Here is a 72,089-nt window from a genome sequence, read left to right as displayed (position 1 = left end):
CCAAGTCAAATGATTGGAATGAGTTAGCTGTCTATCAAACCCTCTAGTGACATGTGCGGTTGTTATGCACATAACAGTTACACATGTACATACTGTAAAGGCCTGCTGCTATCACACCTGTTAGCTACCTAGCGGGCGTGGCTTTAGAGGTATCCTGATGTGTTCTGATTGGGAAGGGCGTTGTCGGTTTAAAGAAAGAAAATATTTTTAAGTTCTGCCCAGAATCCACGGTCGCCATAGCTCCTTTTAAGAATTGGAGCTGATCTTGAATATGGGACAATATTGATGCGTTTAATAACTTGCGGTTATCCACTCCTTAACACATCCACCGCCGGAAACGCTTTAAAGCGGTATTGCCCGCCATGCTTTGACCGCCAGATCTCGCTGTACAGCGTTATTGAGATCAATATAAAAAATAATTCATATATACACCTCCGACGCTGCAGCTGGACCCTATAGGTGACGGCAACAACGGCTCAATACCGCCGCCTGGTGGATGGTTGGGCGAGTTACACTTGGAACAACAGGAAGTGGCCGATGTGCGTCGATTAAATTCATCCGGCCGTCAGACATTGTTGCATGACTCCCGACAGATACTATAGTACATATGGATCGCTTTATAAACTTAATAATCGATATGATTTTGGCGTTTATTGCGTCATACAAACCGGAAATGGACCTAGGCGATCGACGTCCTATACTTGGGATATTTCACCGCCAGTCTCTTTGACGCACGGTAAGAGGACACTAACGTTATTTTCAGCCCAATTGTTTATTCATTTCACTGCAAACCATCTGATCAATATATCACCCATACTACATATAGCCGCTACTGATGATCGGGGAATTATAAACGACCCCCCCCCCCCCCCTTTCCTCCACGCATGATGAAGCATAACGTATACGATCATATACAGTTGCATTTTTTTATATAACGTGTATAGGGAATAAACGGCAATCGATAATCTATATATGCGTTTAGGCCTATAACTCACGTTCTAGGAATTACTGCAGAAAACGATAAAAACATACTTATATTCTAGAAGGTATTTTTGTATGAATGAAAAAGTATAACGTTCCTACATCCTGAACGATAGATAATCGATGTTGAATGGGCCATAGTAATGTCAATTTAGCAATACAATTAAAAAAGTTATAGCCCTGCAAAAAAGGTAAACATCTCCATAGGCTTACAGTGGTGGCAGACTAGGTATATTGATGGGTATAACCAATGGCAGGGAATGTGTTAAGCAGCCCCACTGCGGGGGAACATTAAAGGGGCAACTACGCCCAATTTAAGAATTCAGACATGTTGTTATTATGATCGATGACGGTCCAAAAATATGAGTGAAAATGAACAGCTCTCTCCCTGATCCAAAGATTTTGACCGCTCTAAGTTCTGAAGCTGCTCCACAGACAATGACTTGGGAAAGATGTTAATCTAGATGACACTGATCCTGCAGGGCTGTGTATACGGAGAGACGCTCTGTTTCAGAACTGAGAACACTACTGTAGAATAAAGCTCATTTTGGTATGAAAACTCAAACAAACATTCTGTGGGTCTCCCACTCACTGTCTGTGGACCAGCTCCAGACATTATACCTGATGACCTCACAGGGTTGAGTCTTACTTCTCTGGTCTCTGGCTCTGGGAGAGAGTAGCTCATGTCCACACATAGTGATTGTTCCTAGGCTAGGGAAATAACATAATGGAAGTGAAAGTTAATATATACAGCAACCACATGGTTGATCTGGTTATAATCACTGCTAACAACTAAGTTTCCTCTTGAACCACCACATTACTAAGTGGTGATAGACAGTGCAGTGGTAGCTACAAGTCTGCCACCCGGTGTCTATCCCGGGTACTGCAGCGGCCAAAGGTTCTCATGTATTGTTGTGTAATAGAACCGAATGTGTAATTCAAAGCCATTGTTTCTCTAAATACCATTCCTTGTGCCCTCTGGGCCAATGGCTGAGGTGAACAGGGGTAGGGCTGGGGGTCAGAGGTGAACAGGGGTAGGGCTGGGGGTCAGAGGTGAACAGGGGTAGGGCTGGGGGTCAGAGGTGAACAGGGGTAGGGCTGGGGGTCAGAGGTGAACAGGGGTAGGGTTGGGGGTCAGAGGTGAACAGGGGTAGGGCTGGGGGTCAGAGGTGAACAGCGGTATGGCTGGGGGGGGTTGAAGGCAAGCACAGGGGATACACTTTGAATTTTCAGTTGTCTATCGTCTACACTCTATATCCACAGGCAGACAGTAGCTGAAGGTGGTGTGACAGTGCAGTAGTAGTAGTAGCACGTAGATAAGCCCGGGATATTATTATATATTGTAAAAAATATATCAAATATGAAGGTACCTTTGGATCCATGCAAAGGTAGGGATTCTTCCTATACCGTCATCAACGATAAACAAATTGTAAAATGTGTTAAATATATGTAATACTTGTTCCATGCAGCAGTATTATAAAGATGTATATACGCTTTTGAATCCAAAAACATCATGAGAATTGTATTACAAAAACAAACGTCACTTTAATCTGCACTGGAAAAAAACTAATACCGTTACACCATCAAAAATAAGAAAAATATTTTGACCGTCCTGCCCTACCTGTAAAATATACCGTGCCAACACACACACGTGGCCTCGTTCCATATTCTGTGCCAACAACAGGATGCCACCGTGTTCATCCCCCCTCCCCTCGCCCCTTCCCAACACCATCAAAAGGCTCTAGGTCTAATGTAACGAACCTGTCCCTCCTACTATTGGGTACATTTAATAAGTTGTATCAACAACAGGAACGCCCTCCTCTTCAGCCTCCTCTTCAGCCTCCTCTGACCCCCTGCTGTGAACATCAAAGCTCTCTACATCTCAGATGATATGGCGCCCAGGTGCAGCCTCTCACCGGGCACAGTGCAGCCTCTCACCGGGCACAGTGCCACCTCTCACCAGGCACAGTGCCACCTGTCAGAGGCCCAGAGGACCCTGCTGCTTCAGACTGGTGTCTTTGAAGGGACAACATTATGACCATTGGTTGATTTGGCTCAATTTGACTGAAGCTAATAATAATAATAATAATAATAATAATAATAATAATAATAATAAAAAAAATCTCTTCATCTCTTCATCTGGGTAGTTCCTCATCTCTTCATCTCTTCATCTCTTCATCTGGTAGTTCCTCATCTCTTCATCTGGTAGTTCCTCATCTCTTCATCTCTTCATCTGGTAGTTCCTCATCTCTTCATCTGGGTAGTTCCTCTTCTCTTCATCTGGTAGTTCCTCATCTCTTCATCTCTTCATCTGGTAGTTCTTCATCTCTTCATCTCTTCATCTGGGTAGTTCCTCTTCTCTTCATCTGGTAGTTCCTCATCTCTTCATCTCTTCATCTGGTAGTTCCTCATCTCTTCATCTCTTCATCTGGGTAGTTCCTCATCTCTTCATCTGGTAGTTCCTCATCTCTTCATCTGGGTAGTTGAAGACACTGAATGTGTCCTTGGGAAGCAAAGTGGAAGCCAACCTGGTAGGATCTCCCTGCCCTGAGACATCAGGTCTGAGACTTTACTCACCGATGGCAAATCAAGGGTTTGTTAACATATAATTCCTCATCAGTTTGTGTCCTAAAGTAAAGTGTCAGGACGTGTTCTAACCCGGTTCTGTCCTCTAGGCGTGGGCTCACTGCTGGCCCGGTTCCAGCTGATGGAAGGCCCCAGCAAGCCGTCTCCGCTGGCGGTCCAGTTCACCAGCGAAGGGAGCACTCTGTCGGGTTGCGACATCGAGCTGGCCGGGCCCGGGTACCGCTTCTCTCTCATCAAGAAGAGGTTCGCCGCAGGTCAGTTCTCCAGGGGCTGCCTCCTCGTAGGCCGCTCATCTGTTGTCAACTCTGTTAGTCGATTAGTAGCTTTTATGTCCTTCTGTATGAGTGCATGTTTCACGTTTGTCGATTCAATCAACTAATCAATTAGTGGGAAAAGTCCTTTGACTATCGGTTGACTAAGCCTTTCTTATTGAATCCCAAGCGGTTTCCCCAGAAGTGTTGGAGCACAGAATGCTGATGTTTCAAGGAGGATAATTTGGTAGTAAAATGGTAGTAGCTACTTTTAAGATAATACGATAAGATATTGCTTTATTGATCCCCTTCAGGAACTCTTCTTTACACTCATCTTCAAATATGCAGATTTCTTTCTTTTAAAGGGAACACATTATTGGAAATGAGTCAGACAAGAAGATAGATACCAATTTCCTCTCTGTGCGTTCAGTAGAAAGCTATCCGGCGGATACGGACCACTAGCCTAGCTTAGTCGAGAGTCATTCGTGAGAGTAATTTGTGCTAAGCTAGGAGAGGAAACTGGTATCCATCTTCTTGTCTGACTCTGGAGAAGACAGTAAGCACATTTCCCATAATGTTGGCGTGTTCCTTTCAAGTAGGTTGATAATACAAATGGTCATTTGAAATGTTCTAGCTTCAATGGAAATTAGATTTAATACTGCAGTCACATAATCCCTGTGATATTTTTTGGTTTTGTTATTCTGTTATAAATTGATGATGTTATAAGTTATATAACAGAGTCATATTGTGTACCCCATAAGGGCCAGAGATATAATTCAATTTAATAATGTATAACTTTGGGAATGGCAAGAATAATAAAAAAAATGTATTATTTGTGTGTGTAATGTATAGGAATTGATAGTGTATGCATTGTGTAAGCACTGAAAGAAATGTCACTGACCACATTCACACAGCGGCCATTTAGCTCTTCCAGGGTGGAAAGGAATCCCATCCTGAGCATGACACAAGGGCAAAATGGCCACTGTGTGAATACGGTTAATTAAAGCCCTTCCAGGTGTAAATCTTTTGAACGTTTTCACAGAATTCCAGGGCCCTCATTTATCAATGGTGCGTACACACAGATATGTGCGTAACCCGTGCGTACGATCATTTCTAAGCAAAGTGTGTGACTTATCAATTTGAACGTGTGCTTGACTTTGTGCGTATATTTACGCACAGCTCCGACCGTGCGTACCTGGCGCCCAGCTTCCGTGCATTAGTTTCAACACTGGCGTGTTCTGTAGTATGACCCGTAATTCATTATAGTTCATTGTAAAATAGCGACAGTAGTGTAATTATTGTCAAACCCTATAAATATAGCATTTGGAATAAGTCTTTCTTTCCGAATGAATGCAGCATGGTTTATATATAGGGTTATCGGAATAAATGGGGTGCACTGACTGCGCTCGCGGGGAACTGTTTTCAGAGATAGCAGATAGGAATGAATGAGGGGCAGTCTAATTGCCGAGAGAACATAAAAAATATGAACTAGAGGCCGCTATACCCGAGACACCTTCTTCATTTGTACAGCAATTTAAGACCGAAATTGGAGCGTGGGGTGTTTCATTACCATATATGGGTAATTACGGGCAGTTCTATATACAAATACGTAAAACCGTGCACGAGCGTGGAGCGTAGATCAAGTGATATTTATCAACACAGAGTACTTGCAGGTGTGCGTGGGACACGTCTACGCACGTGTGATAAATCCCGATTTTTCTGTACGTACACTAGTGATGTGACGAGTCATCGATTTGCATCGGTGCGCCGGCATACACGTTCACGATGCGAGTGCACCGGTGGAATATGTCCGCATCGGCAAAATTTCTGGCTGAACTCGCGATGCATCTTGTTGTAGCGCCTTTGCATCGGTCAAAAACCGATGCATTCATATCATTTCCTCTCATCCACTTCTGTCAGCAGTGCACTGTGACTGCACACACACAGCAGATACTATTGCTTCGCTACTACAGAAGGCGAGAGCCGCGTCACAGTTATCAACAAACAGTGGAAGTCGAGGAGACATGAATAGAATTGATCAACATGGCTAACGCTAGTTAGCCGTTCAGCTAACGCTAAACTAGTGTCTAACTAACTAACGTGACTCTGCAACACCAGTTCCATTAGTGAGGAGGGGGGGGGGTGTATATTGAAGACGCTTGACAACAGGGGTTCAAAGATAACTTCACATTTATTGGCAATTCGTTTCTTAATTATATCGCTTCATGCATCGGGCATCCAGGCAGGCTCCGTGTGTTGTTGACGTGTGGACAAGGACATCCTAGTCTAGTGTGTGTGACATCATCAACTGTCGACGGCAACTCAGACGGGGAGGGGCTCTCTCTCTCTCTCTCTCTCTCTCTCTCTCTCTCTCTCTCTCTCTCTCTCTCTCTCTCTCTCTCTCTCTCTCTCTCTCTCTGTTCAATGATTTAAAGTGGCCAAACGTTACAATATAAATAACGTTTATATAAATAAATCATTAAGTCTGCTATAAGCCATTATCCCTTTGTGTATGATTATTATTGTCTCACAGTAGTGTGTATATACATTGTGTGTGTGTTTTTAGCTAAAGTGGATAGAAAAGACAGTTTATGCAAAAGTCTTCTTAGGCACCCAAGAGTTTTTATATAAATTGTCTTACAGTAGATTCTTTTATTTTTAATAATAATAATATAAGCTGCATAAGGAATACAACCAAATCCTCTGTCATACCATAAAATTTTATCATTATTTTGCATCGTGTTGAATCGCATCGTATCGCCCCGAATCGCATTATGTTGAATCAAATCGTATCGAATCGTATCGTATCTCAACAGGGGTGAATCGTATCGCATCGCATCGCCCGGTGCTTTAAATGTATCGTTAATGTATCGTATCGTTGGCACCGTATCGAGATGCGCATCGCATCGGCCTCAGTGAGGAGATGCACATCCCTAACGTACACACATTCTAAATTCTGTGCTTAAGAACGAAAATAGAACACTTTCTAAGAATTGTTGATAAATGAGGGCCCAGAACTCTACAGTTCCTTCAAGTGCTGTCATCATTACAATCTTCCTAAAAATTCTAATCTCACATGCGAGACAGTACTCCTGTGCGTGTTTAACCCCCGACCGTGTGCTTTATGATTCTTTCAGGAAAATACTTGGCAGACAACTAACCCACACTACTGAGAGCAGCACTACTGAACGAAACAAAAAAAACACTGAAGACGACCTCAATGAAACGAGACTCACACCTAGGACGGACGGACGGACGGAGGAATGGAGGACAGACCAACGCAACGGACGGACTGACGAGACACTCAATTAACCCTTTAGGAGCCTGCGAGACGGGGCCCACGCAGACCACTGTACCCAGCAGTATTGTATAACTTGCATAATAGCGTCGTGGCACCGTTTTAGGTCATTATGGTATTTGTATAACGTGTTCATTTCAGATGGTCTGTATCGCTGCAGTCAGTTCAGACACCTGGGTCTCTTCCTCTGAGGTGCCTCCCCTCACCCTCCACGCATGGTGCTGCTCGGGCCTTTCACTGCAGCTGCCTACCAGAGCCATACATAGAGAGAGTTTGGCTAAGTATGGATGCCACGTTGCTGGCCTCTTCCGTAAACCTGAGAATTGTTGTCGCCCGGGGGCTGCGATGCCGCACCCCCTTCTCTGTATATCTTAAGATGTGTTGGCTGCAAATGTGTTAACGGTCACCTCCGTAACGTTGCCATGACGTAACATTCAAAACTGCAAGGCGGCCAAAATCTGTACCAGGTGTTCCATTCGGGTACGTCACTGGTACCGGCTGGTCCATTCTGGTACGTCACTGGTACCGGCTGGAAATCCCACATCGGTGCATCCCTATCGGACGCCCTGTTCCCAGTCACCTCATTGGGTGTTGGTGGTTAATGTGAACTTTCCTCGAGTCGATGGCTCCGTACCTGATGATCCAACCACAACTACACACCATCATCAACCCTGGACGCTGGCAGACCTTTTCAGCGGCACGAGGACAAGACCCCAAAAAAGGCCACTTCCTTAAAGGGGCACTTCACCAAATGCTGATATATTTTGCACATAATCTCACACACATCCAAAAACACTCAACAGTTTTGCACACATCCGTTTAGTTTGACAGTTAGTAAATGAGGCCACCGTGAATATGGCCACCGGTGATGTCATCTGGGACATTGCATCCTTGTGTTGTGTTAATGACACTCCATTAAATGATTTAGAGGAAAAAATAGCAATACCTTGTCTTATAGGGAACTGCTACCGTATCATTTCATTGAGCTGTAATTAACACAACACAAGGATTCAGTGTCCCCGATGCCATATTCAAACTAATTTACTCTCAATAACTTGTCAAACTAAATGAATGTGTGCAAAACAGTTTTAGAGTTTTTGGATGCATCATCCAGTGTTGTCTTTTTGCTGAAGTGTCCCTTTAAACATAATAGGAGTTCCGTACTGCATAGGGGTCACAGCCTGTGGGAGAGGTGGCCGGGGTTTTGGTTAAAGTGTCTTTTCTACGGTAGAAGCCAGCGATGTCCTATCTTAATTTTCCAATAAGAACAAGGCGCTCTGGGACCTAAGACGGAAAAAAGGCCTCATGCACGCTACTGACGCTGTGCACATACATGACACACGCTGTCACGCAGCGGGGTGACGAGGGAAGACCAGACCGCATGTTGCTACGGGTCCCGGCCCGCCGCAGCCCCTGGGAGTCAGTCGTGTCGTCCAATGCAGTTACGACACACCGTTTGTCACCTTGTCACAGTCGGTACGGAAGGCGGCAGTTCTTGCGGGTGCAGGGTGGCAGTTCTTGTGGGTGCAGGGTGGCAGTTCTTGTGGGTGCAGGGTGGCAGTTCCTGTGGGTGCAGGGTGACAGTTCTTGTGGGTGCAGGGTGGCAGTTCTTGTGGGTGCATGCCTGTGATCGGACTGTTACACACCCTTTAGGATTGTGGGTGTGTGTGTTTTTTTGTTTGTTTTTTTGAATGCATCCGGTTTTTGTGAGTTTATGCTACAGAGATTTTCATACATCACCCACTGGTACGGGTACTACAGGGTCAAACGACTAAAGGTTAGTTTACCATGATCAACTTCCTCTGTTTATTATGAATGCACTGATGAGGCTGAACCCTCTTGTTTTATTTTCTCTGAAGTCTGGCGTTTTCTTTTGTTTGTTTTTTTTGCTGTTAGGCAGCTGCAATGATAAATCACTTCCTGGTATATATATATATGAAAGGTGTTTTCCCTGAAAAATAACTGTACAAAGTGTCATTTTAAATCAATAATATATATCTTAAAGGGCGTTTGGTGTTTTCCTTGTATCGCGCTGTTCCCCCAGTGGTAGACTTCAGAGTACATGACAGCATTCTATTTTTATTTATTGATGACAATGATTTGTTGTATAAAGTTATGTGATTCTGTATATGAATAGAATTTGAATGGTATCACAATTTAGAAAAGCCCTTAAAAGGTATGAATATCTGAATACCTTTTTTGTTTTGTTATTATATGTGTAGTCGGGTAAATCTGTGTACAGTACAAGGTATCCTTTTTTGAATTTATTTCAAATATAATTTTTTAACTCACGTGCAACAGAAGATTTGAGCTATATATGGGCGAGGGTGGGGTAAAGAACACTAATGAATATCTACCTGGTTTGTGCGTCATGCTTTCTGAAAAGCTGTGTCATGTAAAGCTATTTACACCAGGGGCGAGGTCTGTACGAGACGACGACAACAACACAATCACGTTTCCTTGACGACTGCGTGGAAGCCTGGCGGGGACCGGTTCTGGGACTAGAGTTTTTTTTTTTTTTTTACTGGGACCAGTCCAAGTGTTTTTATTTAAAAGCTAATACACATCAAAGTAGTGGGACAGAAAGGCGACACGGCACACGTGAACTGAAAAGGCTTTTCTGTAGCGCTGGTCCCAAGCCGGTCCCGTTCACTCGCTAACCTCCGCACTTGACTTAAAGCGATTCCTTGACATTTAGAATTAGAATTTGTCATTTTCCTTCAGCTGTCATTATTATATATATATATATATAAAAAAAAAAACATGTTAGCATTTCTTATTGAAATCAATGGGTACCACTGCTAATGATCTAGCTTGTGGCTATTAGTCCCCATTGGTTTGAATAAGGAACGCTAACAGCTAACATGTTTCCGGTTGGCTGAAGGAATCTCACATTGTGACGAGTGCCTGGCAAAGAAAAAGAGGGCAGTGTCAAGCGATCCCTTTATCTTGTGTCTGAACCTCGACTGTGGTGTTGTCGCTCACTCCTGGCCGCTCAAGTCTAGGGATGCACCAATACCACACTGCCGTCGGCCAAACGCTAGACTTTCACCCGTCAGCCGATGCCAAGTACCGATTCCAACATAGCCCGTTTTGTTTTGGGGTCATTGGACGGAAATGATTGACATTTTATACATTTTTCTCCATTACTTAGATCTACATGGACATACGTCTATGTGTAGAGAAAGGCAGCAAATCACGTTGCTTTGCTTTAATCGTTCTGTCATGTTACACATGGCTCCTGGTGCTGAGTTTTACTATTGGTGTGGGGGGGGGGGGGGGGGGGGGGGTCTTCCAACAACCCGTTCCATTCTGGTACCTTACTGGTGCCGGCTGGTCCATTCTGGTACCTCACTGGTATCGGCTGGTCCATTCTGGTACCTCACTGGTACCGGCTGGAAATCCCACACTTGGTATCGGTGCATCCCTATCGGACGCCCTGTTCCCAGTCACCTCATTGTGTGTTGGTGGTTAATGTGAACTTTCCCCGAGTGTGTTTGTATTTTTTATTTGTGCATCAACAGTCAGCATCATGGCCACTCCTCCTGGCCAAGCAGCCGGCCAGCGAGCGCTGCAGTCCATGGCTTTATGTTGCATAAAACAGTTAGCGGTCTCTGTGAGATGACATGACAAGTGTGACGTTCTCTGGGCGGGAAGGTTCAAGACGACCAAAATGCTTTTTTTTTGTATTTTATTCTTGTGTGTGTGTGTGTACCCCCCCCCCCCCCCAACCCCAGTCAGTCCTCTGCAAGAAAATGAAATAAGCTGAATATTTTTTTAAACTGACGAAAAGAAAGCGAGAGAGAAAGAGAAAAAACTAAACATAAAAAGAATCTTAACCTTGTCTTGTGTGAAGACCACCGTGGTGAAGCTTCCTGATTCTCTACGTGAAGAACAAAGCGTACATGTGTGTGTGTGAAGTGTAGCCTCTTAATGTCTGTTAATGTAGGCATAGTCAGTATGTTGACATGGTATTTTGTTAAATGGCACCGTTCACAATGTCTCCCCCGCCCTGTTCTTATGACCTCCGGCGCGGCGTTCAGTCACATGGCGGTGAAGCGTTTCCCTCCAAAATGAATGAAATCCTTTGATCTTCACGCCAAGTTAAACTAAAAGGCCCCGCTTGAAACCAATACCGAAGAGACTATTTGAAACGGCGTTCCATCTCATTGAGGATCTAGGCGCTTGAGGCACCGCGCCTCTGGCCGTCGAGAAGGATGCAGTAGAGAACTCCACGGAAAGCTAAAATACTGATAAATAATTTTAGTTGGGACAGCAGTTTAGTCGTTGGTTAAATCTTAACACGGGGTCGGGCGAGGCTGGTAGAATGATGATTTCTCTAAATTTTTCCTACAATCTTTCGTTAACTTCCTACAGTACCGCCTTCATCCTGCCTTGTGCACAAACCCCCGGAGAGTAAGTGATCATCAGTGATCTAGATTCTTACTGCTTAGTTAGTCATAGAACCGTGCGAAGTTGTTAAGATACACCGGACTGATAAACACTTCTATATTAACCTAATGATTACAGACCCTGTGGCACGTGACCAGGGTGACCCAAGGGGGGCACCTGACACGTCACAATCCGAGGCGTGGGGGTGAACGGTGCCGTCTAACGCTTTCTTTAGACACGTCAGTCGTTTCAACTAGACGATTGGCTGAATCAGCGGTTAGGCTGCGGGCTCATGTGTTGGACGTAAAGACGCTGCCTCCGAGGTCGTCGTCGTCGTCCCTCCCCTCCCCCCACCGGGGGCCGCTGGTGAAACATGTCATTACGTCTCTCGTCTCCGGGTTGTAGAAGTCCTCTGTCCTGCATCTGTCCTTACTGCGATAGTCTTCCTTGAACGCTGTACGACTCGATAGGTCATGCCGTACGACTCGATAGGTCATGCTGTACGACTCGATAGGTCATGCTGTACGACTCGATAGGATATACCGTACGACTCGATAGGTCATGCTGTACGACTCGTTAGGTCATACCGTACGACTCGTTAGGTCATACCGTACGACTCGATAGGTCATGCCGTACGACTCGATAGGTCATACTGTACGACTCGATAGGTCATGCCGTACGATTCGATAGGTCATGCCGTACGACTCCATAGGTCATACCGTACGACTCGATAGGTCATACCATACGACTCCATAGGTCATACCGTACGACTTGATAGGTTATACCGTACGACTCGATAGGTCATACCGTACGACTCGATAGGTCATACCGTACGACTCGATATGACTTGATAGGTCATACCGTACGACTCGATAGGTCATACCTTACGACTCGATAGGTCATACCGTACACCTCGATAGGTTATACCGTACGACTCGATAGGTCATACCGTACGACTCGATAGGTCATGCCGTACGACTCGATAGGTCATACCTTACGACTCGATAGGTCATACCGTACGACTTGATAGATCATACCATATGACTCGCTAGATCATACCGTACACCTCGATAGGTTATACCGTACGACTCGTTAGGTCATACCGTACGACTCGATAGGTCATACCGTACGACTCGATAGGTCATATCGTACGACTCGTTAGGTCATACCGTACGACTCGATAGGTCATACCGTATGACTCGATAGGTCATACCGTACGACTCGTTAGGTCATACCGTACGACTCGATAGGTCATACTGTATGACTCGATAGGTCATACCGTACGCCTCGATAGGTTATACCTTACAATTCGATAGGTCATGCCGTACGACTCGATAGGTTATACCATACGATTCGATACGTTATGCCGTACGACTCGATAGGTTATACTGTACGACTCGATAGGTATACCGTACGACGCCATAGGTATAAAGTACAATTATACAGCGACGCAAAACCGGTCGCGCTTACTATACATTTTTACTTTTCCAACCGATTCCTCTCAGGGGCAGAAGTAATTTGTGCGGTTGTTGTTGGTGATTAAGTGAGTTGTGAAGAGCAGGACTCGCGGTGCCGTGGTGACATGTCTCAGCGGTGAGCCTCTTCTAACTGTCAGGAGCAGGGAGTGTGTTTGTGTGTGTCGCTGTAAGCCGGAATGTTCTGTACCATTAACTCTCAACCACACGTGCAACGCTGTTTGTACAGTTCCATAACAACGCTAAGATGAACTGAGAAAACCTAGTTTGCTTCTTTCCAAAACCAATAAAAATTATAACTGGACGCAGGTGTGAAGCTTTCTCATTACATTTTTATTCAAATTCATTGTACGATTTTAGCTTGTGTTTGTAGCTCATCAGCAGTTAGGCCGGTTCGATTCCCCGGACCGGCAGGAAATATATGGGTGGGGTAGTGAATGAATAATGCTCTCCCCTTCCTCAATACCAACCGCTGAAGTCCCCTTGAGCAAGGCAACAGTGTCAGACTGTGGTTGTACTGGGCAGCTCCTAGTGGTCAACAGTATCAGGCTAAGGTTTCTTCTGGTTGCGAATGTATTTAGCTGTGTGTGTGTGTGTGTGTGTGTGTGTGTGTGTGTGTGTGTGTGTGTGTGTGTGTGCGTGCGTGTGCATGCACATGTCTTACTTGGAAAAAAATTATTCACACCTCAGACTATTTTGCAAGAACATTTATTCAACAAAATTATCAAAAATGATTCAGTAAATTTCAAATCTCACGGTAAGATGTTTATGGGCTTCACATGCAACGCTATTTATTTATTGATTGATTCTCATTGTTCTCAAGATCTCAAAGAGGTAATAGTCGACATCCATTGGCACAATACGTTAAAGTTAAAACACAAAACTAATATTAAAAGCAATACAATAAAAAGAAAAACATAAGAGCTGTGTGTTGTGATTATTATACATCTGTTATGTGGCAGCGTTCATATTTTTGGTGATTTGGCTTCTGATAGCTTGCATTCAGCATCATGACAGTTGTTTATTCAGAGGACTTTGGTTGCTTGAGGGGAGAGAGGAGAGGAGGGAAGCGAGAGGAGAGGAGAGGGGGAGGAGGGGAGGGGAGGGAGAGAAAAAAAAAGGGGGGATGAAGAGAGAGAGAGAGACTGGACCTCAGCACAGGAAGTTGAGGTCACTCTTCCTGCAGCCGACCTGACAGCAGAAGGTCGTCACCATGTTGTCCATGTCTCGTCTGGTGACCTCCGACCCCATGCTGCTGCTGCTGCTGCCCAGGCTTTCTGAGCTGCTCTGATCCATCGCTATAAAACCTGCAAGATAGGAATGAATGAGGGGCAGTCTAATTGCCGAGAGAACATACAAAATATGAAAAAAATATGAACTAGAGACCGCTATACCCGAGACACCTTCTTCATTTGTACAGCAATTTAAGACCGAAATTGGAGCGTGGGGTGTTTCATTACCATATATGGGTAATTACGGGCGGTTCTATATACAAATACGTAAAACCGTGCACGAGCGTGGAGCGTAGATCAAGTGATATTTATCAACACATAGTACTTGCAGGTGTGCGTGGGACACGTCTACGCACGTGTGATAAATCGCGATTCTTCTGTACGTACACTAGTGATGTGATGAGTCATCGATTTGCATCGGTGCGCCGGCATACACTTTCACGATGCGAGTGCACCGGTGGAATATGTCCGCATCGGCAAAATTTCAGGCTGAACTCGCGATGCATCTTGTTGTAGCGCCTTTGCATCGGTCAAAAACCGATGCATTCATATAATTTCCTCTCATCCACTTCTGTCAGCAGTGCACTGTGACTGCACACACACAGCAGATACTATTGCTTCGCTACTACAGAAGGCGAGAGCCGCGTCACAGTTATCAACAAACAGTGGAAGTCGAGGAGACATGAATAGAATTGATCAACATGGCTAACGCTAGTTAGCCGTTCAGCTAACGCTAAACTAGTGTCTAACTAACTAACGTGACTCTGCAACACCAGTTCCATTAGTGAGGAGGGGGGGGGGTGTATATTGAAGACGCTTGACAACAGGGGTTCAAAGATAACTTCACATTTATTGGCAATTCGTTTCTTAATTATATCGCTTCATGCATCGGGCATCCAGGCAGGCTCTGTGTGTTGTTGACGTGTGGACAAGGACATCCTAGTCTAGTGTGTGTGACATCATCAACTGTCGACGGCAACTCAGACGGGGAGGGGCTCTCTCTCTCTCTCTCTCTCTCTCTCTCTCTCTCTCTCTCTCTCTCTCTCTCTCTCTCTCTCTCTCTGTTCAATGATTTAAAGTGGCCAAACGTTACAATATAAATAACGTTTATATAAATAAATCATTAAGTCTGCTATAAGCCATTATCCCTTTGTGTATGATTATTATTGTCTCACAGTAGTGTGTATATACATTGTGTGTGTGTTGGATAGAAAAGACAGTTTATGCAAAAGTCTTCTTAGGCATTGTAAAGTGTCACAGAACAAGTGACACTCTTGGACAATGACATCCTGAGTCGTTCCTATGTGACCAGTATAATCTTTAAACTGAACTCTGGAGGATAGCTTTATGCTGGCTCTACTTATAAAAAATGGAAATGAGCCTTTAATATCTGCAGGGTGTCTGTGAAACGGGAGGCAACCTGGGGAATGTGGGCCTCAGCAAAGAAAGAGACATAGTGTGAGAGAGAGACACACACACACGCACACACACACAGAGATATGACGGAGTGACACTAGTTAATAATGACATCCTGTTCTCTCTGTCAATTGTGGGATGTAAAAGGTTTAAGCATATGTTTATGGTATATATCTGTTTTAGATCTAGGCATATGTTACTGTATGTGTCTATATGTGAAGATCCGTGGCAGAGGAGACAGCTCTCTATGACGGGTGCACACTTGTATAACTTGTATACACTTGTATCTTATATAAGCTGTATATTCTTCATACACCTTTTAAAACTATAACTACAGTTAAAAGTTAATGTTATGTTACAGAATGCAGTCTCTGTTAGAGTAAGTCAGAAATGAAAGGGGCCCCTTAAGAATGTGACCTTGAGAGACAGCTCCGAGCGAGACGAGCACAGAGATGAGAGCAGAAGAGAGAACTGGCCTTAAACTACAAAATACATATATGATGTGTGATCAATCAGTGTTTAAAGTATATGAGTACTGTATTGTACATGTATATGTATGTATATCTGTATATATCTGTATATGTATGTGTTAGGCTATGTACTGTATATTACGGCAGTCTGCCTCGTCTTCTTCTCTTACTGTCAGAACGAGAGAGGCCCATGTACGTGCAGAGTTAACCCTTGCAGTGAGGAAGCAGAGCAGACAGGCATACATGTTTAAATGACGTAATGGGGTTTTTCCCAGAAGAAAGTAATCTGTTACTTCTCCAACAAAGAGGCATTCATGTTCTGAGGTAAATGGGGTTTTCCCAGTAGAGGTAATGACAAAAATGGGAGGAGAGCCAGTCCCCACGAGCCGTGCATTGACTGGCTGGTGAAATGACATCACGGTGACAGCGCTGTATTTGGACCAATAAGCAGAAGAGATCTGGGGGCTTTATAAGGGCCAACTGGCGAGAGAAAGGCAGAGATTTTTACACTGAGCTGGAGAGATAGGAAGAGGCACAAGCCGTGCCAGATCAGACTTTTTAGAGAAATGGAGATCCTGCTGCCAGACACGGGGCACGAACCATGCAGAGATGAGATGTTCTGTTTTCTGCTTATTTTAAACTGAATGGAGATCCTGCTGCCAGACACGGGGCACAAGCCGTGCAGAGATGAGATGTTTTGTTCTGTGCATATTTTAACTGAAATGGACACTTTTCCACTTCAGTATCTTCTTGTAACTAGCTTTTTCTAATTAAAATTACCTCTTTATACATATGATTTGTATCCTTTCTTCGGACCAGACGACCGGGTAAGCATGAAATGTGTTTTGCATTGTAACTTCACCCCATGCAATTTTTGATTAATGATAAAAACTTTAGAAGTGTGGCATTATCAAATAAAGTAAAAGGAGACATATGATTATGCATTAAGGACTAAAGGTGCATTCTGTATAATGGGATTATCAAGTAAAGCCATACAGTGGTAATACGGCCAACCTAGTAGATTAAAGCAAAATAAATAAAAGTAAACTCTACGGCCAACCGAATAGATTAAAATAGAATAAAGTAAATACACCCCGCAACTCCAATCCATCAACTGTATGACTGGAGGGGACGGGGGGGTGTCTGTGTGTGAGCCGAGGTCGGCTGAGTTTAAGCCCTGAAGTTTATAGACACAATTGAGTCCTAGACGTCCCAAACTTCGCAGGACGCTGCTTGAAGCTGGGATTCGGACCAATGAGTTATGGGATAATCAATCTGACCTCGGTTTACGACCGGTACTCAACATGGCGTCCCTGGCGATGGGCATTTATACTAACCAAAATAGGTGCTAAACGGCCGAAGAAGACAGGACTACTGTCAAAAGCCTCTGGAGTAAAATTAAATCACAGATTTGGCTAAAATTAAAGTAGAAAGCTCTACTGGCGACTCGAGTGGAAGGCTCTACTCGGGGATATCACAAATGAATAGAAAGCTCTATCTTGGTGATTAAAGCAACGTTTACTCACAACTAAAGGGTAACATAATGTTTATAGAGCTCTGGGGGGAGTTACAAGTGCAGCATAATTTCGTGCTTTGCCCACAGGAAGCGAACTGGCCCTACCCAAGGCGAGGGCTCCCTAGCCCAAATACACTGTTTGTAAGGAGGGGGAGCTGGATGTGAAGCGAAGTCAAAACGACCGTTCACAGAAAGGCGAGGGCTCCCTAGCCCAAAGACACTGTTTGTAAGGAGGGGAGCTGGATGTGAAGCGAAGTCAAAACGACCGTTCACAGAAAGGCGAGGGCTCCCTAGCCCAAAGACACTGTTTGTAAGGAGGGGGAGCTGGATGTGAAGCGAAGTCAAAACGACCGTTCACAGAAAGGCGAGGGCTCCCTAGCCCAAAGACACTGTTTGTAAGGAGGGGGAGCTGGATGTGAAGCGAAGTCAAAACGACCGTTCACAGAAAGGCGAGGGCTCCCTAGCCCAAAGACACTGTTTGTAAGGAGGGGGAGCTGGATGTGAAGCGAAGTCAAAACGACCGTTCACAGAAAGGCGAGGGCTTCCTAGCCCAAAGACACTGTTTGTAAGGAGGGGAGCTGGATGTGAAGCGAAGTCAAAACGACCGTTCACAGAAAGGCGAGGGCTCCCTAGCCCAAAGACACTGTTTGTAAGGAGGGGGAGCTGGATGTGAAGCGAAGTCAAAACGACCGTTCACAGAAAGGCGAGGGCTCCCTAGCCCAAAGACACTGTTTGTAAGGAGGGGGAGCTGGATGTGAAGCGAAGTCAAAACGACCGTTCACAGAAAGGCGAGGGCTCCCTAGCCCAAAGACACTGTTTGTAAGGAGGGGGAGCTGGATGTGAAGCGAAGTCAAAACGACAGTTCACAGAAAAGCGAGGGTTCCCTAGCCCAGAGACCCTGTTTGTAAGGAGAGACTGGATGTGAAGCACAGTCAAAAAGACCGTAGCCAGACGGAAGCTAACTAGCACTACATCGGCTAACAAGCCAGTGCTAACACCCATGAGCTGGCCCTAGCCAGACGGAAGACCCATGAGCTGGCCCTAGCCAGACGGAAGACCCATGAGCTGGCCAGACGGAAGCTAACTAGCACGACATCGGCTAACAAGCCAGTGCTAACACCCATGAGCTGGCCGTAGCCAGACGGAAGCTAACTAGCTCACCATCGGCTAACAAACCAGTACTAACACCCATGAGCTGGCCCTAGCCAGACGAGAGCCAACTAGCTCACCACAGGCTAACAAAGCCAGGAGCTAACAGCAGGCGAAGTAGCCAGAGCTAGCGACCAATGCTAGCTCAGGAGGAGCTGGCACAACCAAAGCTAGCACAAGAGAAGCTAGTTCGCATCTTGAGACATCTCAAAAGACTGGAGATCCCCGAAAGGGCCTCAATGGCGCAACGGATGGAAAGAGGAGTAAGCACCCCCGGTCAAGATCCAGGGGATAACATGGTGGAAAGACTGATCCCACAGGTGCGAGACGGGAGCATGTCTCTCAGTGTTGCAGCCGAATCAGTCATGAATGGAACACCCATGCAGGGATCATGCTTTCTGCTTGAAAAGCTATTCGGAGGAGTCCCAGGGGGTAACCTACTGGCAGCCCGATGCGCAGCATGGTCACAAGACCAGCTACGTATCGAGTGTAGGCTGTATGACCAAGTCATAATGCTATCTGACAAAAGGGGGGCCTCCCAGGAGCCTCCCCCGAAAACAACCAAGGAGAGAACAAGGAAGAAGAATTACATATACCTACCTCCAGACGAGTGGGCCGCATTAACCCCAGAACAGCAAGCAGAAAGGAAGGCAACAAGGGAGGAATTCAAATCCCGGAAGAAGAATTACATATACCTACCTCCAGACGAGTGGGCCGCATTAACCCCAGAACAGCAAGCAGAAAGGAAGGCAACAAGGGAGGAATTCAAATCCCGGAAGAAGAATTACATATACCTACCTCCAGACGAGTGGGCCGCATTAACCCCAGAACAGCAAGCAGAAAGGAAGGCAACAAGGGAGGAATTCAAATCCCGGAAGAAGAATTACCTATACCTACCTCCAGACGAGTAGGCCGCACTAACCCCCGAGCAGCAAGCAGAGATAGGGGCAACAAAGGGAGAAATTACCTTCTGGGGCCCTGACACATGACACTCAAGCAAGTGCAACCTGCACTTGACGGGAGAAACATGGGGGAGAAACTAACCCCAGAGCAGCAAGCAGAGATGAGGGCAACAAAGGGAGAAATTACCTTCTGGGGCCCTGACACGTGACACTCAAGCAAGTGCAAACTGCACTTGACATACCGCTCATCTGTCAAGAGGAAGAATATGTAGTGTTATTGTCATTTAGGAAGAAACATGACATAGAATACTACATGCATTTTGTATATATTTTAAGTATAATATGTAAAGATGTCCGTCCTTGCTCTAAACCCAGAGTAAAGTAAAGTGAATTTGTAATCTATTTCATTCAGAAGGGATTTCCTGACAGCAACCATTTGGTAGGTTAGCACCCTACCAACCATATCAGCTGCATGAGATGTACACTCACCAGCGCCTATGGGTAACAAATTGAGACTCTGCAAACTCTCATCAAGCTTAGCACCTTGACGCGGGGGGACAGAGCGAGCATCAGGGTCTCTGTATCCGACGGGCCTATCAGATTTGTGGTGACTTGGAAGCCTCAGCATACAGGACGCTGTGGTGCTTAGGCGGCCAAGTCACTGGTTTATAGGTCTGTCAAAACGGATTGGAGGTTCCGGGGCTTAGAACATGAGTTCAAGTGAGTTGGGCTGTATACTAATCAAATAGGTATCAACAGCCGAAAGAATATTAACTGAAATAACTGCTGTCAGGTGTCTCTGGAGTAGAATTAGTTACAGATTTGAGTCAACCTTACTCAAGATTGGTCTTATCGGCAGAACCTCTCCAACCAAGACTCTTCCTAATGTTCGAGATCTGGAACACTGGTGACGTAGATGGTCTGCAGAGCGCAGCAGACAGCCAAAAGTATATTGGTAAAAAATCTATCAGGAACAAGAGAGGGTTGATAAGTAACGACTTGAAGTAGCGGTTACTCATGACTAAAAAGTTACGTAATGTTTTCTTACAGTCAAAAACGTAGAAGGTTCTACTTAAAGAAACAATCACAATTAAAGTATATTTTTGTGAAATACGGTAAAAAGGTTTACTCAAGACTAAAGTAACTAAATGCTTACTTAAAGTCAGAACTTAAGTAGAAAAAACTCTACTTTGTGAATAGCAGGCTGAAATAGCCATTGCGAATAGCAGGCTGAAATAGCCATTGCGAATAGCAGGCTGTAATAGCCATTGCGAATAGCAGGCTGAAATAGCCATTGCGAATAGCAGGCTGAAATAGCCATTGCGAATAGCAGGCTGAAATAGCCATTGCGAATAGCAGGCTGAAATAGCCATTGCGAGCAGGCTGAAATAGCCATTGCTAAAAGGACGAGGCTACTCACATGATCAGACAGGTATATGATAACCTTGGACATGCCGGAAGTAAGAGGATGTTGGTATACCTGAGAACTAACAACATTCTCATACCTAAAGCCAAACAAAGAGCGATAACAGTCCGAAAGGCCTGTGAACAATGTGCGCTGGTAAAGGTGCGCTGGTAAAGGGACAAAACCTGAACCAGTGCCACACTCTTAGACGGGGGGGGGGGGCTGTCCCCCGGAGTCAGCGGACGACGCAGCGAATGGCAAGAAGGAATATACTGACTCAGGTCAGAAATCGGAAATGGAGGAAGACCGGGCTAGGTCAAGCTCCAGAGCATCCTCAAGGTCCTCATCTAGACCTCCCAGACCTCCCAGACCTCCCAGACCTCCCAGACCTCCCAGACCTCCTAGACCTCCTAGACCGGACAGAGAGACATCGGCCTGGACCCAGGCTACAGGGCGACGAGAGCCCTGAATGGACCTGAAGGAGAGAAAAGAAATGAGTCCTCTGTGGACTGTATCTGTGATGTCCTGCGAGGCCTACGGACAGGGTCACAAGACCAGGCCAACCACACCTCAATAGAGGACTGCTGCTACAATTCTCGGGGATCCGTGGGGGTCGCCCGAGAAGCGACAAATCAACCTACCTCAAACTATGGGAGAGATCCAAGAGGTCAGAGGGGACGACCCCAAGATGACCAAGGTGACCAAGATGACCAAGGTGACCAAGATGACCAAGATGACCAAGGTGACCAAGATGACCAAGGTGACCAAGATGACCAAGATGACCAAGATGACGAAGACGACAACAACCTGGGTGCATCGGCCGGGAACAACAGATGCAAGTCTTCCCGCCGGATACCAAGCAACAACGTGACCCCTATCCTGTCGAGCCGTCCAGCCAGGGAACAACAGATGCAAGTCTTCCCGCCGGCTACCAGGGTAACAAGGTACCAAGATGGCAGAGGGGGTGTGGAGAGTCACAGCCACGTGACCCCACAATCGCCATCTCGTCCCCCAGTACAGACGCTATTAAGACAATGGAAAATGACCGACCAGGATGACAGAGGGGGTGTAAAGTGTCACAGAACAAGTGACACTCTTGGACAATGACATCCTGAGTCGTTCCTATGTGACCAGTATAATCTTTAAACTGAACTCTGGAGGATAGCTTTATGCTGGCTCTACTTATAAAAAATGGAAATGAGCCTTTAATATCTGCAGGGTGTCTGTGAAACGGGAGGCAACCTGGGGAATGTGGGCCTCAGCAAAGAAAGAGACATAGTGTGAGAGAGAGACACACACACACGCACACACACACAGAGATATGACGGAGTGACACTAGTTAATAATGACATCCTGTTCTCTCTGTCAATTGTGGGATGTAAAAGGTTTAAGCATATGTTTATGGTATATATCTGTTTTAGATCTAGGCATATGTTACTGTATGTGTCTATATGTGAAGATCCGTGGCAGAGGAGACAGCTCTCTATGACGGGTGCACACTTGTATAACTTGTATACACTTGTATCTTATATAAGCTGTATATTCTTCATACACCTTTTAAAACTATAACTACAGTTAAAAGTTAATGTTATGTTACAGAATGCAGTCTCTGTTAGAGTAAGTCAGAAATGAAAGGGGCCCCTTAAGAATGTGACCTTGAGAGACAGCTCCGAGCGAGACGAGCACAGAGATGAGAGCAGAAGAGAGAACTGGCCTTAAACTACAAAATACATATATGATGTGTGATCAATCAGTGTTTAAAGTATATGAGTACTGTATTGTACATGTATATGTATGTATATCTGTATATATCTGTATATGTATGTGTTAGGCTATGTACTGTATATTACGGCAGTCTGCCTCGTCTTCTTCTCTTACTGTCAGAACGAGAGAGGCCCATGTACGTGCAGAGTTAACCCTTGCAGTGAGGAAGCAGAGCAGACAGGCATACATGTTTAAATGACGTAATGGGGTTTTTCCCAGAAGAAAGTAATCTGTTACTTCTCCAACAAAGAGGCATTCATGTTCTGAGGTAAATGGGGTTTTCCCAGTAGAGGTAATGACAAAAATGGGAGGAGAGCCAGTCCCCACGAGCCGTGCATTGACTGGCTGGTGAAATGACATCACGGTGACAGCGCTGTATTTGGACCAATAAGCAGAAGAGATCTGGGGGCTTTATAAGGGCCAACTGGCGAGAGAAAGGCAGAGATTTTTACACTGAGCTGGAGAGATAGGAAGAGGCACAAGCCGTGCCAGATCAGACTTTTTAGAGAAATGGAGATCCTGCTGCCAGACACGGGGCACGAACCATGCAGAGATGAGATGTTCTGTTTTCTGCTTATTTTAAACTGAATGGAGATCCTGCTGCCAGACACGGGGCACAAGCCGTGCAGAGATGAGATGTTTTGTTCTGTGCATATTTTAACTGAAATGGACACTTTTCCACTTCAGTATCTTCTTGTAACTAGCTTTTTCTAATTAAAATTACCTCTTTATACATATGATTTGTATCCTTTCTTCGGACCAGACGACCGGGTAAGCATGAAATGTGTTTTGCATTGTAACTTCACCCCATGCAATTTTTGATTAATGATAAAAACTTTAGAAGTGTGGCATTATCAAATAAAGTAAAAGGAGACATATGATTATGCATTAAGGACTAAAGGTGCATTCTGTATAATGGGATTATCAAGTAAAGCCATACAGTGGTAATACGGCCAACCTAGTAGATTAAAGCAAAATAAATAAAAGTAAACTCTACGGCCAACCGAATAGATTAAAATAGAATAAAGTAAATACACCCCGCAACTCCAATCCATCAACTGTATGACTGGAGGGGACGGGGGGGTGTCTGTGTGTGAGCCGAGGTCGGCTGAGTTTAAGCCCTGAAGTTTATAGACACAATTGAGTCCTAGACGTCCCAAACTTCGCAGGACGCTGCTTGAAGCTGGGATTCGGACCAATGAGTTATGGGATAATCAATCTGACCTCGGTTTACGACCGGTACTCAACAGGCATCCAAGAGTTTTTATATAAATTGTCTTACAGTAGACTATTTTATTTTTAATAATAATATAAGCTGCATATAAGGAATACAACCAAATCCTCTGTCATACCATAAAATTTTATCATTATTTTGCATCGTGTTGAATTGCATCGTATCGCCCCGAATCGCATTATGTTGAATCAAATCGTATCGAATCGTATCGTATCTCAACAGGGGGTGAATCGTATCGCATCGCCCGGTGCTTCAAATGTATCGCTAATGTATCGTATCGTTGGCACCGTATCGAGATGCGCATCGCATCGGCCTCAGTGAGGAGATGCACATCCCTAACGTACACACATTCTAAATTCTGTGCTTAAGAACGAAAATAGAACACTTTCTAAGAATTGTTGATAAATGAGGGCCCAGAACTCTACAGTTCCTTCAAGTGCTGTCATCATTACAATCTTCCTAAAAATTCTAATCTCACATGCGAGACAGTACTCCTGTGCGTGTTTAACCCCCGACCGTGTGCTTTATGATTCTTTCAGGAAAATACTTGGCAGACAACTAACCCACACTACTGAGAGCAGCACTACTGAACGAAACAAAAAAAACACTGAAGACAACCTCAATGAAATGAGACTCACACCTAGGACGGACGGACGGACGGACGGACGGACGGAGGAATGGAGGACAGACCAACGCAACGGACGGACTGACGAGACACTCAATTAACCCTTTAGGAGCCTGCGAGACGGGGCCCACGCAGACCACTGTACCCAGCAGTATTGTATAACTTGCATAATAGCGTCGTGGCACCGTTTTAGGTCATTATGGTATTTGTATAACGTGTTCATTTCAGATGGTCTGTATCGCTGCAGTCAGTTCAGACACCTGGGTCTCTTCCTCTGAGGTGCCTCCCCTCACCCTCCACGCATGGTGCTGCTCGGGCCTTTCACTGCAGCTGCCTACCAGAGCCATACATAGAGAGAGTTTGGCTAAGTATGGATGCCACGTTGCTGGCCTCTTCCGTAAACCTGAGAATTGTTGTCGCCCGGGGGCTGCGATGCCGCACCCCCTTCTCTGTATATCTTAAGATGTGTTGGCTGCAAATGTGTTAACGGTCACCTCCGTAACGTTGCCATGACGTAACATTCAAAACTGCAAGGCGGCCAAAATCTGTACCAGGTGTTCCATTCGGGTACGTCACTGGTACCGGCTGGTCCATTCTGGTACGTCACTGGTACCGGCTGGAAATCCCACATCGGTGCATCCCTATCGGACGCCCTGTTCCCAGTCACCTCATTGGGTGTTGGTGGTTAATGTGAACTTTCCTCGAGTCGATGGCTCCGTACCTGATGATCCAACCACAACTACACACCATCATCAACCCTGGACGCTGGCAGACCTTTTCAGCGGCACGAGGACAAGACCCCAAAAAAGGCCACTTCCTTAAAGGGGCACTTCACCAAATGCTGATATATTTTGCACATAATCTCACACACATCCAAAAACACTCAACAGTTTTGCACACATCTGTTTAGTTTGACAGTTAGTAAATGAGGCCACCGTGAATATGGCCACCGGTGATGTCATCTGGGACATTGCATCCTTGTGTTGTGTTAATGACACTCCATTAAATGATTTAGAGGAAAAAATGCCATATTCAAACTAATTTACTCTCAATAACTTGTCAAACTAAATGAATGTGTGCAAAACAGTTTTAGAGTTTTTGGATGCATCTGACTATGAGCAAAATTAACCAGTGTTGTCTTTTTGCTGAAGTGTCCCTTTAAACATAATAGGAGTTCCGTACTGCATAGGGGTCACAGCCTGTGGGAGAGGTGGCCGGGGTTTTGGTTAAAGTGTCTTTTCTACGGTAGAAGCCAGCGATGTCCTATCTTAATTTTCCAATAAGAACAAGGCGCTCTGGGACCTAAGACGGAAAAAAGGCCTCACGCACGCTACTGACGCTGTGCACATACATGACACACGCTGTCACCCAGCGGGGTGACGAGGGAAGACCAGACCGCATGTTGCTACGGGTCCCGGCCCGCCGCAGCCCCTGGGAGTCAGTCGTGTCGTCCAATGCAGTTACGACACACCGTTTGTCACCTTGTCACAGTCGGTACGGAAGGTGGCAGTTCTTGCGGGTGCAGGGTGGCAGTTCTTGTGGGTGCAGGGTGGCAGTTCCTGTGGGTGCAGGGTGACAGTTCTTGTGGGTGCAGGGTGGCAGTTCTTGTGGGTGCATGCCTGTGATCGGACTGTTACACACCCTTTAGGATTGTGGGTGTGTGTGTTTTTTTTTTTTTTTTTTTTTTTTTTAATGCATCCGGTTTTTGTGAGTTTATGCTACAGAGATTTTCATACATCACCCACTGGTATGGGTACTACAGGGTCAAACGACTAAAGGTTTAGTTTACCATGATCAACTTCCTCTGTTTATTATGAATGCACTGATGAGGCTGAACCCTCTTGTTTTATTTTCTCTGAAGTCTGGCGTTTTCTTTTGTTTGTTTTTTTTGCTGTTAGGCAGCTGCAATGATAAATCACTTCCTGGTATATATATATATGAAAGGTGTTTTCCCTGAAAAATAACTGTACAAAGTGTCATTTTAAATCAATAATATATATCTTAAAGGGCGTTTGGTGTTTTCCTTGTATCGCGCTGTTCCCCCAGTGGTAGACTTCAGAGTACATGACAGCATTCTATTTTTATTTATTGATGACAATGATTTGTTGTATAAAGTTATGTGATTCTGTATATGAATAGAATTTGAATGGTATCACAATTTAGAAAAGCCATTAAAAGGTATGAATATCTGAATACCTTTTTTGTTTTGTTATTATATGTGTAGTCGGGTAAATCTGTGTACAGTACAAGGTATCCTTTTTTGAATTTATTTCAAATATAATTTTTTAACTCAAGTGCAACAGAAGATTTGAGCTATATATGGGCGAGGGTGGGGTAAAGAACACTAATGAATATCTACCCGGTTTGTGCGTCATGCTTTCTGAAAAGCTGTGTCATGTAAAGCTATTTACACCAGGGGCGAGGTCTGTACGAGACGACGACAACAACACAATCACGTTTCCTTGACGACTGCGTGGAAGCCTGGCGGGGACCGGTTCTGGGACTAGAGTTGTTTTGTTTTTTTACTGGGACCAGTCCAAGTGTTTTTATTTAAAAGCTAATACACATCAAAGTAGTGGGACAGAAAGATGACACGGCACACGTGAACTGAAAAAGGCTTTTCTGTAGCGCCGGTCCCGTTCACTCGCTAACCTCCGCACTTGACTTAAAGCGATTCCTTGACATTTAGAATTAGAATTTGTCATTTTCCTTCAGCTGTCATTATTATATAAAAAAATAAAAACATGTTAGCATTTCTTATTGAAATCAATGGGTACCACTGCTATTGATCTAGCTTGTGGCTATTAGTCCCCATTGGTTTGAATAAGGAACGCTAACAGCTAACATGTTTCCGGTTGGCTGAAGGAATCTCACATTGTGACGAGTGCCTGGCAAAGAAAAAGAGGGCAGTGTCAAGCGATCCCTTTATCTTGTGTCTGAACCTCGACTGTGGTGTTGTCGCTCACTCCTGGCCGCTCAAGTCTAGGGATGCACCAATACCACACTGCCGTCGGCCAAACGCTAGACTTTCACCCGTCAGCCGATGCCAAGTACCGATTCCAACATAGCCCGTTTTGTTTTGGGGTCATTGGACGGAAATGATTGACATTTTATAAATTTTTCTCCATTACTTAGATCTACATGGACATACGTCTATGTGTAGAGAAAGGCAGCAAATCACGTTGCTTTGCTTTAATCGTTCTGTCATGTTACACATGGCTCCTGGTGCTGAGTTTTACTATTGGTGTGGGGGGGGGGGGGTCTTCCAACAACCCGTTCCATTCTGGTACCTTACTGGTGCCGGCTGGTCCATTCTGGTACCTCACTGGTACCGGCTGGTCCATTCTGGTACCTCACTGGTACCGGCTGGAAATCCCACACTTGGTATCGGTGCATCCCTATCGGACGCCCTGTTCCCAGTCACCTCATTGTGTGTTGGTGGTTAATGTGAACTTTCCCCGAGTGTGTTTGTATTTTTTATTTGTGCATCAACAGTCAGCATCATGGCCACTCCTCCTGGCCAAGCAGCCGGCCAGTGAGCGCTGCAGTCCATGGCTTTATGTTGCATAAAACAGTTAGCGGTCTCTGTGAGATGACATGACAAGTGTGACGTTCTCTGGGCGGGAAGGTTCAAGACGACCAAAATGCTTTTTTTTTGTATTTTATTCTTGTGTGTGTGTACCCCCCCCCCCCCCAACCCCAGTCAGTCCTCTGCAAGAAAATGAAATAAGCTGAATATTTTTTTAAACTGACGAAAAGAAAGCGAGAGAGAAAGAGAAAAAACTAAACATAAAAAGAATCTTAACCTTGTCTTGTGTGAAGACCACCGTGGTGAAGCTTCCTGATTCTCTACGTGAAGAACAAAGCGTACATGTGTGTGTGTGAAGTGTAGCCTCTTAATGTCTGTTAATGTAGGCATAGTCAGTATGTTGACATGGTATTTTGTTAAATGGCACCGTTCACAATGTCTCCCCCGCCCTGTTCTTATGACCTCCGGCGCGGCGTTCAGTCACATGGCGGTGAAGCGTTTCCCTCCAAAATGAATGAAATCCTTTGATCTTCACGCCAAGTTAAACTAAAAGGCCCCGCTCGAAACCAATACCGAAGAGACTATTTGAAACGGCGTTCCATCTCATTGAGGATCTAGGTGCTTGAGGCACCGCGCCTCTGGCCGTCGAGAAGGATGCAGTAGAGAACTCCACGGAAAGCTAAAATACTGATGAAAATAATTTTAGTTGGGACAGCAGTTTAGTCGTTGGTTAAATCTTAACACGGGGTCGGGCGAGGCTGGTAGAATGATGATTTCTCTAAATTTTTCCTACAATCTTTCGTTAACTTCCTACAGTACCGCCTTCATCCTGCCTTGTGCACAAACCCCGGGAGAGTAAGTGATCATCAGTGATCTAGATTCTTACTGCTTAGTTAGTCATAGAACCGTGCGAAGTTGTTAAGATACACCGGACTGATATCAACACTTCTATATTAACCTAATGATTACAGACCCTGTGGCACGTGACCAGGGTGACCCAAGGGGGGCACCTGACACGTCACAATCCGAGGCGTGGGGGTGAACGGTGCCGTCTAACGCTTTCTTTAGACACGTCAGTCGTTTCAACTAGACGATTGGCTGAATCAGCGGTTAGGCTGCGGGCTCATGTGTTGGACGTAAAGACGCTGCCTCCGAGGTCGTCGCCGTCCCCCCTCCCCTCCCCCCACGGGGGCCGCTGGTGAAACATGTCATTACGTCTCTCGTCTCCGGGTTGTAGAAGTCCTCTGTCCTGCATCTGTCCTTACTGCTGCGATAGTCTTCCTTGAACGCTGTACGACTCGATAGGTCATGCCGTACGACTCGATAGGTCATGCCGTACGACTCAATAGGATATACCGTACGACTCGATAGGTCATGCTGTACGACTCGTTAGGTCATACCGTACGACTCGTTAGGTCATACCGTACGACTCGATAGGTCATGCCGTACGGCTCGATAGGTCATGCCGTATGACTCGATAGGTCATGCCGTACGACTCGATAGGTCATGCCGTACGACTCGATAGGTCATGCCGTACGGCTCGATAGGTCATACCGTACGACTCCATAGGTCATACCGTACGACTCCATAGGTCATACCGTACGACTCCATAGGTCATACCGTACGACTCGATAGGTTATACCGTACGACTCGATAGGTCATACCGTACGACTCGATAGGTCATGCCGTACGACTCGATAGGTCATACCGTATGACTCGATAGGTCATGCCGTACGACTCGATAGGTCATACCGTACGACTCGATAGGTCATGCCGTACGACTCGATAGGTCATACCGTAAGACTCGATAGGTCATACCGTACGACTCGTTAGGTCATACCGTACGACTCGATAGATCATACCGTACGACTCGATAGATCATACCGTATGACTCGATAGGTCATACCGTACGACTCGTTAGGTCATACCGTACGACTCGATAGATCATACCGTATGACTCGATAGATCATACCGTATGACTCGATAGGTCATACCGTACACCTCGATAGGTTATACCTTACAATTCGATAGGTCATGCCGTACGACTCGATAGGTTATACCGTACGATTCGATACGTTATGCCGTATGACTCGATAGGTTATACTGTACGACTCGATAGGTCATGCCGTACGACTCGATAGGTATACCGTACGACACCATAGGTATAAAGTACAATTATACAGCGACGCAAAACCGGTCGCGCTTACTATACATTTTTACTTTTCCAAACGATTCCTCTCAGGGGCAGAAGTAATTTGTGCGGTTGTTGTTGGTGATTAAGTGAGTTGTGAAGAGCAGGACTCGCGGTGCCGTGGTGACATGTCTCAGCGGTGAGCCTCTTCTAACTGTCAGGAGCAGGGAGTGTGTTTGTGTGTGTCGCTGTAAGCCGGAATGTTCTGTACCATTAACTCTCAACCACACGTGCAACGCTGTTTGTACAGTTCCATAACAACGCTAAGATGAACTGAGAAAACCTAGTTTGCTTCTTTCCAAAACCAATAAAAAATATAACTGGACGCAGGTGTGCTTTCTCATTACATTTTTATTCAAATTCATTGTACGATTTTAGCTTGTGTTTGTAGCTCATCAGCAGTTAGGCCGGTTCGATTCCCCGGACCGGCAGGAAATATATGGGTGGGGTAGTGAATGAATAATGCTCTCCCCTTCCTCAGTACCAACCGCTGAAGTCCCCTTGAGCAAGGCAACAGTGTCAGACTGTGGTTATACTGGGCAGCTCCTAATGGTCAACAGTGTCAGACTGTGGTTGTACTGGGCAGCTCCTAGTGGTCAACAGTGTCAGACTGTGGTTGTACTGGGCAGCTCCTAGTGGTCAACAGTATCAGGCTAAGGTTTCTTCTGGTTGCGAATGTATTTAGCTGTGTGTGTGTGCGTGTGCATGCACATGTCTTACTTGGAAAAAATTTATTCACACCTCATAGACTATTTTGCAAGAACATTTATTCAACAAAAATAAAAAATGATTCAGTAAATTTCAAATCTCACAGTAAGATGTTTATGGGCTTCACATGCAACGCTATTTATTTATTGATTGATTCTCATTGTTCTCAAGATCTCAAAGAGGTAATAGTCGACATCCATTGGCACAATACGTTAAAGTTAAAACACAAAACTAATATTAAAAGCAATACAATAAAAAGAAAAACATAAGAGCTGTGTGTTGTGATTATTATACATCTGTTATGTGGCAGCGTTCATATTTTTGGTGATTTGGCTTCTGATAGCTTGCATTCAGCATCATGACAGTTGTTTATTCAGAGGACTTTGGTCGCTTGAGGGGAGAGAGGAGAGGAGAGAGGAGAAAGGAGAGGGGGAGGAGGGGAGGGAGAGAAAGAAAAGGGATGAAGAGAGAGAGAGACTGGACCTCAGCACAGGAAGTTGAGGTCACTCTTCCTGCAGCCGACCTGACAGCAGAAGGTCGTCACCATGTTGTCCATGTCTCGTCTGGTGACCTCCGACCCCATGCTGCTGCTGCTGCTGCTGCCCAGGCTTTCTGAGCTGCTCTGATCCATCGCTATAAAACCTGCAACACAACCAGGGATGACAAGTAAGTTACTGCTTTTACTCCACTACTGTGACTGTATTTAAATATTCTATTTGAATGAATGAATGAATGAATTTATTCACACACACACACGATATATTACATATGCATATCTTCATGTGGAAACAACAATGACGAAATTGTGTGCATGTGCCAGGTCTCCCAAGAAGCTATTTAAAACTCGAGTATTTCCAATCTTGGGGGACTTCATACCTTTACCCCACTATGTATATTCTGGCGCAGTGTGCTACTACCATATATACCATGCATACTATTATTACTATATATATACCATGCTATACTATTATTACTATTTATTACATGGCGTTTTAACATTCGCCAAAATGCTTGATTGTGATTGGTCAATAGCGTTCCGTTGCCCCTAGCAGCTGTCAATTATTTCTCGATAATTCACCGCTGCTAGCGGCAACGCACAATAATGACCGCTGCTAGGGGCAACAGAGATTGTGACCAATCACAATCAAGCATTTTGATCGCAGTCACGAAAGCTAAGCTTTACCATATGCACAGCTGCACTACATCAGGTGCAATCAAGTCCACACACCTGCCGATGACAGAGGAGCAACAGAACAACTGCGTCTGCATTTGATCTTGTCTTGTCGATGGTGTAAAATGAATTACGTATATTGTTAGTAAGTTAGCCCTGTAATAAGCGGGATAATGTATAGCTATACTCGGTCATTGTCGCAAAATAATTGACCTTAACTGCGTTTAGAACGGCGCGGCGCCTCTGTGTTCCAGAACGCAGTCTCTGTCAATTATTTTGCGACAATGACCTCGTAGCTATACATTATCCCTTAGTTTCAAGTTTCAAGTTTCTTTATTAGTTGTCATACAGAAGTACAGAATACTTTTATATAAAATGCTTCTTTCTGTTTTGCTCCAGAGATTGTGCTAGATAAAAATAGATAAGTATAAAATAAGTATAGTAAGTATAAAATAGAAGTCAAGTACGTAGACAAAAGTGTTCAGTATATACAATGTACAATGCAGAGTAGAAGTAACTGAGTTACAATACAATATACTATACAGGACAAAGCAGAAATGGGATGAGGTACAATTTAGGTACAATTTACAGTAAGGTGTAATGAGGTATGGGTTGTAGTGCAAATTCTTTACTAATAAATATAAAGTGTGTTTAGGTGTTCTAAAGTGGGTAAAGTGGGTGCTGCAGTGAGTTGTTTGTTTAAAGTGAGTGTGTGCGTGTGGATGTGTGTGCTGTGAGTGCATTTGATGGTTGTTACATAGTGTTATTGTCATTTAGCATTCTGATGGCCTGAGGATAGAAGCTACTTTTAGGACGCGGCCGGGGATGCCGTCCGGTCCTGCTGCCTTCCTGATATTCACTTTCTTAAAGGTCCTCCTCACCTCATGTTCTGTTATCCTGAACACTGAGTCTCCATCAGCAGTGCCCCCCCCCCCCCCCCCCCTCTATTGCAGTGGTTTGTAGGCTGGTGCTGTTATTCACAGCCTCAAACCTCGCATAGAAGGTATTGAGAACATTTGCTAAGGAGATGTCACTGTTCAGCTTGAGGGAGGTGCCTTTGTAATCTGTCATCGTTCTGAGGCCCTGCCACATACCTCTAGAGTCAGCCTGTTCAAACTGAAGTTCAACTTTATCCCTGTAACGCTGTTTTGCCTCTATTATTGTCCTCCTTACGTTGTATATCGCCGCCTTCATGTTGCCTGTCACAAGCCCGGCATTGTAGGCTGAGGTGCGCACTTACATACACCATATATACTATTATTATTATATACACCATGTATACTATTATTACTATATATACCATAGAATGTATCTTGTTGCCCAGATTAATTATATTTTATATTTTTCCTCTGTCATTTTCCTCATGGTGTCCAAAAAGATGTTCAGACCAAGAGGGGACGGCTCTAGAAACCTTTAATCTTTTAAAGTTGGGCTATATTCTCTTACATTTGGAGAAATAGGTACAGTACAATTGCTGGTGTTAGGAACCATTGTTTTCAAAATAAATATAACTTTTCCAAATACACTTTTATATTTGTTGTCAAACCTTGCATAGAGCAATTGCTTTACATTTTTGAGAGCATCTGCCTATCAATCATGCATAATTGAGGTAATGTTCCCATCTAATAAGGAAACCACAAATGACCAAAAAGATTTCAACAGTATGATGTGTCTTCCGCAGTGTCCTCTAACTCTAATCACCCTTGCTGATCGGCTAACTGAGTTTCCCTCTGTTGGCGTGCATGTGTGTGTGTTCACAGGCTTGTACATGTAGGTCTGTCTATATGCATGTGTGTGCGTATATGTGCATGTGTGTTTGTGTGTTTATTTGTGCGTGTGTGGGGGGGGGGGGGGGGCAGTGATTTATGTGATAATGTTATGAGACGTGGGTTTGTCTGGTCTTAATGGGACACAACAGGACTGCATGTCCCAGAGCACCTGCTTCCCTGCCTGTCTACACTGTGCCCCCATTAGCCGAATTAAAACAATAACAGATATTGAAAGCTGAAGTAGTTCTGAAAAAAGGGTGAAAAGCACTTACGAGCACATTCTACAGACAATTACACAGCAATAACAACTCAATAACAACTGTGTTAATAAACAAACAAACAAACAAACAAATATACCCAGGCGGACTGTTTCAGGCTTAGGTTAAAAAGGGTAACCTACCTGTAAGTTCCACTATAGAGCTACAGAAGGCTAGCCAGGGTTTAATCCATATTGTTGTTCTGGTTTTCACTATAGAGCTAAATAAGGCTAGCCAGGGTTTAATTGTTGTTCTGGTTTTCATTATAGAGATAAAGGAGGCTAGCCAGGGTTGAATCCATATTATTGTTCTGGTTTTCACTATAGAGCTACAGAGGGCTAGCCAGGGTTGAATCCATATTATTGTTCTGGTTTTCATTATAGAGATAAAGGAGGCTAGCCAGGGTTGAATCCATATTATTGTTCTGGTTTTCATTATAGAGATAAAGGAGGCTAGCCAGGGTTGAATCCATATTATTGTTCTGGTTTTCATTATAGAGATAAAGGAGGCTAGCCAGGTTTGAATCCATATTGTTGTTCTGGTTTTCATTATAGAGATAAAGGAGGCTAGCCAGGGTTGAATCCATATTATTGTTCTGGTTTTCACTATAGAGCTACAGAGGGCTAGCCAGGGTTGAATCCATATTATTGTTCTGGTTTTCACTATAGAGCTACAGAGGGCTAGCCAGGGTTGAATCCATATTGTTGTTCTGGTTTTCACTATATAGCTACAGTAGGGTGACCATATTTTAATTTCCAAAAAAGAGGACATGCTGGCCCCAGCCTCGAGATACTTAATGATACTTTGCACAATCGAAGCGGGCATGGCCACCTTCATTTCACTATGTCTTGTGTACTGTACTGTATGTGATGAATAAACCTCTTGAATCTCTACTCAAAGTTTACTCAAAGATGCCTTTATTGTTTTAACATATGCTTGGAAACATGCACCCAGAAAAGCTGCACTTTTTTTTAAACTTGAACTTGAGGACTGCATACTTTTTTTGCAAAGCTTATCTTTATACTTTATGCTTATAGCACATGCATACGCCTGGTCTCTTTTGAAAGATAACATTCTGAAGTTTCGTACACAATAAAGAAATAAAGAAAAATCACTTTTAGTGCTAATGAGTAACATAGGTCTGAACATGAGTTGAACTTGTGTACTCACGTTTTTGTGTAGTAGTTGCAATATTCAAAAATAATATATATATTTTTTGTATAAGCTGGAAAACGCCGCAAATCCATAGCCTGAAGGGACATGGGCCTGAAGGGACATTAACGTGTGTTGTCGGGCCTTACAAATACATTTGATTTTGATTTGATTATCAATAAGGTAGGATATCTGGAAGACACAAACACACAATTTTTTAAATCACATGCCATGAAACTCTGGGACCTGGCTGAATTTAAGACTGCACAAATCATGTTTAAATCACGAAACTATTCACTCCCGGGTAACATCCAAAAATTATGTTATAGAGAGGGGGGTTACAATTTAGAGGAGAGTCTAACTTCAAGAAACAGGCTGTTCATTCAACAATGTATGTATATTTCAGTTTGTGGAGTGAATATGAGTTGCATAAGATAATAGAGTGTGAAGGTATACTGAATACTGTCTATCTGTATGTCATGTATGTCATATGTTATGATGAATTGAAAATGGGGGACCCTGATGTAAACAAGATGAAAGTCTTTATCTGGTCTGCATCCCCTTAACAATTGTGTGTATTGAGCCGTACTGTATTGTACCCATTCTGCAATCTGTTAATAAAGTTTTCAATCAATCAATCAATCAATCAAGGGGGTAGGAATACATACGTTTACACTTCATCACTCCTGCTTGTTTGTTTTTTCATCTGTTTATTACTTGTTATTTATTATTATTTATTTTCAATTTATGTTCAAAATAAATAAACGCATTCATTCAAGATATTGTGTGAGCAAAAGTATAGTTAATTTACTCATACAACAGTATGTACATCCTCTGGCCTCGCGCGGATCTCACAGCTGTGCCCGCACAGTGCAATACTCCAATTCAGCCATTGGGTGGGTGGCAGTGCTGAGCGGCCCTCACAGTGCGGTCCTCACAGTGCGGCCGTCAGAGCGCGGCCCTGAGAGCGCCGCTGGCTCTGCGGCTCTGCAGCTGCATGCTTCTCCGGGAGTCCGGGGTGATAATCGTGCGCGCCATGTAAAAAGTCGCACGCCTGACATATCGGCATGTAACTCGAGAACCGAGGCATGGATTTTGGCGATTCAGATGGCATTCGAACGGCAACAAATAGCGCTTTAATTCGGTTTAATTATATGTTCGGCGAAAAATGCTCGCAAAGGGCCGTGAAACTGAAACTGAAACTGAAAAACAATGAAACCCCGGACATTTCCATGAATTTATAAACACCCCCCCCCCCGGACGCCCCGGACAGGGCGTGAAAAGAGGACATGTCCGGGCAAAAGAGGACGTTTGGTCACCCTAAGCTACAGAGAGCTAGCCAGAGTTGAATCCATATTATTGTTCTGGTTTTCACTATATAGCTACAGAGAGCTAGCCAGGGTTTAATCCATATTGTTGGTCTGGTTTTCACTATAGAGATAAAGGAGGCTAGCCAGGGTTTAACCAGTTAACATGCATCATCCTTTGTGGGATGATGTGCCCGCCGGCGGAACACAGCACTTTGCGAGCGTCTAGCGGCTCGGATCTGCATTCTTTATACAACATATTATATATGTAAGCCCTATTTGTTGCCGTTCGAATGCCACCTCACTCGACGGAATCCGTGCATCGGTTCTCGAGTTACATGCCGATATCTCAGGGGTGCGACTTTGTACATGCGAGCGTAAGATTATCATCCCGGACTCCCGAGGCTGTAGAACTGTCAATCATTCGCGATTGCAAAAATTATTGGAGAGGGTTGAGTGTAGCTTTTTTTTTTTTTTTTTTTTTATTATTATTATTGTTACAAAGGATCAGATTAAACCGAATATATATATTTATTGATTGATATATATTGCATAGTATTTGTATATCGTTTGATATCCCTTGTATATTCCTTGTACATATACACGGAATATCCCTTTAGCCTAGTACAGACCATAATATTTCATTCTCCTATTGGACAGCGGTCCACAGGCGCCAGGGCCATGCCTCCAGAGTCAGGTTCAAAGCCACCGTCAAGACATGTCTGTACATGCCCGGCCTTGCCCAGGAATACGAGACAGAAATGAGGTTGGCACTAGATTGTTCGCCGTGCATATAAATATGGCGCAGGTGAATACAGAAGTAGAGTTACCCAATAAGTTGAAGCCTCACCCACGATACTCCGTGCGGTGAAGTATGGCCTGTTTGGCCCCAAGTAGAGCATTGAGACCGCGTGCGAATTAATAACTGAATTGTCAGAGTTTGGCGCTATACCGTCGAGTGCGACATATTTCTATTAAGTCAGTAATAGTCTATTTGTGTATAGTGTATCGTGCGGCTAAAGTTCTACAGTGACCAGCATCACCAACGCTTCCTCGTACCAGCTAGAGTGCTTATCCAGGCTGGGCTGCTTTCATGGCGCTTTCACCCGAGGAGACCTAGACGAGAACCGTGTGGACATGTACACTGGATTAATCTACCCGACGACTACATAGCCCTTTGCGGCTGGATTATATTTGTTTTGGTCCTGTGATTTATGGAGCGGAGAATCGCAGACGCCTACACGTGTGGGATTTACCCTGTGAGGAGCCACGTCGAGTCTGCGCCTCAGAGAGCCTGAGGCCGGCTAGCTTTCTTCACTGTGGAGCTACAGTCTACGGAGAACAGCTGTATTCGTCTGTGGATCAAGAGACTATTGCACCGTCTCCTGTACTTGGAGTCTCCTTAGTCATCGTTGACCAGACTCTCTACTACCGACAGATCCTCTACCCCTGCTGGCTTACAACCGGGGGGACCCTTCCAGTATCTCCCGCTATATATTACTAGTGTACCATAGATATAATTCCCTAAGATTCAGGTTGTATAATTACCTCCTGCGTAACCAGAGAATGGACATTCATTATTGATTTGCCTACGCACATTCCTTTGCCTTATAAGCGCATCCAAAGTAAAATAGAGAAGTATATTATGTACCTTTTGCTGCAATAAATACTTAATTACCACTTTGTGTGGAACCGATTCATTGTGGGAAGTGTTCATCATATTTATATATCATGTACTGTATGGCCAGTAATTAAAGTACATAAAGCGGTAGTGGTTTAATGATACCATACTTATCAATACAGTCAGGGAATTGTACCCCTCAGTTACAATTGGTCCTTCGAGCCGGAGGGTAACTAGTGTAATATTAATATAGTGGTATTAATATTGACATGGCCTATGATGAACACTCCACAAAACGGTTCTCCTAAAGTAGATCGCCCGCAGCGTAGACGGCAGACACCTCAGTACTTAGAGGATTACGTTGCCAATATACTACCTAGCTTTCTACAGACGGTAAACGCGGAAAAAGTAGATAGTAAAATTATGTCCGACCCTATCGACCAGGCTACCCCGCCAATAGAGGCCCTAGTGGGTTCTAACGTAACTGACCAAGCTCACGGTAGGGACCAGGAGGGACCCGACATGACTTTACCCCCCGCCAAGACCGAAGAAGTAGTCCCCGGAGAGCTCCAGGATAAAGACAGCCCTCCAGGGATGGAACTCTACCCGCTACAAGAAGAGGAGAGCATCCCGGAGATGGATCTCCAGGACTCGCCACAGGAGAACAGATCTCCAATGAGTACTGCCAGGAGCGGATCACCTCAACCAGCGTCTTCCCCCAGCGAGGCGGACAAGATGCTGGCACAGGCATTCCTCGCCAGCCTAGCAGCCTCAACAGAGCGCGATCGACTCCAAGCACAGACGCTTAGTGAGCGCGAACATTCTTCCATGGAAAGAGAACGCCTTCAGGCGCAGCAACGGAGCGACGAAGATCGTATACGTCTAGAGATTAGACGCCTTCAGACGGAAGAGAATATGGTAAGGGACCGGGCCGAAGCCCAGCGCGCCGCCGCCGAAGCCCAGCGCGCCGCTGCCGGTGCCCAAAGAGAAGCAGAGCGCGACCTCGCTCTCACCAAGCGCGAAGCCGAGCGCGACCGATTACAAGCGCAGATAATGGAGCAGCTGATCACCAGGGCAACACCCCCTCCCTCCGCACGGGGTTCCAGGGCCTCGTCAAGACAAGGGTCAAGGGCACCCTCCCCTACCCGATCAAGCGACCCTGAGCCCGACCACCAGAGAGAGCCTATACCCCCCTCCGAACTCCTTCCCCGACCGGTCCACGCGAGACCCAGCTACAAGGAAGAAACGGTCTACACCGCGGAGAGGCTAAATAGACGACTACAGGATCTAGAGGACCTGCCAGAGGAAGGAGAAGAGGGAGAGGAGGAGAATCAAGCCCGACAGCAGCACAGTACTCCACAGGACCAGGAGGTCCAGTACAGCCCAGGCTCTACCCCCGCGGCTCTGCGCTACAGACCCCCGACTCAATTCACGGGTGAGATTGACGCACGACCAGCCCCGAGGAACAGCACCTGGATACGCGGGCCATGGTACCCAGCAGGTACCAGCCCACCAAGAGGCGTAAGAGGAGACTCGCCTAGGAGGCCTCTCTTCCAACGCTCACCGATGTGCCAGCCATCCATGGCATCATACATTGGCACACCGACGTTTCCGGACTTCACCCACGAGAACAGAGCACAGTACACGGAGCTACGAATGTGCTTAGAGACAATGATGTCCGATGTAGCTGATGAACCGTACAAGTATGCTATCCTACTGAAGCACCTCAAGGTGCCCCGAGCGCACAATATAGCGCTGGCCTATGCCACCTCTACTACCCCATACACAGCGGCTCTAGCAGCACTTGACCAAAGATATGGACGCATATGGGACTACGTAATACAAGAGATAAGGCATATTGACCGCCTACCCCCAGCCACAGACAATCGCTCACTAGATGACCTGTCTATCAAGTTCAAGTTCAAGTTCAAGTTCAAGTTCTTTAATAGTTGTCATACAGAAGTACAGAATACTTTCATACAAAATGCTTCTTACTGTTACGCTCCAGAGACTGTGCTAGACAAGATAGTATCAAATAACATAATAACATAATATAGCATGAATTTAGAAGAAGAAAATGAGGTCACAGTTGTTCGGTATAGACATATGTACAATGTTCTGAGTTACCATATAATATACAATACACAACTATGCAGTGTACTAATGTACAGTACTATCTAGTGCAAAGCAGAAATGGGATGAGGTACAATTTTAGGTACAATTTACAGTAAGGTGTACGAGTTGTAGTGCAGTCCTTCATCCATAAATATAAAGTGTGGGGAGTGGGTGCTACAGTGTGTTTGTTTAAAGTGGGTGTGTGCTATAAAGTGTGTGTAGTGGGTGCTACAGTGTGTTTGTTTAAAGTGAGTGTGTGCGTGTGGATGTGTGTGCTATGTGTGTTTGGTGGTTGTTGTTGTGTAGTGTTCATTCATTGTTCGTTTAGCAGCCTGATGGCCTGGGGATAGAAGCTACTTCTGAGTCTTTCTGTGCTCGCCTTGAGACTCCTGTATCGCTTGCCTGACGGCAGCAGTTCAAAGAGGCAGTTGTTCGGGTGGCTCGAGTCCTTAATAATTCTCTTAGCCTTCCCCTTGCAACGCTTGTAGTAAATGTTCTGGAGGGTGGGGAGCCCCCCTCCAATTGTGCGTTCGGCTGAACGTGTCAAGGTACAATCCCTGGTAGGGATGCTGGGGGCGCAAAGAGAAAAGGGTATGCACGAACTGTACGCAAACTCTAATGTCGAGAGGATTTTAGAGAAGCTTCCGCCCGCCCGACAAGAGCGCTTCAGGCGGCAAAGAGACCACCGTGATCCTAACGGTCCCGAGCCATCCCTCCTAGACCTAGCCGACTTCCTGGCGAGAGAAGTCAACAGCCTACGGTTGGATACGTTCATGCGGAGCACCCCAAGCTCCAGAGAGGGACCTAGGAGAGCAAACGATGGCCGAAGATTGGTGACCGTCATGCACCAATCAGAATCAGTACCGAGCAGCAAGAACCACAGTACCCCCTCGATGAAAGAGAAGTGGAAGATGGTTTGCCCGTACTGCGAAAAGGAACACTGGTTGTCACAATGTGACACGTTCAAGAAGATGACCGCCGACGAGGTGAGTCAATGGATAAAGTCCAACCGACGCTGTTACCGATGTGCGCGCAGTCACATGGCAGCCGATTGCCGCTTAAAGAAGAGGTGTAGTCGGTGTGACGGAGCCCACCTAGATGTCCTACACGACAGTAACAGAAGAAAGCCTGCACCCTCAAGCAGCACAAAGGCAAGTGTTATGTACATTGACCCCGCCAGCAGCGGGGGCGCCCGGGTGCTCTTAAAGGTGGTCCGCGTAACACTGAGTTACCAAGATAAGGTCATGGACACTTACGCCGTCCTTGACGACGGGTCAGAGAAGACCCTTCTCCTCGCGTCCGCTGCGGCCCAGCTGGGGCTGCGGGGGAGCGAAAACCAGATGACGATTCGGACAATAAGAAGAGATCTAAAGACGATAAAGGGCGAGAATGTCTCCTTCACTATCGCAGCAAGCGGGCAGCCAGAGAGACGGTATAGGATTACTAATGCTTTCACCAGCCAAGAAATAGGCCTGTCGCAGTACACCTACCCCATCGCCAAGCTGATGGATAAATATGTGCACCTGCGTCAACTACCTATACCGCTCATAGACGGTGCCACCCCGACCCTGCTGATAGGCTCCGACCATGCAGACCTCATCGTCCCGATAGACCGGGTCCACACAGGGCACAGAGGCTGTCCTGCAGCAGTCGAGACCTGCCTAGGATGGACACTACAAGGCCCCCTCGCTAAGTCTCTTAACCGAACAGCAGCCACTAACTGCCTCCACTCCAGAGTGACAGAAGAAGACACCACCCTCCTACAGCATGTCGAGAGGCTATGGACACTAGAGACAATGCCCTTTAAGAACGAAAAGAAAGACATTCGTTCCAAGGAAGACATTTACGCTATAGCCCTCCTCGAGCAGGGGACAAAGAGAGTCAAAGTCAACGGAGTGATGAGATACGCAACTCCACTCCTGAGGCGAGAGGGTATGCCTACCTTCCACGCCCCAAAAGAAGCGACGGAGCGGTATCTATTGAACACAGAGCGGCGCCTAGCCAGAGACCCCGCTCAAGAGACGGTGTACCGCGCTGAGATTAACAAGCTAATCACAGCGGGACACATAAAGAAAATTGACATTAAAGAGGCCGATCAGACGACCGAATCATGGTACGTGCCGCACCACAAAGTCCACCACAACGGCAAGGATCGTATTGTGTTCAACTGCAGCTACCAGATCGGATCACAAAATCTGAATAAAGAGCTCTTGCCCGGCCCAACACTCGGCCCCTCTCTACTAGGCGTGTTACTACGTTTCCGCCAAGACAAGGTGGCCATCAGCGGCGACATCAAAGGGATGTTCCTGCAGGTGAGACTAGTGGAGGAGGACAAGCCCCTGCTGCGGTTCCTATGGAGAGAGAGGATCGGGGATGAGCAACCAGCCATCTATCAATGGGAAGTCCTCCCTTTCGGAACCACATGCAGCCCATGCTGTGCTACGTTTGCACTGCAAAAACACGTCGCAGAGGACCCAGCAGCTGATGAAGAGGTCCGACAAAGTGTAGGAAATAGTTTCTACGTGGACAACTGTCTGCAAAGCGTCTCGACGCCAGAAGAAGCCGAGGCCCTTCTACTCAAGCTCCGCGCCTCCCTGATCAAAGGCGGCTTTGATCTCAGGCAGTGGGCCAGCAGCGACCCGCAAGTATTGCGCAGCCTCTCCCCCGAGGACAAGGCAGCAGGCAGCGAGACCTGGATGGCGACCATCCCAGGAGAAGCCCAAGAAATGACATTAGGACTAGTCTGGCGCTTCAAAACAGACTCGCTCCATTATAAACACACACCCCTGACCAAGGAGCAGGGAAGGTCGACTGCACTACCGACCACCAGACGGAGTGTATACAGAACACTCGCCAGACAATATGACCCGTTGGGATGTATTCTACCTTACACCACCAGGGCAAAGATGATTGTAAGAGCGTTATGGGACAAGGACCAGGGCTGGGACGACCCCATACCCGAACACCTTGCATCCACATGGAGAGAGTGGGAGACGGAACTCAGCTCACTCCCAGGTGTCAACATACGCCGCAGCTACTTCCCACCCACAGTGAGGTCGGAGACGTGCCAGATGGACCTGCACGTCTTCAGCGACGCCTCCGAAGTAGCCTACGGTTCGGTGGCCTACTTGCGTGCCCGAGAGGAGGGAGGAGAAATACATACTGCTTTCATCCTGGCTCGCTCAAGAATAGCCCCACGAAAGCAACAATCTATCCCGCGTCTAGAGCTCTGCGCAGCCCTAGCAGGAGCGCAACTCGCCACGTTAATCCAACGTGAACTCACCATTCCGGTGCAAAGAACAATCTTGTGGTCAGACTCCACGACAGTACTCACATGGATCCGGTCTGATTCGTGCAGATACAAGGTCTTCGTGGGAGTCAGAGTCACAGAGATTCAAGATTTAACAGAAGTAGCAAGCTGGAGGTATGTGGACACAAAACACAACCCAGCTGACGTCATCACCCGGGGAATGTCCCTGGATGACCTCACCCGTCACAACCTATACAGTGACGGGCCAGAGTTCCTCAAGCTCCCGGAAGAAGAGTGGCCTACACCCACCCCACGGGAAGCGAGTAAAGAGGAGGCCGAAAACAAGAAATCTATGTTCTGTGGATTGAACCCACTCGTCTCCACAGACCCCGACATAGACGATTGCCTCACCCTAGAGAGTGCGCAGCTAAAGACATTCCTGTGGCACCACCCAGAGGTTCAGCTCACTACTGACATTACAGCAGCTGACTACGAAGAAGCAGAACTTCTTCTACTACAACGAGCCCAGAGAGACTCGTTCCCCGATGAGCTAGACTGTCTACAGGGAGCAAAGCCCGTCCCATCAGACAGCAGACTGCTCCACCTAGCCCCCGAGAGCGACGCCCATGGTCTCATCAGAGTGGGTGGTCGTCTGCGGAGAGCTCCAGACTTACCGGATGACGTCAAGTACCCGATAGTCTTAAACAGCCGACACAAGGTCACAGAGCTGATCATAAAGAAATACGACGAGGATGTGCATCACGCCGGGGCAGAGAGAGTCTTCGCGGAGATCAGACGTCGTTATTGGATACTGCAAGGGAGAGAAGCAGTGCGGCGCTTCCAGCGAACCTGTCTAGACTGTCGTAAGTGGCGAGCGCAGCCCAGTATACCCCGGATGGCTGACCTACCTCCCTGTCGCCTCCGACTCGGCGACAAGCCTTTTCACTCCACCGGTATGGACTGTTTCGGCCCGCTGTATATAAAGAAAGGAAGAGGAACCGAGAAGCGGTGGGGTATTTTATTCAAATGCATGACCACCCGAGCGATGCATATAGAACTCCTTCCAACCATGAGCACAGACTCATTCCTTATGGCCTTCCGAAGATTCACATCGCGGAAAGGCAAACCGTCTATATTATTGTCTGATCACGGGACAAACTTCAAAGGCGGAGAAAGAGAGCTGAGAGAGAGCTTCCAAGCTATGGGCCCAGAACTTAAGACCCACCTCGCTCCATCCCAGATTGACTTCCAGTTTAATCCCCCGAACGCACCTCACTTCGGTGGAACTTGGGAACGAGAAGTACGTTCAATAAAGACAGCCCTGTACGCCGTGCTTGGGGCCCAGACCGTGGCGGAAGAAGTCCTAATGACAGTCCTCACGGAGATCGAGGGAGTATTGAACTCAAAGCCCCTCGGTTACGTCTCAAGTGATGTAGCAGATGTCGACCCAGTCACCCCCAACACACTCTTGATGGGGCGGCTGGACCCCGCGCTATCACAGACAATGTACAGGCCTGAAGAAGCGAACGGCCGAAGAATGTGGAGGTACAGTCAAGTATTGGCTGACAAGTTTTGGAACAGCTTCCTACTCCACTATCTACCGTCTCTACAGACCCGCCAGAAATGGGTGAAAGAGAGAGACAATTTGACAGAAGGAACAGTCGTCATGATTATCGACCAGTCACTACCCCGAGCTATGTGGCCGGCTGGCCGCGTAAGCAAAGTGATCACCGGTGCCGACGGAAAGGTCCGAGCAGCCGAAGTGCTCGTCCAAGGACGGATCTACACCCGACCCGTGGCGAGGCTAATAGAACTGCCAAGGCTCCCCGATACTATCGATGACGACCATGACCCCATGACTTTGTGAACTGCCCGACCCCTCACAACAGACATTGAGTAGTGGACAGTGCGGTTAATCTGTCTCTGCTTAGCTAATTAGGTGGGACTAATTAGGAGGCGGCTGTTACAAAGGATCAGATTAAACTGAATATATATATTTATTGATTGATATATATTGCATAGTATTTGTATATCGTTTGATATCCCTTGTATATTCCTTGTACATATACACGGAATATCCCTTTAGCCTAGTACAGACCATAATATTTCATTCTCTTATTGGACAGCGGTCCACAGGCGCCAGGGCCATGCCTCCAGAGTCAGGTTCAAAGCCACCGTCAAGACATGTCTGTACATGCCCGGCCTTGCCCAGGAATACGAGACAGAAATGAGGTTGGCACTAGATTGTTCGCCGTGCATATAAATATGGCGCAGGTGAATACAGAAGTAGAGTTACCCAATAAGTTGAAGCCTCACCCACGATACTCCGTGCAGTGAAGTATGGCCTGTTTGGCCCCAAGTAGAGCATTGAGACCGCGTGCGAATTAATAACTGAATTGTCAGAGTTTGGCGCTATACCGTCGAGTGCGACATATTTCTATTAAGTCAGTAATAGTCTATTTGTGTATAGTGTATCGTGCGGCTAAAGTTCTACAGTGACCAGCATCACCAACGCTTCCTCGTACCAGCTAGAGTGCTTATCCAGGCTGGGCTGCTTTCATGGCGCTTTCACCCGAGGAGACCTAGACGAGAACCGTGTGGACATGTACACTGGATTAATCTACCCGACGACTACATAGCCCTTTGCGGCTGGATTATATTTGTTTTGGTCCTGTGATTTATGGAGCGGAGAATCGCCGACGCCTACACGTGTGGGATTTACCCTGTGAGGAGCCACGTCGAGTCTGCGCCTCAGAGAGCCTGAGGCCGGCTAGCTTTCTTCACTGTGGAGCTACAGTCTACGGAGAACAGCTGTATTCGTCTGTGGATCAAGAGACTATTGCACCGTCTCCTGTACTTGGAGTCTCCTTAGTCATCGTTGACCAGACTCTCTACTACCGACAGATCCTCTACCCCTGCTGGCTTACAACCGGGGGGACCCTTCCAGTATCTCCCGCTATATATTACTAGTGTACCATAGATATAATTCCCTAAGATTCAGGTTGTATAATTACCTCCTGCGTAACCAGAGAATGGACATTCATTATTGATTTGCCTACGCACATTCCTTTGCCTTATAAGCGCATCCAAAGTAAAATAGAGAAGTATATTATGTACCTTTTGCTGCAATAAATACTTAATTACCACTTTGTGTGGAACCGATTCATTGTGGGAAGTGTTCATCATATTTATATATCATGTACTGTATGGCCAGTAATTAAAGTACATAAAGCGGTAGTGGTTTAATGATACCATACTTATCAATACAGTCAGGGAATTGTACCCCTCAGTTACAATTATTATTGATCTTTTTCCTCCGATTTTCTCCCATCCCAATGTTAGTCGTTATGCCAATTCCCAATCCCCTTCCTGGCCGCTGCGCACTTACCCCCCACAGTCGGTCTGGGAGAGTGGAGGCTATCACGTGCTTCCTCCGACACACGTCTAGCCAATCAACCGCTTCTTTTCACCTGGCAGCGCGGACTCTCACTGAGAGGGTGTAACGTGTGGAAGGATCACACTACCCCCCTTAGATCCTATCCGCGCTGAGCAGGCGCCCCGACCGAACTGTAGGCGTCGCTGTTTACAACGACCCGGACCCACCCCGCCAGCTTTCCCACCCTCTAATACAGCCAATTGTATTAGTGTGAACGGCCAGCCAAGCTGGTGACAACGCCGGAGCTGTGAGCTGGGAGTGTAGCTTTCTAATGATACCCCACGTGGGGTTGTGCGAATCAGGGATCTAGGTGAAAATTGACAAGCGAAAACCAGAAGTGAAAAACCCACAGAATGCATTGCCGTCAATGAGGAAATGGGATACTGGAGAACTTTCTTTTGTACACAGTTTACCAAAATAGCTCTTAATCACCCATTTCTGACTGGATTTTTATGAAATTTGGACCTGTACTACATAAGACTTAAGGCTATGGACCCGCTGTGTTTTCCAGCTGATAAAAAAAATGTGGGATATAATTCTTTTGGATATTGAAAATACTACAGAAAAATGTGAGTACACAAGTACAAGTACAACTCAATTTCAGCCCTATTCATTAGCACTAAAAGTGATTTTTCTTTATTGTGTAAGAAATGTCAGAATGTTATCTTTCAAAAGAGACCAGGCTGATGCATGTGCTATAAGTATAAAGATACCTTCAAAAAAGGTATGCAGTCCTCAAGTTCAAGTAAAAGAAATGGCCGCTTTTCTGGGCGCATATGTTACACATATTGTTGTTCTGGTTTTCACGATAGAGCTAAAGGAGGCTAGCCAGGGTTTAATCCATATTGTTGTTCTGGTTTTCACTATAGGGAGGTGTAGTGGTTACGTCATTGTTGTTTCCGGCCGGTCCACCTCGCTTGAAATTGCAATGTATTTCCAATGGACACATTTCTAAATCGTCTCGTTTAAAACAAATAAAGCATGAACATTGTCATGGTGTACCTTTCTGTGTGTATTCATCCACAATCTATAGCTCAACATGAAACAATTCGCAATTAATCGTAAAATTATTTTGTATAATTTTATTTCAACCAAAAATGCTTAAACAATAATGTTAGTGATAGAAGGGAATTCATTTTGTGCAGAAATGGAAAGCTTGTCAATGTTCATGAGGTAGAATTATTACAATAGCCGATAATACATTTTCCCAATGATAAATCCATATATGGGTGGACCGCACCGGAAACTAAAGTGACGTCAGACCAGAGTCGGCGCCAGAGCGAATTGACAAGGGGGGCACAGGTAATTGTGGGGGGGGCATAAAATATACGCTTCAGAAAAGGCATTTCCCGCAAACCAACACGCATTTCTTCAAAACATGAGCGCACTGCAGGCATAAGAGATAAGACAGTCTCTCTCTCTCTTTCTCTCTCGCACGTCACGTCACAAACACACTGGCGTCTTGCGCACACACAAAGTGAAAGATCACGTATATTTCGTTTTCGTATTATTAATACTGACAAGGGCCAAGGGGCAAGGCAGCTTAAATTAAACACTATGAAATAAGCCCGAGGCTGGGCTTCACATTCAACTTATTAATAATAATAATTGGGCCAAGGGGCAAGGCAGCTTAAATTAAACAGTATGAAATAAGCCCGAGGCTGGGCTTCACATTCAACTTATTAATAATAATAATTGGGCCAAGGGGCAAGGCAGCTTAAATTAAACACTATGAAATAAGCCCGACCGAGGCTGGGCTTCACATTCAACTTATTAATAATAATTGGGCCAAGGGGCAAGGCAGCTTAAATTAAACAGTATGAAATAAGCCCGAGGCTGGGCTTCACATTCAACTTATTAATAATAATAATTGGGCCAAGGGGCAAGGCAGCTTAAATTAAACACTATGAAATAAGCCCGACCGAGGCTGGGCTTCACATTCAAGTATTAGTAATAATAACAATATATGACTTACCGATTAAAAGAGTTGTAGGCGGCGAGTCGTGGCACTGAACCTCCTCAGGACGGTGTCCTTCCATTCCGTGGTACATTTTCGCGTGAGGTCCTTCTCAAACGCCAGCTGAACCAATTGGGCCTTTCGTCTGTGGAGCATTGTCCGTCTGTGATCCGAAAAAACGTTCCGTAGCGTTGAGAACGAGTTTTCGCACATTGCGGTGGAGGCGCCGAAAGTTAATGCGTGCTTGAACGCAATCAATACACTGGGCATTGCCACAAGAGTTTTGTGGTAGTGAGACAAAATGTACTTTGTGGTCCAGATCCCCTCCTCGATTGGCTGTGATTCCTTTTCAGTCTTGAAAAACTCTTTTACTACTACAAACTCTGCCTCAATTATAGGTGATCGTGACAGGTCCATGATATGCTTCACAGCTGTAGCATCTAGAAATGTGTCACTTTTTGGATCGAGTGCAGCAAGTGCCCTAGCCAGTTGAGTGTTGCGTTCACTAAACCTTTGATCCATTTCTCCAACAACTGACTCTATAATGCTAATGTACATTCTCTTGAGTTCTGTTTTGCCGTCAGCATCCCTCTGGCCTGTTGTTCCCTCAACCACATACCCATCCATGTTCGTGTTTGTTGTGCGTTTTCTTTTAGGGGTTTCTGTTTGTCTCAGTGATGCACTGGTATCTGTGGTCATGTCCCACACCTTGTCAAACTCCTCATCACAACGTAGTTTTCGTACACATTCTTTTGAACTAGCCACAACACGCAGACCTGTCAACAAATCAGCATCCTCTCTTTGTAGCATTTGGTTTGCTGGGTCAAGCAGGGCAAGCACTCTGTGCACTACGTTTGCAGTGAATGCAAATCTGGGCTCAGTCATCTCTCGCAGCAGGCCCACAGCTTCCATTCGTAGCTCTGCGCCATGGGCCCGCACAGCGTCGATCTCAGTCAGAAGAGATGTGATGTTGTCAAATGATTTTAAAATGACAGACACGGTGGCAAGGTGCCCTGTCCACCTCTGTTCTAGAAGGCGTTTAAGACGCTCACCCTTGTAATGCACAGCAACTGTGGGCTTCTTGCAGAATTTGTACAACGTGCTACACACATTAAAAAAGTCCACTACAGCTGGCTCGGCTGACATCGCATGTACTACGACCAAATGTAGCTGGTGGTTCAGGCAGTGTACGTATGGTATCTCGCGATCCAGTGTCTGTTGCATTAGCTTCTGCATGCCACCGTGCCTCCCTGACATCACTGAAGCCCCGTCATACACCTGGCTGAGAATCTTTGACGAGTCCAAACCAGCATTCTTTAGCTCAGCTAAGACTGTGTCTGTCAATGTCCGTGCATCACCTGCGTCAGCTGTCGCTATGGTTACCAGGCGCTCTGTCACTTCAAATGACTGGTCTACAAAACGAATGACAACAGATATATTTTCACATCCCGTGGGATCGCGTGTTCCGTCCACTTTCAATGTGAAATGCGAGTCGCCTACTTCTTCCACTATAGCCTCAGTCACCACACTGCTAAGTGTACTTATAAGTTCATTTTGCATGTCATGACAAGTGTATGTGGCGTTTCGAGGGATAGTTTTCACTATGTCAGCCAATTCTGGGTCCTTTTTAATTGTGTAGTCCAATAAGGACAGGAAAAGACCACTTCCCCCCTCAGACATGTCACCAAAAGCATCTAGCTTTCCACGTAAAGGCAACTGGTTTTCTACCAGAAACCCGACAACATCCACGAGAGCCGAGAAGTAGTACCTGTTCCTTCGTAGCTGCTCTGTGTTGACAAGTGTCGAAATCTCCTTGCCGGTATTGACACGTCTCACTCGCTCCTTCCACATTGTGTAGCTAGAGAGATGCTCCTTTGATGTTTCATGTTTATGAAATCCCCTGTCCCTCTCTGTGGCATTTTTCCAATTACGGTATCCAAGATTCACAAAACCATCCACTCTCCGATTGGTGCTACTGCCAATAGAACAAAAATTCCGGCAGCAGAAACAAAAGGCTGCGTCAGCATGTTCACTGTACTCGAGCCAGTCTCTGTTTTGGAACCACGTCGCTACAAATGACCGTTTCCTACCGCTAAACATGCTGGCAGGGTATGGTTGTAACACCATTTGTTTGGGATGCTCAGTCCCGAGATCATTTACCGTTACCGCCAACGGTTGTGGATCTGGTGGATGATCATCATCATGGCCTATAACCACCACGTTAGCTTCTGCTGTGCCTGTAACAGATGCAGCAGCAGCACCTCCAAGTGCAGCACCGGCGGGGGGGCCGCCTGGGCCTGGCGCTTCTTGGCAGACTTCTTCAACCACGTTAGATGTTGGAAGGCCTTCACCAGGAGGAGGCATTCTTGGAGGAGGCCGTGAAGAAGCCTTAGGTGCGCCTGCCCCAGCCAACCATTTTCGTATATCCATTTTATTTGTATGTCCGTCTCCAAGAAGTGATTATTGTTATATTTTACCTGAGTCTGACTTTCGCGCTCACTGACCTCACTCAAGTCACGCCCTACCCATATCAAATCAATTCAAATGCAGTCACGCCCTACCCGCCGTCAACTCAACGTGACCAATAATAACGCGTGTGCGTGAGCCGTGGCGTGAGATCAAACATACACTTCCTTTAAGACTTTTTTTGTTTAATTTCGTTTAATAATAGGCTAAATAGCCTATTTATAAAGGAAAACATCTGACTTTTACTATAATAAAAAAAATTAAATGTTTAATTATTTTATTTTTTTTATAATAATTGACCATGCCGGTTGGAGGGGCACAGTGCCCCATCTGGGGGGGCATGGCCCGCGAATGACCCCCCATGTCGCCGACACTGCGTCAGACTACACCTCCCTATAAGGCTAAATGAGGCTGAGGGGGGAGGAGCAGGCATCATGGAGTAAGGTCGCAAATCGCATCTGCTCCCTAAACTTTTACAAACCAACACTTTTATTGCCTCACTAGAGCTCTGCCGCGGAGCTCCGGGGGCGTGGCTAGACGCGGCATTATGTAGCCGTAATTCCCCCTCTTTTAACATTGACGGTTAGCTCAACTGGTTCGCCGCCTTGCTGTGGATCCTGCGGTGCGTTGGTGACAAGTTCGAATCCCTTCAATTTCTTTTTATTTTTATTTTTTTAACATGCATTCTTTCGCCGGTTAAGTTTAGGCATTGTTTCGGAGTTGGTTAAGGTTAGGGTTAAGTTTAGGCATTGTTTCGGAGTTGGTTAAGGTTAGAAGGGTTAAGTTTAGGCGCTGTTTCGGAGTTGGTTAAGGTTAGAGTTTGTCTTAGAGCATGGCAATATTTTTTCCGAGTTGGTTAAGGTTATGGTTAAGTTTAGGCATTGTTTCGGAGTTGGTTAAGGTTATGGTTAAGGTTAGGCATTGTTTCGGAGTTGGTTAAGGTTAGAAGGGTTAAGTTTAGGCGCTGTTTCGGAGTTGGTTATGGTTAGAGTTATGGCAGAGAATGGTAATAGAATGCAGCCTATTTCCGCACTGCCGCTCTCTCGCGCTGCCGCGGTCACATGGCCAATCAGAGAAACGCTGAACACAAGTTGGTTGCCTAAAATATTGACGCGACAGGGTACAACCCCAATCACCGAACACAAGCACACCTGGAGCCAAGTTAAGTGATACTAGCCTGACTGCTATTAAGATGTTTCTAACAGAGCTACTGGAGGAGAAGGAGAAACTACTAGAGCAGTGGTTCTCAAACTACGGGTCGTGACCCAAAGTGGGGTTGTGGGTAGGTGACAGTGACAGGCAAGTAAAAAAAAATATATATATATTTATGTTCTGGCAACATATTTTGTCTAAATATGCCTCGTTTTATAAATGTGTATTGATAACATAGTGCTGTAATTAAATGTTCTAATAAATATGCATGATCAAGTTCAACAACGTGAGCTTTTATTTTGATATTCCCCTAATTCCACGTTGAAATTACGCAATACATTAAGTGTGGGGTCGCCAAAAAAATTTAATGGTGTTGTGGTATAAAAAAGTTTGAGAACCCCTGGACTAGAGGAAAAATTGGAAAAACAACTGGAGAGACAATTAGAGAAATACTATCGCCTGGCGGTAACAGCTGATAAAAGCGGCCATTCAACGCTTGGAGGAGAAAATGGAAATACTCCACACGAAAACCTTAGACAATTCTAAAGAGATTGTCTTACTCACGATAGAAGCTAATCAGCAGGATGATCGCCTGCAGCGCGCTGAAAAGAACCTATAGCTACCAAGCAAACCGAGCTAGCCAAGATCCAAGCTAGGCTCATCGAAATTCAGTCTTGTGAAAGACGGAACAATATATGAATTGGCGGTATCCCAGAGGACATTGAAGGAGCCCAATACATAACAAATTACCGTATAATAAATGAGTAGCTTGATTATGTTTTATGGTGTATAGATGTGGGACACTTTTGTGCTCTATGTGTATATATAGGCTATATACATATCATTGTAGACCCGGGGGCCTTGCCTACTGTCTACTATCTGCTTCATATGTGCTGTAAAGGCGCTCGATTCACTTTGTCTTTACTGTTTTTGTTATTTTAAGACTAGTGGGGATGTTTAACTCATTAAGTCATGGGCAGAGTGGGGGGAGGGGCGTTTGCATGGATCTATGATCCCAATGGATATTAATGTGAGTTTGACCCGAGTTTGATATGGGGTTAAGTGGATAAACAAATATAGAAAGTTAACCCGTAAGGTTGATGGGGTAGAATACAGATGTAGAGTAAGGGAGGGGAGGGTGGTTTTTGTTATCATAGATTTTTGTGTTTTCCTAAATTGGTACCTGGGTAATTGTTCTTCCTCCAGTATTAAGGGTATATTACAGATGGACCTGACCTCTCAGGACCCACATTCCTCCATCCTTGCTTGGCTGCTCTGGTATGTTGGCATATACACATGCAGATACGACTAGGGCTGTACCAAATAGTTCGAAGCTTCGAAGCTTTATTCATAACATTGAAATTCGAATTTATAAATCAACATTCGAATGCTGATTTTTTTTAAATTATTATTATTTATTTTTTTAAATGTAATAATAATATTATAATAATTCATGACATTTATATAGCGCTTTTCTAGACACTCAAAGCGCTCCCCACAATGTAAGGTGGAAATTGCCTACTTCACCACCACTGGTAGCACCCAACCTTGGACTATGCAGGCTCAATGGCTGCCATACACTGGCACCAGGCACACTACACAATGGCTGAATGGCTCAGGAGACAGGGATTGATACAAGCCAATTAAGGGGAAGGGATGATTAGGTGGCCTTGATGTCAGAGACCTGATTGGCCAGGATGTACAGGAACAGGAATGTATGTGTATTCATTCTGTTTAAACCAATGGGGTTTTTATTCACATTTGCAGATAAAGATTAGGCTACACTAATATTATACTATTATAGTATATGACTCGTCATAAACATTTTAATAAAACATTTATCATAAATGATGTAGCCTATCTGCATCCGCTCAGTTAAAGAAAGTTGATTTAATCAAATTGTTCGACATATCAGATTAACCGGGGCGCCCGAGTGGCTCACCGCATACAGCACTACGGTGCAACACGGCCGACCCGGGTTCGACTCCCGGACCCGGCGATCTTTGCCGAATGTCTTTCCCGGTCTATCTCCCATTCCTCCTCTCTCTTTCTCTCTACTGGACTGCCCGGTAGCAAAAATCAATAAAAACCTACAAAAACATCTGAAAGGACAAGTAACATTTAAGATATCCGATTAATCACTTTATTCAAATTGAGGATTTTGTTTGAGGAATACAAAAAATGTTTTTATGATGTCATAAAATATGACGACAGACATTCAAAGCTTCATGCGAAAACTTCAATAGAAGCTTCGAATGTAGGCGGCTGGGTGGCGCAGCGGACTAAGCGCTCGTCACCAACGCAAGAGACACTGGTATCGAATCCGGCTGTCAGCGTTGCCTCCGGCTTGGCCGGCCGTCATACTGGCTCGATTGGCAGAGTCAGCGGGAGGGAAGCCGGTGGGTGGGTCCGGGTCGTTGTAAACAGTGACTCCTACAGTTCGGTCGGGGCGCCTGCACAGCGAGGGAAGGATCTGGAGGGAGGTAGTGTGACCTTCCACACGTTACACTCTCCCAGTGAGAGTCCGCGCTGCCAGGTGAAAAGAAGTGGTGGGCTGGCGGAGGAAGCATGTGATGATAGTGTCTGCCCTCCCAGACCGACGGTAGGCGGTAGAGTGCGCAACGACCAGGAAGGGGATTGGGAATTGGCATAACGACTAACATTGGGAGGGGAGAAAAACGGAAAAAGAAGGGGGAAAAAGATTATTCAAAAAATTTAAAAAACTTCAAATGTAAAAAAAGATTATTCGGTACAGCCCTAGATACGACCATGGCTAATTTGAAGACACTAATCTGGAACACGGGGGGCTAAATACTCCTCATAAATGCACCTGGGTCTGCTGAAGAGGAAGATAATAGACTTGGCTCTTCTTAACGAAACCCACCTCATGGGGACTGATGTAGCAAGACTAGCGAACCGGTTCTATCATGTAATATCCTCCTCCTCCGCAAGCAACAAAACGAGAGGTGTCGCCATTGTGACGAGACGTAATTCAGATATAAAGGTGTTGGATGTATGGGCTGATACAGAGGGGAGGTTAACGATGGCAAAAGTTGAATACTCCAACAGGAAAATCGCAAAAATGTTCGACATATGCTCCAAACACATTCGATGCAGATTTTTATAAGACAATCACTAGGATAATGTTGGAACTCCATGACTACGCCTTTATTGTGGGGGGCGATTTTAATACGTGTTGGGACTCAACGATTGACAGATCCGGAACCTCAGAAACACGATCAAAAGCAATCCTCCACTGCCCTTCAGGCCTGGGCCCGCGATACTGGTCTAACTGACCTATGGCGCCTAGTTAACCCTACCTTAAAGGACTATTGCTGTCTCTCTGCCAGACATAAGACTTTCTCCAGGATTGACTACTTATTCTCTTCTCCCAATCTATTTGACAGCTTCGATGTCTCTCTATTACCCATGGCGCTCTCCGATCCTAAAGGTATCTCTTTCACAGCTTTGTTTGGTAAACTGACCACAAGGGCCCCCAGATGGCGATTTAATTCATCACTACTAAAAAATTACTTCTGTACCGAATTCAGAGAAAAACTCACAGAATTTGTGAGATTTAATGTTAACACAGTAAAGGACCCTAGAATATTATGGAACTCAGTGAAGGGTTTTATCAGAAGCCACACCACCCTTTTCGCTTCCAACTTAACGTAAAGCATGGTTATCTAAACTTGAAAAATTGGAAACCTTGTATATGCTGACCTATACACTGCACTACATTTACATTTACATTTAGTCATTTAGCTGACGCTTTTATCCAAAGCGACTTACAAGTTCTGTACGACAAGCCATCAGGAAGGGCACAACTCTATCAGCTGAGCAACCATGTTCATCAAAGTGTTGAGTGCTACAGTGTAGGTTAGTTTATTAGGACAAGTGCATGACAGTACGGTTAGTTAGGGTTAGATTTTTTTTTTTTTTTTTTTTTTATTCAGATAATGGTTGAAGAAGTGCGTCTTTAGTCGACGGCGAAAGATTGGACGTGATTCGGCTGTCCTAACTGGGGTGGGTAGTTCATTCCACCATTGTGGGGCAAGGACTGAGAATAGGCGACTTCTCTTTGATGACCCTCCCGGAGCTTGGATAGGAGTAGGTCTGAGGCGGCCAGAAGATGCAGAGCGTAGGGGTCTTGAGGGTGTGTAGTTAGAGACCATTGACCGGAGGTAGGCGGGAGCGGTTCCCTTTGCCGCACGGTATGCTAGGTCGAGGGCCTTGAAGCGGATTCGTGCAGCAATGGGGAGCCAGTGCAGGTCCCTAAGAAGTGGGGTGACATGGGCCGACTTCGGTAGGTTTGAGATCAGGCGGGCCGCTGCGTTCTGAATGAGTTGAAGAGGCTTAGTGGCAGTGGCCGGGAGGCCAGCGAGCAGTGCATTGCAGTAGTCGAGGCGGGAGATGACTGTTGATTGGACGAGGAGTTGGGTGGCTTCTTTTGTCAGGAAGGGGCGTATCCTTCTGACGTTGCTCAGGAGGAATCGGCAGGTTCTGGTCGTCGCTGCGATGTGAGCAGAGAAGTTCAACTGGTCGTCGAGGACAACACCAAGGTTCTTGGCGGTCGGGGACGCAGTCACAGCTGCATTCTCGACTGTGATTGAAAGGTCGGTTAGGGGGGAGGATTTGGCCGGCAGGTGGAGCAATTCTGTTTTGCTTAGGTTCAGTTTGAGGTGGTTGGACGTCATCCAGGCTGAGATGTCGGACAGACAGGCCGAGATCCGCACAGAGACGTGGATATCTGAGGGAGGGAAGGAGAGGAAGAGTTGAGTATCGTCGGCATAACAATGGTAGGAGAAGCCATGAGACGTGATAATGTTACCCAGTGATTTAGTGTAGAGGGAGAAGAGAAGGGGTCCTAAAACCGAGCCCTGGGGGACACCCGTCCGCAGGGGGCGGGTGGCCGACAGGGTCCCTCTCCATGACACTTGGTAGGAGCGGTCATTGAGGTATGATGACAGCCATGTCAGCGCAGAGCCAGCCACTCCCATTCCTGCGAGGGCCGCAAGGAGGATCTGGTGGTTGACTGTGTCGAAGGCTGCAGATAGGTCTAGGAGAATCAGGACAGAGGAGAGGCCTTTCGCTTTTGCTAAGTGAAGTGCCTCTGTGACCGCAATGAGGGCTGTCTCTGTGGAGTGACCAGTCCTGAAGCCTGACTGATTAGGGTCTAGGAGGTCATTCTGTAAGAGATAAGTAGTAAGTTGGTTGGATACAGCACGTTCAAGTGTTTTAGAAAGGAAGGAGAGAAGAGAGACAGGACGGTAGTTGCCTATGACGGTAGGGTTCAGGGTTGGTTTTTTTATGAGCGGCGTGACTCTGGCTTGTTTTAGGGAGGTGGGGACCACCCCCGAGTTGAGTGAGGAGTTGATGGTTGCAGTTAGGAATGGGAGGATGTCTGGTGCTATGGTCTGGAGGAGTGGGGAGGGTAGCTGGTCCAGCTGGCAAGTAGTCGGACGGTTTGACGTTACCAGTGTCAGGGTCTCTGCTTCTGTAATGGGAGAGAAAGATGACAGAGTGAAGGATGAGGTTCTCGATTCAGCATTTGGAATGGGTGGGGGTTGGGAGAAGGAGCTGCGGATGTTCTCCACTTTTTCCTCAAAGAAGATCGCAAAGTCTTCGGCAGAGAAAGATGAGGGAGGGCACTACAATCTAACTACAATGAACAAACAAATACACATCGTTAAAAAGGAAATAAATGCCGGTCAGGTGGCGTAGCGGAGATTGCGTTCATCACCAACGCCGGAAGCTCCCGGCGTTGTCACCAGCTTGGCTGGCCGTTCACACTAATACAATTGGCACTATTAGAGGGTGGGAAAGCTGGCGGGGTGGGTCCGGGTCATTGTAAACAGCGACTCCTACAGTTCGGTCGGGGCGCCTGCTCAGCGCGGATAGGATCTAAGGGGGGTAGTGTGATCCTTCCACACGTTACACCCTCTCAGTGAGAGTCCGCGCTGCCAGGTGAAAAGAAGCGGTTGATTGGCTAGACGTGTGTCGGAGGAAGCACGTGATAGCCTCCACTCTCCCAGACCGACTGTGGGGGGTAAGTGTGCAGCGACCAGGAAGGGGATTGGGAATTGGCGTAACGACTAACTTTGGGATGGGAGAAAATCGGAGGAAAAAGGAGGGGGAAAAAGATCAATAAAAAAATTTAAATAAAAAAGGAAATAAACTCTATTCTTAGACAGTGTTCCGAATTTTGTGTGCACAGAACGAGACAAAATTACTACTTCCATAGGGCTAGACCTAGTCACTTACTCGCGATGAGAATCCATGCTAGCGATACATTTTCAGATATTCCTTCAATCAGAACCCAACAGGGGGTGTTAACGACGGACTTAAAATTAAGGACACCTTTAGATCATTTTATTCCCATCTATATAGTTCAGAAGTCACTTTTGATCAATCGAAATTTGAGGCGTTTACCAGCTGACCCTAACTACCGAGGATATCTGAGGAGGAGGCTGGGGAATTGGGGAAACCGATCACTCTTTTAGAACTCAAAGACGCAGTTACTGAGATGCAGAGGGAGCACCCGGCTGGGATGGAATTCCACCTGAACGATACCTAGCGTTCTGGGAACCACTGGGCCCACTATTGCATGAGATGATTGAACACTCCATTGAACAAGGGGGATTCTGGAGGGATGTAAATATGGCTCTTATTTCTCTACTACTTAAGAAGGACCCAAATGACTGTGGTAGCTACAGGCCCCCAAGTCTCCTTGTGCCGACCTCAAAATATTTGCCAAAGTCCTGGCCCGTCGTCTACAAAAATACATGATGGTGCTAGTATTACACTGTGATCAAACCGGCTTTATTCGGGTGCACTTAACCGTGGATAACCTTAGAAGATTGTTACATGTAATCAACACTAGTAAGGACAATATAACTGTCTTTGGATGCCATGAAGGCCTTTGATAGACTGGAATGGTCATATCTATGGACGGTACTGGAGGCTATGGGACTGGGAAAGAAATGTATTAATATGATTAAAGTGCTTTACGCTACCCCATCAGCAATGATAATGACTGGCAAAATCTGCTCCCCTCTCTTCCCAGTCTCTAGGTCTTCTAGGCAGGGTTGTCCTTTGAGTCCCGGACTTTTCAAGCTTTCCCTGGAACCCTTAGCCCAATTTATAAGACAAACAGGAGAAATTGTCCCTATAACAATCAAAGATACCCCAAACTAAATAGCTCTTTATGTGGATGACTTACACATTTGTATGCAGGACCCCTCCCAATCGGCCACAAACGTACTTAGGATAATTGACGAATTTGGTAAACTATCAGGCTTCAAAATCAATTGGCCCAAATCAGCTTGTCTACCTCTGAATGAATTGGCAATAACGGTGCAACTACCGGCCGACATCCCCATAGTCGAACATTTTAAATACCTTGGCAGCGAGATTTTCCCCACCCTAAATCAGACTGTTAGACACAATTATACAGGCACATACAACAAAATACTTCAGGATCTCAATAGATGGCCAAGCCTCCCCAACTCACTACAAGCCCGAGCATCCATGATAAAAATGAACGTACTACCCAGAATAAACTTTGTTAGCTCAATGCTCCCCTTACCCCCCCAATCGACTATTGGTGCAAGATACAAGCTACAATATCTAAGTTAATTTGGAACAAAAAGCGACCGCAAATCAAAAGACCCACCACTCAACGTAGAAAACAGGACGGGGGTCTAGCAATCCCTGATTTGAAATGATATTTCTGGTCCTTCTCACTGAGATCCCTGATAAACTGGTTTGATCCCGAAATTGCTGTGTCGTCATGGCGTGCCTTAGAGGAAGCAGCAGTCTATCCACAAAGATTACAACATATAATATACTCCAACACCCCGATTACAAAATGTCAATTACAATTTGGTCCTATCATCTCCCATGTGATTCAAACATGGCGTAACGCACTGAGGTCTTGTACTATCAAGTGCCCATGGCACCTCGACTCTCCAATATTTCATAACCAACAATTACTTGTTGGGCATAAACCCAACAACTCTCAGTGGGAAAGGAAAGGGGGACACTCTGGGGGATGTGATAAAACCGGTCTTTGCGCGTCTCAAGACCTAAGATATTTTTATGACCTTCCCGGTGCCTCCTTTTACTTTTATTTACAGCTAAGCGCTCAGGGCGCATGGGGTTCCGTGGGCTCAACTGCTGCATCCACACCCCTCATCAGAGACAGAACAACCTCAAGGGGCTTTATTTCAGATTTCTATACACTCTAATACACTCTATAGACAAAGACCTATCATTAGATATAGTTTGGCGAGAGGACAAAATAACCCAATCAGAAATGTCTTCAACACGGTCTCATCAGAAAACATAAATAAAGTACTAATTGATCACAGGAACATTTTTATATAATGTATGTTATATTATAGCCATAAGTAATATATTTACATTTCGTATTGGCAAAAGCCCATAACAAACGGCACGTTCCGGGAGTCAAAACTAATATGGGTTGTGGTCGAGTGCGCTCACCACTACTGTAGATCCTGTGGAGTCGATGAGTACTTTATTTACATATTTCAAGCGGAATCGAAATGTAGCCCCGTCTTACCGTCCAGGTCCGTCTCGGCGAGGACTCGTCTCCAGCGGGAGCCTCCGCAGGTGTAGACCACGGCCCTCAGGAACTCCCTGCCGCACAGCTTCACCGCCTTCACCTCCGCCCGCGCCTGGCCCGCCCCCAGCACCGCGGCCAGGAGCAGGAGCACCGCGGCCGACACACGCATCCTGATGATCTCTGGGCTGAGAGACTTCTTTCTGCTCGTTGGTTCAGTGTGATCTCTGGCTGTGAGACTTCTTTCTGCTCGTTGGCTCAGTATGATCTCTGGCTGTGAGACTTCTTTCTGCTCGTTGGTTCAGTGTGATCTCTGGCTGTGAGACTTCTTTCTGCTCGTTGGTTCAGTGTGATCTCTGGCTGTGAGACTTCTTACTGCTCCTTTTTTCAGTGTGATCTCTGGCTGTGAGACTTCTTTCTGCTCCTTGGTTCAGTGTGATCTCTGGCTGTGAGACTTCTTTCTGCTCGTTGGTTCAGTGTGATCTCTGGCTGTGAGACTTCTTTCTGCTCCTTGGTTCAGTGTGATCTCTGGCTGTGAGACTTCTTTCTGCTCGTTGGTTCAGTGTGATCTCTGGCTGTGAGACTTCTTTCTGCTCCTTGGTTCAGTGTGATCTCTGGCTGTGAGACTTCTTTCTGCTCGTTGGTTCAGTGTGATCTCTGGCTGTGAGACTTTTTTCTGCTCCTTGGTTCAGTGTGATCTCTGGCTGTGAGACTTCTTTCTGCTCGTTGGTTCAGTGTGATCTCTGGCTTCCTCTGCTCTCGTTCACTCCTCCTCCTCCTGAAGTCTCTGTATCTTTCTATCCTCTGTCTCTCTGTCCTCCGTCTCTCAGCGTCTTCTCTCGTCTGGTGTCCTGGAGGTCGTGGACGTGGCGGGCTGGTCTTTGGTCCATCACTTGTGCCTTCCTTTCATTTATACGCTGGTCCCATGGAGTCTCTCTCCCTCCTCTTCCTCGCGTGGCCCATCCCCATCACACAGACACGGACATACACACATGCACTTTCAAGCACACACACACACACACATGTAGTCTTTAGCCCCTCAATCCTCCTCTGCTTCTGCACTTGCAAGGACACGCACACACATACAATACATACACACACACACATATATAGTACATACACACATAGTACATACAGTACATACATACAGTACATACAGACACAGTACATACACACACAGACAGTACACATATCCAGACACATACTGTACACATAATATCCAGACAGACACACACACACGCACACACACACACACACACACACACACACACGGTCCTCATCCTCATCCACTCAACCCTCCTCTGCCTCTTTCCAGTGAAATCATTTTATGTTTCCGGTCACTTCCACCATCACTGTTCTTCTGAGAGGAGAGTGGCTTCTTGAGGCCCTTCTCCCCCTCAGCTCCAATCACATTACGTGTCGTCCCTCTCATATCGCTCCATCACCACATGACTTAACGAGCTGATTACAGCTGACCTTTGTAGTAATGTAATGCACGGCTAATTAAGTCACCGTGGCGATGTCCCCCCATATGTTTCCAGCTGAAGATCTCCTCATGCAAAACAAACTTTCGTCGAGGGATTATTCACAATATTTACAGAGTGGTTCCTAGGTCCTGTGAACTCCATTTAACCTGTTAATCTGTAGACCGTTTTCGCCTAAAGGTACATGCCTTAATTTGTGCTAAGCTACAGATGTAGCGTTTAGGACTCTCTGCACTGCGGGGTGGGTACTGGGTTTTTGCCGGATTAATGGTATCAACCAGTAGGGATGCTCCTGGTTACTTTCGTCTCTGGGTAAAGGGGAGGGGAGAAGTGTTCTTTACACTTGATGCTGTGTAAAAAACAATCAGACCGTTTTCAAATGTCCAATCTAATGAATTTCGTTTGCTCATAAAATGCTTAACATGTTAAATGTGATTATAACAGACAGCAGTTAATGTCGGGACAGGCCGTCGGAACCTTCATTTGGGAGAATGGTAAATGGCAAATGGTTGCATTTATATTGCGCTTTTATCCAAGGCGCTTTACAATTTGTTCCTCACATTTTACGCATTCAGTCAGACATTCACACACTGATGGCGGAGGCAACCATGCAAGGTGCCAACCTGCTCATCGGAAGCAATTAGGGGTTAAGTGTCTTGCTCAAGGACACTTCGACAAGCTGCCTGGGAGGAGCGGGAATCGAACCGGGAACCTCTGGATTGCCAGACGACTGCTCTACCTCCCGAGCCACTGTTGCCCGAGAAATAAATAATAAGTATAAAAGTATAATAAAGACAAACGATAAGTTTAACGAATTCCATATAAAGCTCTCAATTCATGTCTGTTACTCAAGAGGCACTCAAGTGTTCTGAAATAACTTTCAGTACTTTCTCAGTTCTCCGAAGTCGGACACGTGTTCTTAACCATGTGTGTCATGTGTCCTACTGGAATAGACTTCCACAATATTTGGTTTCAATTACCAGTAAGGTGGGATTCAAGAGGAGACTACGAGTGGCTGTAATGCAGAAAGAGGTTGATTTTGGTTAGGTCTAATCTGTGTCTAATGAATGGGTTCTTGTGTTGGGTTATGTGTTGTTTTGGAATGTGTTTGTCTAGTGGTTATGAGTATTAGAGTATGAGTGTATGGAATGTTGTGCTGTTTTTGAGCACATTTTAGTTTGCTCTGAGATGTCTTTGTTGTTTTATTGATATTTGTTGTTTTATTGATATTTGTTATTGTTGTCTTTGTTGTCTTTGTTGTTTTATTGATATTTGTTGTTTTATTGATATTTGTTTTTGTTCTATATTAGAAAATTTGCCATACATATTTGGTTGTATGTCTGATTTTAATTGGTTTAATGTTCTATAATTGTTTGTATATTTTATTGGTGTTTTATTGATATTTGTTTTGTTTTTATGTTGTTTATTGATTATTCTTGTTTAATTTTATATGTTTGGATCCAGACCCCAGGAAGAATAGTCGCTGCTGAGGCAGTGACTAATGGGGATCTGAAATAAAGAAATAAAGAAATGAAATAAAGAAATGTGTATTGTACAGACATCCTCTGAACTAAATAATTACAATAATATTGTAATAAATACAACAAAATAACGCATTCAACCGATGTATAATAACAGCGTGGGGCCGACAGACTCCCGTTGTGCAGATCAGTTGTCTTTCACACTCATATCTATTGTCAATTTGGAAGTAAGGCTGTTTTTCCTACGGTCATATCTGAAAGGTGACATTGGGCCCGGTTGTTTGAAAGGTTTAATCCGGATAAAACTGTTCCGGATTTGGACATCCTATTTTTTACTATCCAGGATCACGTAATCCATTTTATTTTTGTGCAGTTTTTTCAAAGCAAGATCGGATTAGATTACTCTGATCCGGATACAAACTTTTCAGGATTACCAAATCCAGATAACCAGTGCTCGAAATGGGATAGGCTATTACCATGTAGGCTACTAGCTGTGTAAAGAACAACAGGTAGAATAGCCAGCGTGTTACTTCAAGTGTTTGTTTTTTATTTTAACAGAAAACAACACAATTAAACAATATAAACATCCCCTTCCATTTTCTATTTTTGGAAACCGGCAGTCCACTCATCTGAGACCTACAACAAATACATACAAATATACATTACTCACAAATACTGTACATTGTGGATATTTAGAACAAGTTTCAAATAAAGATGTATTGAATTGAATAAAAAGGCTAAATGTCAAATACTTAACAAAATAAATAACTTCAGAGTTCTTCATCATCTGCTGTGGAGAGACCAGCTTGTACAAGCTTGGCTTTTAGGAGGCGGATCTCAAGTCTAGCCTTGCTTCGCTGTAGTCGGGTAAGAGTCAGTTGTTCCTCTGCCAGACGAGTCTGTACTTCCGCCCTTTCAGTCTCTCTTTGCAGAAGTGCCTTATAATCACCATCTCCGTTTGCCAAAGGACACTTTCAAGCCTCTTTTCTGAGCTCCTGTGGCAACTACTGGCTCTACCAGTGAGGATCCACCTTCTTCCTCAATGATGGGGCTGAGATCCAATAAATGTGTCCTCTGGATCAGGAGGAACTGGCTCACTTTCCTCTACCATCGCAGGCTCACCATCCCCCACAACACCTTGAATCCCATGCAGAGCTTGTGACTTCTCACCTCCAATAATGTCAAGGACCACACATGTGTAACCCTCTTAAAGTGCTTGTTGCCTGTTTGGGTGTTTTTGGCTTCAGCATGGTCCTTTGTTGCCCTGGCCCTAAGATTCTACCATCTACATTACACTTGCTCTGTGGTACTCTTCCGGCCAGACCCCATGGCATTCACATTATGGGTGATTTCAACCCAAATATACCGTTTGGCTTATGACCGTTAGGCTTATGACGAGACCCTCTTCTTGGGACCAAGTAAGGCTTCGTGGATAATCCAATGTAGTTACCCCACCCCGCCTACCCACCCCACCACCTCCAATGTACAGTTTCCCCACCCCACTTTATTTACTTTATTGTTATACTATATTTAAAGTATGCCTCCTCTGTATGGATATAAACCAAACCAAACCAAAGTTACTCAACAATCAACATGCTTTATTATGCCTACAATTATCTCTCTGACAAATCTCAATCGCACAAGAATAACTTAAAAATCAACCTGTAAGGTGCGGTCAGGTGGCGGAGATTGCACTCGTCACCAACGCAGGAGATGCTGGGTTCGAGCCCAGCTCTCGGCGTTGCTACCAGCTTGGCTGGTCGTTCATACTAATACAATTGGCAGTATTAGGGGGTGGAAAGCTGGTGGGTGGGAATCTGGCGTTGTGGACAGCGACGCCTACAGGTCAGGTCTCGGCGGTTGCTCAGCGGGGGCAGGACTTGGTGGAGATAGCGTGCCCTCCCACGCGTTACACTTCACCAAATGAGAGTCCTCGCTGCCAAGTTAAAAGACGTCACTGGCTGTCGCCGCACGTATCGGAGGAAGCGTGCGATCGACTCGGGACGCCCTTGTACCGACTCGTAGGAGAACATGCGAACAACAACCAGGTAGGGGAGGGGGGGAATTGGCACAACGACTAAATTGGGACAGGGAGAAAAACAGAGAAATTAGGGAAGAAAAAAATAAAAAAATAAAAAATCAACCTGTAACAAAAGAATAGCTCTCTTTTCAAGTCTTACAGGACAACAATAAATAACTAAGAATATGAAATAATGTTCTAAATAATACCTCTTCTGTAGAAAACCCAGCTTTAACAAATGATCTCTATCTTTTCAATGTAAATAATAAAACAGTAACCTCACAACGATACTAATCCACCCCCCCCCCCCCCCCCCCCCCCCCGACAAGGCGTGAAAAGAGGACATGTCCAGGCAAAAGAGGACGTTTGGTCACCCTAGGTTAGTCTGCAAAATCCTACGACCGCTAGCCGCCGAGGACAGCCTCAGTGTTTTCGATACCCAGGTGGGGAGAGTTCCCATAATGATGTCATATCCTGTTTGCTTCCATCAATGTCCTCATTATGACAACTGCCTTCTAGTCACCCTTTCCAGGGATGTTTGCCCCTAACAAGGATTCAGGTAATTTAGAGCCATTTCAGCCACTTAACTGTGACTCACCTGCTGTTAGCTGAGGTGTGTGGAGGTCCAAGAGGTGGTTGTATTTATGGCTCATAAATGTAGCCAGTGTTGGTAGGTGAATTCTACACATCTGACAATATCATAATTATGTTTATTCTTTTATATAATTATTTCAATGTGTTTCATGTCTCTTTCCATGCATTTAGTTAATTCTGCATATGCCTATTCTGTGATGTTACAGAGTAAACAGTCTTCTCTCACAGGAAGGTTAAAAGGTCTGTGAGTTCCCATCCAATGTAATGGCCAGGCCTGGTTTGAGAGCGGACTGAGGCTTTAACTGGTCAACTTGGTTTATTGCAACAACGATTGCTATCTTGAGGAACACCTGGCCTCCTGCTATCTTATCTTAAATGTCAAATAATGTTCGATATCTTGTTGACTTCTAAATGTAATGACTGTGTTCCTGCTATTTTCTTTGTGTTGGAGGCTGGGCTCTGTCTCGCACTGCTCACTAACCCTCTCTCTCTCTCCTCACTCTTTCTACCTTTAAGCTTTTTTAGACTTAATCTCGATAGAACTAACTATCTTTTGAGTATTGTTTTTGTATTTTTTGTATCATATTGAACTTTATAAACCATCTCGCATCTCCTGATCATTATAATTTCAACAGCGATTAAATATTCCTTTTTTAACATCAATTAATGAGTCGGGATATAGAATATTCATTGTTACAGGTGGGTGGTGCCGGGGCTGGGAACCATATCCAGGAACCATGTGTTTGATTAGAGGAGCCACTCGGCTGGGAACCATAATGTTTTATTAGAGGAGCCACTCGGCTGGGAACCATATCATATCTATGGGAACCATATCCAGGAACCATGTGTTTTATTAGAGGAGCCACTAGACTGGGAACCACATGTTTGATTAGAGGAGCCACTAGACTGGGAACCATATTGTTTTATTAGAGGAGCCACTAGACCGGGAACCAAAATGTTTTATTAGAGGAGCCACTAGACTGGGAACCATAATGTTTGATTAGAGGAGCCACTAGACTGGGAACCATAATGTTTTATTAGAGGAGCCACTAGACTGGGAACCATAATGTTTTATTAGAGGAGCCACTAGGCTGGGAACCATAATGTTTTATTAGAGGAGCCACTAGACTGGGAACCATAATGTTTTATTAGAGGAGCCACTAGACTGGGAACCATATCCAGGAAACATATGTTTGATTAGGAGAGTATGGAGGTGTAAACTCTACTATTATCATGACCAACCAACTCATCCCCAAGGGGATCAATAAAGAAATATCTTATCTTATCACTGGATCATCGAGGACGGTCCACAACGTGTGGTCCGGGGGACCCCCAGGGGACCTTGAAAGCTAATATTGTATGGGAGTCTGTGGCCTGTGACAGTCTGGGGGTCTCTGACATGATGAGGTACCACTGACCTGGAGAGTTGAAGGGAGTGCTTTCATGTTCTCCACCCAACACACACAACAGGGAGCTATAGACCTCATACTCTTTAACCTTTAACCCACTGCTGTCAGGTACCATGAGTAGAATCAACTTTAACCTTAAACCTACTGCTGTCAGGTACCATGAGTAGCATCAACTTTAACCTTTAACCCACTGCTGTCAGGTACCATGAGTAGAATCAACTTTAACCTTTAACCTACTGCTGTCAGGTACCATGAGTAGAATCAACTTTAACCTTTAACCTACTGCTGTCAGGTACCATGAGTAGAATCAACTTTAACCTACTGCTGTCAGGTACCATGAGTAGAATACACTTTAACCTTTAATCCACTGCTGTCAGGTACCATGAGTAGAATCAACTTTAACCTTTAACCTACTGCTGTCAGGTACCATGAGTAGAATCAACTTTAACCTACTGCTGTCAGGTACCATGAGTAGAATACACTTTAACCTTTAATCCACTGCTGTCAGGTACCATGAGTAGAATCACCTTTAACCTTTAACCCACTGCTGTCAGGTGCCATGAGTAGAATGACCTTTAACCCACCACTGTCAGGTGCCATGACTAGAATGACCTTTAACCCACCACTGTCAGTTGCCATGAGTAGAATGACCTTTAACCCACCGCTGTCAGGTACCATGAGTAGAATCGTATTATCAAACGCTCATCTCATTCAGTTAAAAGAAGAGAGCATGTATTCTGTATGTATAATCTTTCTTTATCATCAGTATACAATAAAATCAGTCTGAGGAAGACATCTGCAAATGAAATCTGCAGTAATAAGGTTTGGTGGTCTGACATGGAGACAGCCTGTCACCCGATGCTCTGGGGGACCAAGTAGTACAGGGACGTTGATATGAAACTGATATGATTTGGGAATAGGTTCGTGTGTATATGTGTGTGTGGATGTATATGTGTGTGTGGATGTATATGTGTGTGTGGATGTATATGTTTGTGTGGATGTATATGTGTGTGTGGATGTACATGTGTGTGTGTACATGTGTGTGTGGATGTATGTGTGTGGATGTATATGTGTGTGTGTGTGGATGTATATATGTATATGTGTGTGTGGATGTATATGTGTGTGGATGTATATATGTATATGTGTGTGTGGATGTATATGTGTGTGTGTGTGGATGTATATATGTATATGTGTGTGTGGATGTATATATGTATGTGTGGATATTATGCGTGTGCTTGTGTGAGTGCTTTGGGAATATGAGAAACTCATAACTATGATTCTGTTGTTTAGCTTGAACAGAAGCTTCACAGAACGTTTAGAAGGACCGTTTGTCCTCCATGTTGGAAGAGACAATGGTGGCTATATGTTGATATTTGAGAAATGTACTGTATCAACACATTTTTTATAAATGGGTGTTTTATTACCGGATCATGTAAACAATTCACAGTAGAACAGTGACTTTCCCAGTGTTGTACCTGCTCTACCACTGCACAGGAACTAAGGCAATTTCTTTCAAAAGTGGTTACCGACTGTTACAGGCAGCCATGTTGGAAGAAAGAGAACTATGCGAGGCCTCTATTGAACGTCACGTTTCCATGGTCCTTCATTATGTGCAGAGTAGGTTCCATGAGCTACTGTATGACCCATGAAACCACTGAAAACCTGTTTCACATTATCAAATTATCGGCTAATGTGATAAACTTAACCACTTTTTCCTTGAATCACCCCCCCCCCCCCCCCCCGAAAATGATGAGATATGAGGCTTTCATCCCACAGCAGAGATGTGTGTGTTGGTGTGTTGTGCCCTTGCAAAAGAGTATTGTGGTATTTCCAAAAAAGTAAAAATTTTGGTCACTGTGTCATAGTTTAAATTTGATTATACTATGGTATTATTTAAGTAGAAATGTGTTACCATGGTAATATGTGACTTTCACCATGGCAGTACAATGGCAAATTAGTTATACAATGGCCGGTACCATGGTAACACTGAAATTACCACCAAGCCTTTTTGTGTGTGTGTGTGTGTGTGTGTGTGTGTGTGTGTGTGTGTGTGTGTGTGTGTGTGTGTGTGTGTGTGTGTGTGTGTGTGTGTGTGTGTGTGTGTGTGTGTGTGTGTGTGTGTGTGTGTGTAGGTGTGTGTGTAGGTGTGTGTGTAGGTGTGTGTGTAGGTGTGTGTGTGTAGGTGTGTGTGTGTAGTGTGTGTGTGTGTGTGTGTGTGTGTGTGTGTGTGTGTGTGTGTGTGTGTGTGTGTGTGTGTGTGTGTGTGTGTGTGTGTGTGTGTGTGTGTGTGTCAAAGCTGGCTGGCTAGGGAGCCAATGATGTCTTCTAAGATGTCCGCCTGAAAGAAAAAAAGAGGAGAAATGTTCAAACACGTTTCAGCCAGGAGTAGAAAGGTACACACTGTAGTACACATTCTCGAGTCTAGTCTAGTTGGATAAAACAGTACTCTGGTAAAAGTACATGTCCTCCTTTGTACTTCCACTTGAGTAATATGTATTGGAAGTATTTTGTGTTGTATCAAACACAACTACTTAAAGATGCTATCGGTAACATTCAGCCACTAGATGTCATACTGGAGCACCAGCGTGTCATTTATCCAATCAGGTGCATTCCACGTGGGGAAATGGGGAGTAAACAACAACAGTCGTTTTGGACCCACAAACATTTGTTAAATGATAAATTAATTAATCAATATTATTTGGGGGGAAAAGCAATACTTTCATTCTGCACCTTTATAAAAGCTCTTTGGATGTATTCTTAAAAACTAAAAACATGACTACATAAAAAATGTATCTATAACACATTTAAGTTGCTTAAAATGGAAATTCTAAAGTACAAGTATCTCAAATGTATAAAGTACAATAAAAGTGGTAAGTAATAATACTGAAGTAGCAAAAGTATAACTTTTAACCCAAAATGAGAAGGACTGCAGTACTAAGTACAGTACTTTAAAAAGGCACTTAAATCAACCCAGCGCTCAAACCACCCGCTGACTAAGCCTCTGGCGGAGGAGATAGTGCTCCAAATGACTGACATTAAGCACCGCGTGGCATATGGCTGGCAATACAAGTGCATTAACACAGACAAACAGTATGGCATGACATCAATAAAAGGCAAAGATTGCATGTAGCGATAGTATGCTGGCTGCAGCCAATGAGAGCGCTTGTATAAGAGCCGTGCCCCTCAGCAGCACTAGAACAATGAGATCAAGCAGGTGGTCTGTAAGAAGCCTCTGTGTTTCATAACCGGGACTGACTTATGACTATTACAGTATTGTATTGTTGTGTTTCATAACCTGGACTGATTTATGACTATTACATTATTGTATTGTTGTGTTTCATAACCTGGACTGATTTATGACTATTACATTATTGTATTGTTGTGTTTCATAACCTGGACTGATTTATGACTATTACATTATTGTATTGTTGTGTTTCATAACCTGGACTGACTTATGACTATTACATTATTGTATTGTTGTGTTTCATAACCTGGACTGATTTATGACTATTACATTATTGTATTGTTGTGTTTCATAACCTGGACTGACTTATGACTATTACATTATTGTATTGTTGTGTTTCATAACCTGGACTGATTTATGACTATTACATTATTGTATTGTTGTGTTTCATAACCTGGACTGATTTATGACTATTACATGATTGTATTGTTGTGTTTCATAACCTGGACTGATTTATGACTATTACATTATTGTGTTGTTGTGTTTCATAACCTGG

At 45.2% G+C, this 72,089-nt stretch overlaps 3 protein-coding genes across 3 annotated transcripts in view; 1 reads left to right on the top strand and 2 right to left on the bottom strand.

Moving 5' to 3' along the window:
• sgip1a (SH3GL interacting endocytic adaptor 1a) overlaps positions 1-10,399 on the top strand; it is a gene marked incomplete at its 5' end in the record, with an annotated part of 43,256 nt that extends 32,857 nt beyond the window's left edge. Inside the window, 2 exons of the mRNA XM_084311281.1 lie at positions 3,657-3,821; positions 6,956-10,399. Of these exons, the coding sequence (XP_084167407.1) occupies positions 3,657-3,821; positions 6,956-6,978 (188 nt within the window). The 3' untranslated portion in view covers positions 6,979-10,399. The remainder of the gene's footprint in view (positions 1-3,656; positions 3,822-6,955) is intronic.
• Positions 10,400-31,608: 21,209 nt separating this feature from the next.
• insl5a (insulin-like 5a) lies at positions 31,609-61,533 on the bottom strand (the record flags this gene model as incomplete). The annotated part of the gene is made up of 2 exons (XM_084311280.1): positions 31,609-31,766; positions 61,362-61,533. 2 exons carry the CDS (start codon positions 61,531-61,533, stop codon positions 31,609-31,611), a joined length of 330 nt encoding a protein of 109 aa, XP_084167406.1.
• Positions 61,534-70,639: 9,106 nt separating this feature from the next.
• Positions 70,640-72,089, bottom strand: part of dnai4 (dynein axonemal intermediate chain 4) — a gene marked incomplete at both ends in the record, with an annotated part of 65,175 nt that continues 63,725 nt past the window's right edge. Inside the window, one exon of the mRNA XM_084311279.1 lies at positions 70,640-70,687. Coding sequence (XP_084167405.1) covers positions 70,640-70,687 — 48 coding nt within the window. The remainder of the gene's footprint in view (positions 70,688-72,089) is intronic.

This window comes from Notolepis coatsorum, assembly GCF_963971535.1.
Source record: "Notolepis coatsorum genome assembly, chromosome: 3".
Lineage (NCBI taxonomy): Eukaryota > Metazoa > Chordata > Actinopteri > Aulopiformes > Paralepididae > Notolepis > Notolepis coatsorum.
The sequence above is the reverse complement of the archived record's forward strand: the minus strand, read 5'-3'. Positions and strand labels throughout refer to the sequence as shown.